Source organism: Sceloporus undulatus, chromosome 3, assembly GCF_019175285.1.
Source record: "Sceloporus undulatus isolate JIND9_A2432 ecotype Alabama chromosome 3, SceUnd_v1.1, whole genome shotgun sequence".
In the NCBI taxonomy this organism is placed as follows: Eukaryota; Metazoa; Chordata; class Lepidosauria; order Squamata; family Phrynosomatidae; genus Sceloporus; species Sceloporus undulatus.
Genome location: NC_056524.1, coordinates 3,457,866 through 3,529,954, shown reverse-complemented (window position 1 = coordinate 3,529,954; position 72,089 = coordinate 3,457,866). Strand labels below are relative to the sequence as shown.

Here is a 72,089-nt window from a genome sequence, read left to right as displayed (position 1 = left end):
GGAGTAAGATCCCCTTCTTGTAGGAGCCCATGGCTTTCGTTATGTGCTTCTTGCTGGAGAAAAACAAAAACACACGCTGGGGTTTGCTTTATATCATTTTTATACTGTATCTTTTGATATGGGATGCCTTTATTGATGCAGTAACAAAATGCAACACATTATTATTATGATTTGATTACTGTTGTTATTATTATTATTATTAACTATGGCTTACCCTCTAAAACACACATTTTAAAATTAAAAACGTTCAAAAGTGACCATTATAAAAGTATTAAACTATTACAATGTTGAAAACAGGTCAATTGTTTAAAAACAGAATACAAGTTAAAAAGATAAAAGCATTTAAAAAAAACATACATATTAACTACAAACATATATAATAAACTATACATAATAAACATATTTTAAAAACCATGCATAATAAATTATGGATCTGTCCTGCAGAAATAATAGTTATTGATCCTGCATTAAAAATCCATATTAACTATAAACATGGATAACAAACTATACATGATAAACATATTTTTAAAATGGTATACAGTATAATAAATTATGGCTGCATCTGCACTGCAGAAATAATCCAGTTTGACACCACTTTAAATGCCATGTCTCCATGCTTTGGAATCCTGGGATTTTTAGTTTGTTGTGGCACCAGAACTCTCTGACAGAGAAGTCTCCATGTCTCCCAAAACTACAGTTCCCAGAATTCCATAGCATGGAACGTTGGCAATTAAAGTGGTGTCAAACTGGATTATTTGTGCAGTGCAGGTTCTTTAGCCTTCTCTGCCAGTGTTTGCTGCTACGTCACCAAGCTACAAATCCCATGGTTTGGTAGGATGGAAGCATGTCAGTTAAAGCAGCATCAAACTGCATTATTTCTACAGTGCAGATGCACCCATAGAAGATAGGAAAGACCCTTGAACTTTAAAAATCCCAGGACTCTGTAGGATGGAGCCATTTCAGTTAAAGCGGCATCAAACTGCATTATTTCTACCCATTCCATGAAGAACCATCACGGCCAAACTGAAATGAAGTGACATTTTGGAAGAATTAACAAACATCTTTTTAGATCTCTCTGACAGATAAAATGCGTATGTTCTCTGAGCCTGGATTGAAATAGAAACAGAGAGTGCCTACGTCTAGAACACAAAGAACAGACGAACATCATTAAACAGCTAATTATACCTTTGTTTTCCGGATTTTAATTGCACACGCCGTTCGGAAAAAAACGGCTCACAGATCTGCCAAAGAGTGACTCAAAAGGCAGCCTTGTTCCAGTGCAAAACTGTATTGCTTTTAAAGTGTTTTAAACATTTTTATCTTTTCAACTGTATTTTCTTCTTTTAACACGTAATTTGTTTTAATACTGTAATATTGTAATTTGTTTTAATATTGTAATATTGTGATAATTTGTTTTAATATCGTAATTTAATAGTTTTATTTAATTATGTTTTAATGTACCATGTTTTTGTATGCTTTCAATTGTCCTGCTTTTTAATATTGTAAGCTGCCTTGAGTCCCAGTTTTGGGGGAAAGGTGGAATATAAATAAAGATAATAATAATAATAATAGTAATACTAGAGATGCAATTTCCTTCTACATGCCAATGGCCCATGACTGTCAAAAATAATAACCAAATGCTAATTGTTAAGCCAGCCAGTAATTACAAAGACTTAGAGCTCATTTCTTTCCATTTGCAGAACAATATTTTAAAAATATAATAATAGTAATAATTTTTTTTTATACCGCTATTCCAAAGATCATAGCGGTGAACAGCAAGTAAGCTAATTAGCAAGTAAGCTAATTAGCCCCCAACAATCTGGGTACAGTACTCATTTTAGTGACTTTGGAAGGATGCAAGCCTGAGTCAAGCTTGGGCCCTTTTGCTGGTCTTGAACTCGCAACCTTGTGGTCTTGAGTGAATGGCTGCAGTACAGGCATTTAACCATTGCGCCACCATATATAAATCCCCCCAACAAACCTTGATATTGCCCCTTTATATAAGGGGCATCCTTTCACTGCGCCACTGTATTTCACGGGATTTGAGCATCCATGGGTTTTGGTATTCACAGGGGTCCTGGAGCCAAACCCCAGAGGATACCAAGGGCTCTCTGGAAGCAAAACCCCATTGTCCAGAGACATTTTCACCGATTGCCTTGGTCATGTACAATTTCCCTTCTCATTCTTCTCTCCTGGAAACTTTATTTCAGTCCCACATTCTGCCCTGGGATAGGTTTTGCCCTATGAATATGCCTGCAAAGGCACCCCGAATTTGGTCTTGCTTGAGATTCTGACAGACCATCTGAGGCTTATCACTTGGCTACTAAAACCGGCTTACCTCTGTCTGGTTTAAAGCTTAATTTGGGCAGCATCTTGATCTTATCAGGAGGTTTTCGGCGTCAAATTTGCTGCCCAAATACAACCTGGATGCACCTGGCTTCCAGGAGCGCTCTGCGTGGCTCTTTTCAGGAGTTTTCTGACTTAAGAAAATGGTCAGCAGAGAGCTCCTGGAAGAAGGGATGGACCAGGATGTATTTGGGTGACAAATTTGGCAGCAAAAACCTTCTGGTAAGATACAGGGAGTTTATCAGACAAGAGAAATTGGAAGTCTATCCAATGGCAATCCGAACACAATCATGGGGTTTAACGTTATTGCGTGATAGACTACCACACACAATTTTGGGCAATGGGATGCTATTTTCGGGCAATGAGAAGTCAGTTCAAACGCAATCTGAATTCATGTAAATTCACTGAACTAGCGACTTTACGTGAATGCGTTCTGGCCCCCCTTTCTTTTCATTCGAAATTAAGTGAAATTCCTCCCATGTGATTAAACTCCAGGGAGACTCAACTTGTATTCCATGATCAAAAGCAATCCAAAATCCAAAGCCCTTCTGATCCCAAACATTTTGGATAAGGGAGATTCAACTTGGTGTGACTATTTGGACCGACCACTTCTTTTGGAAAACCCTAAGATTAAACCAGTGTTGGCATATCCAAGGACATGCAACCTGTCCATGCTTTCCCCAGTTTCATTTGCATTGGTTCCAGTCCTTTGTCCCTCGTGTGAATAGGATCACTTTTCCACCAACAGTCATGAAAATCAAAGGTTCTTGTGGACCAGGGTTTAGACCCTAGCCATTAGAGGTGAGATAGGAGTTCAGCTCACCCCATAAATATGATGGAAACATACCTCAAGTCAATGATGGTGCTCATGGCCTGGAGACAGACAATGTTGGGCTCTGGAAGCTCTTTCTTGACCATCTCCTGTAGAAGAAGAAGGAAAAACCCAAGGAAAAATAGTGAGCCAAAAAATTCAATTATATTTCTGTGACGTGGAATGTAGCTGAGGATGAATGGTGCTGGATCCTGTGTGCTATTACAGTTGCAAGGAATACTTCCAATCCTAGAAAACCATGAAAACCATTTCAAAATGCCACAGTGATGATACTTGGCATATTCCCCAACAGCTGCAAGCTACCTCCTTTTGCCAAATGGTAGGACCGGCTGTTGAAAACAGGGAGAAAGGAAAGAAGGGAAGAAACAAAAGAGGGGAAAAAGAAAGAAAGATGCTCACCGTTATGGCTCCTACAACGTCTGAGGTAAAGTTGTCCATGAAGAATTCGGTCATGTTACTCCAGTTGATCGTCTTGCTGAGTATAGACAAGAACCTCAGAAAGCTTTTCTTCATCACAACATCCTAAATGGAAGAAAAGTAGTGAGAGGAGAAGGAACAAAGAGAGAAAGGAAAAGAGGGAACTGTGCCAGTTAAAAGTGAAGTTGACCCACTCTATTCACAGGTTCAACCATCCATGGCTCAGAAATATTCACACACACAAAAATTCCAAAAAGGAAACCTTGCTTTTGCCATTTTATAGAAGGGATACCATTTTACCATGCCTTTGTATTTAATGGGACCTGAGCATCTATGGGTTTTGGTACCCACGGAGAGGCCTGGAACCAAACCCCACCAGATACCATCCATTGTGAAGATGATGATGATGATGATGATGATGATGATGATGATGATGATGATGATGTTGATGATACTCCCTTGTATTTAATGGAACTTGAACATCCATAGATTTTTGTATCCACAGGTGGTCCTGGAAGCAAACCCAGGCAGATACAAAGGGTCCATTGTAACAATATCAACAAAAACAACAACACCCCCTTATATAAAATGGGACTTGAGCATTCATGGATTTTGTTATCCACAGGAGGTCCTGGAACCAAACCCCTGCAAATAACAAGGGCCAACTGTTGTAATAGCAGCAGCAGCAGTATGAGTAGTAGTAATACTACTACTAATAATAATCCATTGTACAGTGGACCCTTGTTATACGCTGGGGTTTGGTTCCAAGATCCCCCGTGTATAACAAAATTCGTGTATGCTCAAGTCCCATTAAATGTAATGACGTAGCAAAATGGTGTCCCTTATGAAAAAAGGAAAATCAAGGTAACTTTATACTTTTTTGGAACATTTTCAAACCGTGTATGCTTGAATCCGTGTATAAGAAGGGCCGACTGTATAGCAATGCCAAAGACAGGGTGACCAGATATCCTAGCCATAAAGAAGGACAAGTCACCGCAAAAAGTAAGACATCCAAGATAAATGTAGGATATGACCAACTAAAAGCTAAAAACATGAATATAAATATCTGTTCATGTCCCTTAGGCATGCTCAAAATGGAGGACATTTTGGAATTGCTCCTGTACAGAAGGTTGAAATGTAGGCATGTCCAGGAAAAGAAGGACACTTGGTCTCCCTGGCCAAACAGTGCTGGTGCCTCACAAAATGACAAATGCCAGGATTCTGTAGAATGGAGACAGGGTCATTCAAGTGGGCTCAAACTGCATTATTTCTACAGTGTAGATGCCCAAGTGAAGCAGTTTTCAGTTCCCTGGGAGGTCTGGAAAAAGCCAAGGAAGGGGAGGAAAGATTTTGCTGAGTGGAGACTTTCCATACCTCTTTTTTGCTGCTGAAATAATCCATGGTGCTTCTCCAGGATGCCAGCAAGAGCTCAGGTTCCTGAGCAGAGCCAGGATGCTCATTTTCCTCCCAGATGGTTGCCATCGCAGAGAGATCAGGGACTATGAACCAGAAGAGAAGAGAAAGGGATTAATTTCCCATCCAAGGCTGCATCTGCACTGGAGAAACAATCCAGTTTGACACCACTTTAACTGCCATGGCTCAATGCTATGGACTTTTGGGAAGGGTTGTTTGTTGTGGCACCAGAACTCTTCAGGAGCACGTTCCCACTATGATTTAAAGCGAATTGCTGATCGGGTTATATGACTGTTGTTCCCATTTGAAACTGGTTCCGATCCTACTTTGATCAATTTCTGTTGTGATAAAGCGAGGCAAATGCAAAAAAAACAGTTTTCCCAGACATTAGTTTCCTAGTGGTTCTTTTGAAAAGAATAGATTCTGGAGCATGTTCAACATGTGGGAACGACAGGTCTGAATCACATTGTTCTGGAGGGGAGGGACTAAAGGCAGAGGGGTGTTTACCATCCCTCCTCAGTTTTTGGGAGGTCCACCATCCACCCCGCCCCCCAGTGCTGCCTTTGCGCTTGTCGTGTGACCGGTGGGCGCATGATTTTTTTTAAAAAAACATAAAAATGGTAGAAGATTTGATTCATTGATTTTGCAACTACTTGCAGTCAGTGAGGCAAGTAGTTGCAAAACCAATTATTCAAATCTTCTATCAAATTTATATATGTATTCCCCAACTATGCGCTTACGTCACTGATGACACACAGATGATTGAAATGCATTTTGAAGTGGTGTAAACTAGTGGGGACGACAATTGTGCCAAAAAAAGAAGCAATTACAAGGGGATAATGAAAATATCCGCTTTCATCATTGGAACGACAGAGGTTTTGGAATCAATTTACCAACACAGAGCAAAGTTGAATCTCAAACCGGTTTAAATGTTAGTGGGAATGAGCTCAGGCTGTTCCTGTGGGGACCTTGAAAACATGCAAACTCCACTTGTGAGTTCTGTGATGGAGAGCAAGATTAGTGCAAGAGATGGGATTCCAACATGAGAGTTCATATGTAATAACATGCTATGTGCCTTCCTGTCAATTCTGACATATAGAAAACCCTTTCCTAGGGTTTTCTTGGTAGGATTTATTCACAGATCAGTCACTCCCTAGGTGGCTGAGAGAGTGTGACTCGCTTAAGGTCACCCAGTAGGCTCCCAGGGCTGAGCAAGGACTGGAACCCTGGTCTCTCAGGGCTGAATCTGCACTGTAAATATAATGCAGTTAGAGACGTCTTTAGCTGCCCTGACTAAACTGAAATCTTAGGAGCTGGGATGATGGAAGCCCAGCAAACCTACATATATTGTGGGACATGATAGGTCTAGGATTGCCAGATTTAAAACTGTAGAGGACACCTCTACTTTTAATGTTTGTGTATAAGGAGGAATGTCATGCAAACAGGTAACAGGTAATCCCTGCTGAAATTCCTGCATCTACACAACCATTAATGGCACGGGAGCAGTCTCCAGTCTTCAGCCTGGCAACGCAAGGGATGCAGACGCACTGCAGAAATAATGCAGTTTGACACCTCTTTAACTGCCATGGCTCCATCCTATGGAATACTGGGATGTGTAGTTTCTTGTGGCACTGGAGCTCTCTGACAGAGAGGGTGAAATATTTTGTTCTTGTTCTTATTGTGTGCCTTCAAGTCATTTCTGACTTATGGCGATGCTAAGGCAAACCTATCATGTGATTTTCTTGGCAGTTTTCTTCAGAGGGGGCTTGCTATTGCCATCCTGAGGCTGAGAGAGTGTGACTTGCCCAAGGACACCAGAGGGTTTATGTGGCCAAGCTGGGATTCGAACCCTGGTCTCCAGAGTCATAGCCCAACTTCCAAACCACCACACCAAGCTATAGAGTTATGGGACTTGTAGTTCTGTGAGTTATTTAGACTTCTCTGTGAAAGAGCCCTGGTACTGCAACAAACTGCAAATCCCTGCACTCTATAACGTTGAGCCATGGCAGTTAAAGCGGTATCAAACTGCATTAATTCTGCAGTGTAGATGCAGCCTCAGCCTTAGGTATGAATGTTGAACTCCAGAGCTCTTAGCACTAGCAATAGCAAATACAGTTGCCCATCCATTACAGAGCCCCTTGCAAAAACAGAGTTTCGCTTATATTCAAGCCCCATTGGCTTGAATATGGGCATGGGTGCACAGGGGCACATAGGGCACACCACGGGCACACCCCCCATTCATTCCCCCTTCGTTTGTCCCTTGTGCATAAGAGAGGGACGCGAGCCTGATGACTGCGAGAATGGAGGGAGGACTGTACATATCATACCGCTTATCAGTGAACTAGCACTCTCTAAGTGGTTTACAATGTTTGTAAGCCAATTGCTCCCAACAAGCTGGGCACTCATTTTACAAACCTACGAAAGGATGGAAGGCTGAGTCAACCTTGGAGCCCTGCCTTGGATCAAACTCACAGCCTTGTGGCTGCAGCACTGGTGCCACCTCTTCTTATTTTTATTATTTTTTTAAAAATGGTTTCCAAGCTGCCATGTCTCTCTCCATTTCCGGTACCTGCAGTCATGGTTCTCCGGCGCCTCGTCCGTTCCTTCTTCACTTTCCGGTAGATTCTCTTGAGGCATCTCAGGAGAGGCCCGCTTTCATCAGCGAGGGAATCGGCTGACTCGTCTTGGAAGTCCCCTTGGCTCAGCTCCATGCCGCTTTGGCTACTGACCAAGACGTCGGAGTCTTCCCATCCGAGGGCAGGAGACCCTCGGAGGATGTCCTCATCCTCGCCTGGGTAGCTGCACAAATCCATTCTGCAACAAAGGCAAGAAACAAGCCATTGTTTTTCGTAACAGAACCTGCATGTCCCACGTTATTTGGAAGTCCAAATCTCCATATTTTTTCAGACTTTTCATATTCAGGGCCAGACACATTCCTAAGAGGTCATAATGACCTTTGCAGGACTAGATGAATTTTCCATGGAAAGTCAGAGAAGACCCAAAGGACCCTGGAAATCTAAATGGTTGTATGTTCTGGGCACCACAATTCAAAACAGATGTGGACAAGACAGAACTACGTTTAGATGGAGGAAAGTAATGGAGCCACTCTATTCTGCTTTAGTCAGGCCTCACCTGGAATAATACAGTGTGCAATTCTGGGCCCCACACTTCAAAAAGGATGTTAAGATGCTGGAGCATGTCCAGAGGAAGGGGACCAAAATGGTGATGGGTCTGGAAACCATGCCCTATAAAAATAGACTTAGGGAGCTGGTTATGTTTAGCCTGGAGAAGAGACGGTTAAGAGGTGATATGATAGCCCTCTTTAAGTATTTGAAGGGGTGTCACATTGAGCATTTCTGCTGCTCCAGAGAACAGGACCCAGAGCAATGGATGCAAGCTACAGGAAAAGAGGTTCCACCAAAACATTAGGAGGAGCTTCTTAACAGCAAGAGCTGTTCAGCAGTGGAAGATGCTCCCTTGGAGGGTGGTGGCGTCTCCTTCTTTGGAGGTCTTTAAACAGAGATTGGATGGCCATCTGTTGGGGATGCTTTCATTGTGAGTTTCTGCAAGGCAGAGGGTTGGAGTGGATGGCCTTTGGGGTCTCTTCCAATGATTCTATGATCCTACTAATTGTTCCTTCCTCCCCCCATGTCCTCTTCATTTAAAAACTTCTGGAGAAGGAGAGTCCACCACACTCTGAGATACCTTCCAGTGTCAAACAGCTCTTATTGTCAGCAGATTCTTCCTAAAGTTTAGGTGGAATCTCTTCCCTGTAGCTTGCACCTTCTTCCAGGTCCTATGCTCTGGAGCAGCAGAAAACAAGCTTGCTCGATCTTCAACATGATACCCCTTCAAATATTTAAACAGGGCAATCATATCACCTCTTAAATTTATATTCCCCAGGCTAAACATACCCATCTACTTTAGTCTCTCCTCATATGGCATCATTTTCAGACCTTTCACCATTTTGGTTGCCCTCCTCTGGACACGCTCCAGCTTGTTCACATCCTTTTTGAATTATGAACACAGTATCCCAGGCGAGATCTGACCAAAGCAGAATATAGGGCACTATTACTTCCCTTGATCTAGACACTATACTTCTATTGCTGCAGCCTAGAATTGCATTGGCTTTTTAGCTGCTGCATCACACTGTTGACTCATGTTCAGCTTGTGGTCGACTAGGACTCCTAGATCCCTTCGACGTGTAACTTTTCCTCTTACACCTTGAGGCAAAAGATATGCTTGCACCTAAAGCAATAAGCCAACTCCTTCGGCCTACCTCTTGTTGTGTTCCCAGCCGCTCATCCCATTCATACACCCAGGGGTTGTCTAATGCAATTGCTGTTTTGGTAACTCCAAAGTTAGTGCCAACCTAGAATTCCATTGTGGATACCAGAGGAAACACAATCAAGTCTTTGGCGGGATACAAACCGCCATAGAGTATGTATTGTATATGTACTAGGGTTAGGAAGGGGCGGTGCTTCCGCACCCCCCTAACCCTAGTACGTATACAATACGTACAAGATGGCGGCGCCCCTTCCACATGAGCGCCGCCATCTTTACGTACTGGACGCATAGCGTCCAGACGTGTCGCGGCGCCTATGATGTTGCGAATGCACCAGCGGCGCCTCACGACGTCATAGAGGCGCCGCAAAAAGAAGCTCCGAAATGGAGCTTCTTTTTTGCTCCGCGCGGAAGCCGCGCGGTTTGGCTGCTGAAGCTCCTGTGCGGAGCAAATGGCGCCGGCGGGAGACCGCCTCAAAGCGGCGGTCTGTATCCCGCCCTTAATACTTTGCAAGATAGCATCTAGCACCCTTTGAGGCCAGAATCCCCAGTATAAACATCAGTCCCAAACTCAAGTGTGCACACAGTACACATACACCTGTCGCTAGTTTGCATTCCTTGTAAGATCTGTATCATCCTCAAACCCCAGTCTGTGCCACCTCCAGCTTTCCATGGTCTACTGATCTGGACAGGGAAACACCATATATACTCGACTATAAGTCGACTTCATGGATAAATCGAGAGTAGGTTTTGGGGCCGAAATTATGGATTTTGACATGACCCATGGATAAGCCAAGGATAAAACTTAGAGGCATGTAACAAAGAATCTAAAGGATGAAACAAAGGAAAACAATGCCAAAAACCGTACAAAATTCCAGCAGGCATGTTTGTGCTCAGACTAAAGGCTGGGTGGATGAGTGAATGAGTGAATAGAGTGGGGTCAGTGCTTCCCGGACAGATTACATTCTTGCCTATCACCAGGGGATGATTCCTTTTTAAAATAAGAGTTAAAGTACAGCACTTACTTTGACTCATGGATAAGTCAACTCAGTTTTTTTGGGTCTGACAAAAATTTCTAGACTTATACATGAGTTTATACAGTATTGCCCTCTTTACAACTAAGACACCTCTATTCAGTTTCCATAGTCCCATTTTGGTTAGTACTGAATGCTCTGTCTGTGTGAATTAACTATCATATGTTTTACTGCAGTTCTTCATATTTCTAAACAAAGAGGTGTCTTAGTTCACCCAAACCTGGAGTCCTCCTCAGTTATTACCTGTACACACAGGTGCAGATGGTCCTAAGGTTGCCCATCCTCTTGCATGCTTCTCGGCTAATTTCTCCCATCTAGAGAGAAGCTGAAAAATTATGGGGATCCCCAGTCCCCCACCTTTCTTCGAGTAACAGTTTCAACTAAGACAACTGGGTTCTTCCACGGGAGAGGATGCATGTCAGTGCTGTTCACATAGTATGTCAATATTTGTGTTGGTTTTATTATGTATTATATCCCACTTTCCTGCCAATAATGGCATACTCGCTAACTATCCTGCTTTGTGCCATACCACTTTTCCAGCCACTTTTAAAATGTCCCGGTTTCTCTCTCTTCCTCCTCCTCCTCCTCCTCCAACTTTCTGCCTTTGTCCTCAGCTTAATTCAGTTGCTGCAAACTGAAGTCAGAGTGCAAAAGTAGTTTGCACTTAACTCAGTGGAGGGAGAGGAGAGAATGGTTGGAATTGGAGGGTAGGTAATGGGACTCACAGTGGATTGTTGTTGCTGTTGCGGTGTGTCTTCAAGTCATTTCCAATTTATGGCAACCCTAAAGTGACCCTCTCACAGGGTTTTATTTGCAAGATTTGTTCATAGAAGGTTTGCCCTTGCTTCCCTCTGAGGCTGAGAGAGTGTGACTCGCCTGTGGTTACCCAGTTTGAAACAACTCTTATGGAAGCTTGCAATTTGTAGTTTTTTGGGGTATTGAGCCTTCTCTGCCAAAGAGTGCTGGTGACTCACAAAATTAGGAATCCCAGGATGGGGCCATGGCAGGTAAAGTGATATCAAACTGCATTATTTCTGTGGTGTAGATGCACCCAAAAAGTCTGGGACAACAGAAATGTTGCTTGGATATATTTTATAAAACCCAATAACTACAGTGGCACCTTGGTATCCATTGGGGTTTGGTTCCAGGATTCCCGGTGGATACCAAAATCCATGGATGCTCAAGTTTCATGATATACAATGGCATATTACAATGGTGCCCCTTAAATAGCAAAATCAAGGTTTGCTTGTTTGGAATTTACCTATTTTTGGAACATTTTAAAGCCGTGGATGCTTGGATCCACGGATAAAGAATCCATGCGTGTGGAAGGCTGACTATATAACAGGATTAATGTATAATCAAAGTTTATTATACAGTTTATTATCCAACTGGATAATATGGAAAAATCATGTTTTACTTTTTAGAACGTAGCCCTGTCTAATGTCCACTAAGTACCCAAACAAATATCCACCTGTTCTTGTCTCATGTGGCCATGTAACATCCAACATGTCTGTAAATGATTATATATATATATATATATATATATATATATATATATATATATAATATACATTTATATATGTTCAGCACTATATTAGGATCAAAAGTAAATCTGCTATGAATATTTGTTCCTATAGTGTTATTTTAACATTTTAAAAATATTTATTATTCACCGAATGTTTGCAATGAACGTTTGTTTTATGGTGTCATTTTAACATGTTTCATGTATATTTTGTGTTGCCTGTTGGCTAAAATAAAGGTACTGTTGTTGATTAGTTATATTATTATTGTTATAAATTATATAACTTGCAATTAGCAAGTTATTTTATTGATCTGAGAATATATATAGGAATATTTTTATGCTATGGATGCTTGCATCTCTGGATAAAGAATCTGTGGATGTGGAGGACCAACTGTATGGCAAAAAGTACCACATTCACCCAATATAGAGGAGCCTTCTCTGGATTAAATCGATACTCTCCAATCCTTCCATATAAGTAGATATGATGGGGACAGCCTCTGCTTCAACAGAAAAGGACCACAATTGTGTATGTGTGTGTGATTTGTGTATGTGGGTTGCCACACTTACTTCAGATCTGCCGCTGTTCATTAACCAGTTCAAGAGCTTCAACCTGTGCCCCTTGCAACAAGAGAACTGATGCTGGGATGAGCATCCAGATGGGGTCACCTTGGCAACCACATCCCAGGGTTGCCATGGAAACATCCAGGTAATAAAGGAAGGACTCAGGTGGATGCTGCTGCCCAGCTGAAGCAGCCCATAAAGCCAGATGGCATCTGCCAGGATCATGCTAAATGGCTCTTGAACAATTTTAAAGTATAGTCAGCCCTCCGCATCCTGTCCAAATTTTTATGGTCAGACAAAAGACAAACAAACCCGGAATTAATTGGAAGGTTTTTTAGAGGATGTAAAATAAAGAAGAGGACAAGAGATTCCAAACGTAAAATTCTTATTTTGAGTCAGCTAGTTTAATATGGCTCAGACAATGGATTAGATGAGAAAATGAAACAGATTTGGAGTTAAATGGACACGGACTAATAGCAGGTTCGCATGAGTATTTATGGCACAGCAAAGTGAAAATTAATGCTGGGTTTGAAGACCATGCAATAAGAAGATCTCTCTTAAGAGTCTGGAAAATATATTTATAAAATATATACATTCCAAAAAGCGAACTTGGATTTTGCCATTTTATATAAGGGACACTGCTGTGGAATTGGAGGGTATGTAATGGGACTCACAAATGGCTCAGTGCTATGGAATTCTGGGATTTGTGAGCTATTTAGCCTTCACTGTCAGAGAGCTCAGGTGTCACAACAAACTACAAATCCCTGATACTATGGTTAGTTTGGAGTCTAGTGGGTTATACTATGATGCCTGACTTGTGGGTTTAGGCTTGATTGTAATATGAAAGGAAAATATATAGTGTAGTGGTTAGAGAGTTGGATTAGGGATGCATCTACATTGCAGAAATAATGCACTTTGACAGCACTTTAACTGCCATGGCTCAGTTACAGATGCTTTAATTTGGTATGTTTTTATATTGTATATTGTATTTCTACACGCATGTTGTAACCCGCTTTGATCTCTGGAAAAGCGGGCTAGGAATAAACAATATTATTAATATTAATATTATATGTATTATTTATTACATATTACAATTATATAGTATATATATTATTATATTATATTATTTATTTATTATTACTTATTATAATATTTGATTATTTGATCCATAGGGAGAGGCGGGATATATATAAATAAAAATTATTATTATTATTAGTGTCTGTTTATATAGTGCCGTACGTTTTGCACAGCACTTTACAGTGTCATCAAAACAACATAAAACCTGTCCATGGGGTACCCAATCTAAAATCACAAAATATAAAACATAGTAAAGAGACAATTTATCCCATTAAAATAGTGAAAACTACGAAAATATAGACAACAACAATCCTGGGGGGAATTAAATGGAAAGACCCTCCGCACTGCACCACTCTGGTACCACAACCAAGTACCATTCCCAGAATTTCATAGCATTGGACTCCTGGCAGTTAAAGTGGTGTCGAACTGGATTATTTCTGCAGTGTGGATGCAGCCTCAGAGTGAACCGTCAGCCTGCGCACAACCCCAAACCAACCCACTGCCCTTGTAACACGACCCTTTGCCCCACATGCCATGCCATTCAGTCTGCTGAATTGACAGGGCAGCGATGGATTAAGCCGTGGATTAGTGTCCTGACAATAGGTGGTGAGATGCCATTTAGCCGTGCCAGCAGAGAAAAGAGATTAAGAGGCAGGGAGAGCGGGGAAACCTCATTTAACCTGCTGGCAGGTCTGATGGTGGAAGTGCGCTTATAGGGCCGGGTGAGAAACTGCAGCAGGTTTTGGGGTCTTTTTTTCCATCCAAGGGACCTTCTGGAGGCTTGCACTCATTTAAAAAGTGCTTGTGATGACACTTAAAAGACCTAGTCTGATAACGTCCAAAATTCACAAAACTGTAGTACCTTTCTTGGCCAACCAAAATGCACAATGTACGTGTTGCAAGCTTTCGAAGCTCCACTGGCTTCTTCACCAGGCAAAGGTGGTAAAACCCATACAGGAGAACAAAATGGAAGATGTCAGTCCTAGGCCTGCATTTTTCTGTTTTCGTTCTCAGTTGAGATGGTATGGAGGGGCACCGTAAATGCTCGACTGTTAGTTGGCCTCATATATAAGCCGAGGGCAAGTTTTGGGGCCAAAATTATGGATTTTGATATGACCCATGGATAAGTTGGGGATAAAATATAGGGACATGTAACAAAGGTTGTAAAGGATGAACTCTATTGTCTTCATACAGAAATGTCTTATTCAGATCCTTCTAAGCCCGGTTCCTCTTGGCACTCCTTTGAGGGGAAGCACCAAGGAGGTGCCACCAATGCCCTTTTCCCACCCAAGCAATCAAAAAGGCATCACAGTGTAAAGAATAGAAGGGTTTGATGCTTCTTTTGGGTGCGCCCGAGATGAACTTAACTCTTACCTTTTGCCACTCTATTCAGAGAAAAGTTAAAATATAGTACTTACATTGACCCAAGGATAAGTCGACCCAGTTTTATGGGGTCAATTTTTTGACTAAAATTTCTAGACTTACACATGAGTATATACAGCAATATGGCAGAAGTTGAACATAGAGTTGTGCTGGAGGAGCTAGAGCAGTGGTTCCCAACCTATGGGTCGGGACCCCTTTGGGGGTCGAATGACCCTTTCATGGGGGTCGCCTAAGACCATTGGAAAACACCTATTTAATTACAGTTATGAAGTAGCAACGAAAATAATTTCATGGGTTTGGGTCACCACAACATGAGGAACTGTATTAAAGGGTCGTGTCATTAGGAGGGTTGGGAACCACTGAGCTAGAGATTCCGAGAGACATCACTTTCCTAGGCATTTTTAGGTCCTTCGGCACAATTCTGTGGTCACCATCCACCAGAGGTTGACCACAGAGTCATGCTAGAGGACCTAGAGATTCCTAAAGAGAACATATTAATAAAATCCCTGAATAATCAAATCTGCAAAAGTCAAAGCTATAAATGTGGAGGGATGAGTGGACTCTCAGCAACAAAACTGGAATGTGTGGGATTATTTACATAGTCACGCTAAACAAAAAAGTCTGAATAACCCCTTAGATTGGTGATGTTCCTTCCTCCTATCTTTATGTCTCCCTTTTCCCAGCCTAAACCTGCTCTTCGTATGATCTTTTCTGCATACAAGTTGAATAAATAGGGTGAAAGGATCTTTGCCAACTGGGAACCATTATGTTTCTCCATATTCTGTTCTATCAGTTGCCTTGTGTCTTGAGTACAGATTCCTCATCAAGACTATCAGATGTAGTGGCACCCTACAAGGCCCCATTCACACTACAAAATAACCTGGTTTGGAAACCGAGTTATTTCCCTGGCATTCAGACTTGCACTGATTGTACTTGGTGCAGTTTGTGGAGGTGGAGGCATTTAAACCGTTGCATTTGGCACCAGATCCCTTAGCAGTTCTTTGTTTAAAGAACCACAACGATCTGCATCTCTGCTAGTGTGAGTAAGCTATAGGATCGATACGGATTGCACAGCCATCGTTCAGGAAATGGAGGTGCCTCCATTTTGATCCGGAACGGTGGCAAATGGGTTCAGACTGCATTGAAATGCCATGGAGAGACTGGATGCCTTAAAATGTTGTGGGAATGGTGAATTGATTTCGAATCGATTCACAGTTGCAGATTTCTCTGTGCAAAAATTGTTAAGTGTGACTGGCTCCTAAGTCTTTAAGAGCCATCCATAACTTTTCATGATCTATGCAGTCAAAGGCTTTGCTATATAGTCTATAAAGCCTGACCTTGCATTCTGCGAAATCAGGGAAGGATTTATCCTTGTGACCAAGGAATGCAGTGCATTGAATGCCGAAGCCAGGGCATGACATCACCAACAACCAATGGGAGGGAAACTGCAGAATTGCAAAGTGGTTCCACCTCTGTAGTAGGGGGCCATTTGGTTGGTTTTTGCAGATCTGTCCTTTGCACAGCTGCTCCCAGCCTCCTCTTTTGATGCTGTGCATTCTCTCCCATGGACTCTTCTCACCATTCTTCTCTTCTCCCTGCAAACCATGGGATTCAATAGGAGAAAAATCTCAGGTCCTCTGACCCCAAGTCAAATGAATTCTTAAGGTCAGATTAAAATTCAATGCACTGCTGTGGTTGTGCAAATTCAGCATTGGTGCTCATTCATCTGAGACATCCTTCTCTGAAAGCATGGGTTTACGATTGCATCAGTGAGCCTGGAGGGATGAATGGGCAGGAGAGCCAGCTGTTGGAAAGACAAACGTTAATATACAGCATCTTGCAATCTGAGAGACCCAGACAAGGCATGGCACAGAGATGCTTAATAAGTAATGATCGGACAAAAGGCATCCTGGAATCCAAGGAAATGGATACATGCGCTCTACATGCCAAGGATGCATCAGCCGGTCTCTTAGAAATCTCACAGAGGTCACCTTGCATGACCCTGAAAAGCAAACTAGGAGGAAGGGAGGATAGAAACATATTTGCTGGAAGGAGGGCCTGCTGGATGTTCATCAATCCCTGCATAGACTCATGTATAATAATAAGTCTAGAATAAAAATTAGTAAAAAAGTGACCCCCAAAACCTGGGTTGACTAATCCTTGGGTCAATGTAAGTATTGTACTTTAATTCTTTTTTTAAAAAAGAACCATTACCTGGTTAAAGGCACAATTTGTCCTGGAAGCACTGACCCCCCCCACACTTATTATTATTATTATTATTATTATTATTATTATTATTATTAACCTTTATTTAGGAAGCGGTGTAAATTTACACAGCGTTGTACATACAATCTTTTTAGATAGACGGTTCCCTGCCCTCCGGCTTACAATCTAAAAAGACAAGACACAGAAGGAGAAGGGAGTGGTGGAGGGAAAGGGTAAGAGGTCCAGCAGTTCCTCTCAACCTCCAAGGCCTGGACCAAGGCAGATGGACTGGAGGGAGGGCTAGGCTTCATAATGGAAGGTTAATCTTCTTCCAGGGAAAATACATACTCTCAAGTAGGATAATACATGTACAATACATAGCAATACAGGAAATGGATCGATAAACAGGCACCAAAAGAACATCAAATAGTAAGCGAAAATTATGCAATGCCTGGGAAGGCTTCTCTGAACAGGATGGTTTTCAACTCCGTTTTGAAGCTGGTTAAAGAAGTGATGGCTCTTGCTTGTGGGGGAAGAAGGTTCCAGGAGTGAGGGGCAGCAAGTGAAAAGGGGCGAATCCGGGATGGGGCAGAGGAAATCCTGGGCTGGAACAGCAGACATTGACTACCAGAACAGAGGGCCCTGGTGGGAAGGTGAGGAGAAAGAAGGTCTGATAAGTAAGGAGGGGCCAGTCCATGGAGGGCTTTAAACGTCGACTTTAACACATTATTCTCTCACCCATCCAGTTTTTAGGAGGAGCATTAACAGTTGCACATGCTGGGATCTTTAAATTTATTATTAAAAGTATTATTAAAAGTTCTTTGACATTGTTTTCCTTGCTTCATCCTCTAGATCCGTTGTCTCATGCCCCTAAGTTTTATCCTTGACTTATCCCTGGGTCATATCAAAATCCATAATTATGGCCAACAAACCTGCCTTCGACTTATAGTTGAGTATATATGGGAATTAATTAAGGAAACATATACAGTGGGTCCTTAGTCTCTGCTGGAGTTTGGTTGCAGGACCCAACTCTATGGTTTTATGATCATGCACTTATCTTTTGCCTATATACACATTTACAGGCAGCCAGACTCCTTGGGTACACAGGAGGCCCATGCAATAACACAAGTCATCATGGATATCTAGGACAATCTGAAACCACAGCCACAGCCAGCCTTTGTGTTTATGTGCCTCTGCTTCTGAGCAACCAGAGCAAGGCATAAACCCACTTCCGAGGCTTAAGTTGCGCGCAATCTGCAATGGCCTCCCCCTATTCTCCCCCCTGCAATGGGCCTTCCTTGCCCAGATGATCCCATCTCCCTGCAGGGCTCATGGTCACCATGGCAACAGAAGAAGTCTTGATAAGGGAGGCCAAAGGATGCTCTGGCAGGGAAGTCAGCTGTGAGTGTCTATGCACCTTTGAGTCACCTGGGGACTTTTGGTGGCCTCATGCATTTCACAGGGTTTTCTCAGGCAAGGAATCCCCAGAGGTACTTTTGCCAGTTCCTTCCTCTGTATGTTCCACCACATGCATTCTTTTTCAGGGTTGGCAAGGGCTCCTCCTTATAATCATACAACCCTAGAAGTTGGAAAAGAACCCCAAGGGTTATCCAGTCCGATCCCCTTCTGCCATGCAGGAATACATAGAATTGGAAGATAACTCCAAGGGCCATCCAGTCTAACTGCCTTCTTCTGTCATGAAGGAATACACAGAATCCTAGAGTTGGAAGAGACCCCAAGGGCCACCCAGTCTTACCGCCTTCTTTTGCCATGCAGGAATACATTGAATCCTAGAGTTGTAAGAGACCCCAAGGGCCACCCAGTCTTACCGCCTTCTTCTGCCATGCAGGAATACATTGAATCCTAGAGTTGGAAGAGACCCCAAGGGCCATCCAGTCCAACCTCTTTTTGCAGGAATACATACGACCCTAGAGTCATAAAAGGTCCCAAAGGCCATCCAATCCAACCTCCTTCTGCTATGCCAACTAGTCCAACGCTTTTCTGCCATGCAGGAATAGCTGGAATCCTAGAGTTGGAAGGGACCCCGAGGGCCATCTAGTCCAACCCCCTTCTGCCATGCAGGAATACCCAACTCTAGGATTCTATGAACACATTGGAAAGCTGTCCAAAGCAGCTCTCATTAGATGTAAATTCATGTTCGCATTGCACAATATGGGGCAGTCTCATCTGATCTATGCCATGGTTGCTTTTTTGACAGATGCATGAATTAAAGTGGGGCCAAACTGCAAAAACAATTCTTCAGTATAGATGTACTCTTTGAATATATATATATATATATATATATATATATATATATATATATAATCTCTGTAAGAACAATAAATAAATAAATATTACACACACACACATATATTCACGTGCAAATATTTTGTGGATGTTCATATAAAAAATCAAGCTCCAAATATAACTGATATATAATATAATATGTTATAATATGCTATAATATAATAGAATATAATCGAGGCATGGGGAGAGGCGGGTAAGAAATAACAACAACAACAACAACAACAATATAATAATAATAATAATAATAATAATAATAATAATAATAATGATTTATTGATAGCTGCCCAATCATGAAGAATCCGGACGGGTTACAACAGTAAAGAAAATACATAGCAAATAATAGTAACAATAAAAATAACATAACAAATCACAATAAGAATAAACAGCAAAAATACATAGCAATTCACAACAACAATAAAAATAACCATGAAAAATGCATAGCAACTAACAGCAAAACAGGTGCAATAAAAGAATTAATCCTCATATTATATTAAAAGAAGAAAGGCATTCTGTTCTTGTGGGTTTTTTTAACTGCATGATTTGCCTCACAGCTGACCCCTTGTTTTATTTTTAATATTATTATTATTATTATTATAAAATTATTATTATTTGCACTCATAGCTGACCCCTTGTTGCTTTTCTCCTTCCTTGGAGGTCTTTAAACAGAGGCTGGATGGCCATCTGTCAGGGATGCTTTGATTTGGATTTCCTGCATGGCAGAATGGGGTTGGACTGGATCAGGGCCCTAGTGGTCTCTTCCAACTCTACAATTCTATGATTCTATGATTCTTTTTTATTATATTAATACGTATAATAAAATTATAAGATTATTATTATAGTATTATTGTTGTTGTTGTTGTTGTTGTTGTTACAACCAGGCTGCTTTTCTTGTTCCACAAAAACCTGTACCTGCAAGGACTAAAGAAACAACCTACAATACACCCAAACACCAGCTTTCCCTTCTTCTTTTTGCAAACAAGCAGGGCTTTCCTTCCTTCCATCCAAAAGTACTATACTGTATAGCAAGAGCTTTGAGGGCATGTCGGGAAATGGAGTCCGGACCAAACCCTGCACAGTAGAGAAAACCCCGAAAAAAACTACATTTCCCAGAGGCCTCCGCGGCATGTTCCTGAGTCTCCCTGAAAGAGAGGGAGGAGGTTGCGCGCGCAGCCAAAACCCCGGGAGGCGGGGTGTGTGGGTGGGCGGGGTTTATATATATGCATTTCAGCTGGGGTGGGCGGGGTCTAGCGCCTGGCGCGTGCCGACGGCAGCCGAGGGCGCTGAGTGGGCGTGTCCCTCCGCGGGCGGTAGGCGTGGCTCCCCTTCCTCTTCTCCCCTTCAGGGGCTGGTTGTTGACTGTTTGCCCTCAGTCGGGCGCAGAGGCCCGCGCGGGAAGGAGGTGGATGTATGCTGCTCCGTCGGCGTGGATCCTTTGAGGGAATTTGGGGAGTGTGAGTGGGCCTGAGAGGGAAGAGGAATAAGGAGAAGGCCTGTGTGCGTCCTTTGCGGGGTTGTGTGTTTGAATTTTGTGAGGATGTTGATATACAGGGATATCTATCTAGATATCCATATCTATTTGTGTGGTTGTGTGTGTGTGTGTTTTGTGAAGATACTGATATAAAGGGATGTCTGTTTAAATATCTGTTTGAACTGTTGTGTATGTGTATTTTGTGAGGATGCAGATATAAGGGGATAGCTACCTATATAGATATCTGTATATTTGTGTGATTATGTGTATTTGTTTTCTGATTATACTGACACAGGGATATCTGTCTACATATCTATATCTATTTGTACAGTTGTGTGTGTGTGTTTTGTGAGGATACTGATACCTATATCTATTTGTGGAGTTGTGTTTGTGTGTTTTGTGAGGGTACTGATATAAAGGGATCTCTGTTTTTCTAATATTTATATCTATTTGTATAGTTGTGTGTGTGTGTTCTGTGAGGAAACTGATGTGGGGGGTAGTTGTCTATGTCTATAGATATCTATACTGTATCTACTTGTGTGGTTGTGTGTCTGTTTTGTGAGGATACTGGTATAAGAGGCTATCTAGGTATCATCTATTTGTGTGGATGTGTGTGTGTCTCATATCAGGGAACACACACACACACACACGCACATATATATATACACAGATAAATAGATATAGAGATTTGTATGTATGTATAGGTAGCCCAGACCTTTGTCCCGCCCCCAAATTTAAGATCCCCAAATTTTGGCTTCTTCCCTCCCTCCCCCCCTTTTTGCCTCACAGCTACAATTGGGAAGAGGGGGGGCAGAAGGAAGATTGACAGGATAGGAATAGGCCCCTCCCCCAAATTTGGGAGAGCCCCTCCTCTCACTCCCCCCAAAAAACCCCACCGCTCCCATTTCTCCACCTTCTTCATGCTCTGGTCAGCAAAGTGGTGCTGCTGCTGGTGTGCAAGGAAGGCGTGACCGGGGTGTGTGGGTGGGACTGTGCACATGCTGGTGAACCTCCTCCACTTCTCCTTCTCCTCTTGCACCTTTTCCAGCAGCGTCAGGTTGTCCTATCGGCCGCACCAAGGGGAAGACCACCCTCCACACCTTTGGGAAGAAGGAACATGGGGGACCGCCGAGACGTTGGGGACGTCAACTCCAACCTGATCATCACCCACAGCACCGGGGACTCCCAGCTGGACAAGGCGGTCTGGCAGTGGCTCACCTGGGACAAGGTGGGTGATAAGAGCAGCGTCACCCCCAGGAAGTGGACCGTCAGTGGCACCCACCCTCCTCCTTGGCCTCATCTCTTAACTAAGTGCCTCCACCTTTTCATCATATCTGTTATCTCTGTCTGCCTCTCGCCTGCAGCATCAGGGAAGAGGAGCTGTAAGAGGGAAGCCACGCTATACATTTTGCTCACAGTCCCTTGCCTTGCCTTACCTGCCAGGACTAGAAATAGGAGACAGGAGCTTGTCTCATGGGTTGCTCTGTTGGGTGTGTGCCTGTGTTCCCAAAAACCATGCCTGCAGGAATCTGTATTGGAGAGAGTTTTTTACAGCACCACATTATACAGTATATATATGTATTTTTGTGTGTATACACTATATACACACACACAGTGGGCTCTTGGTATCCATTAAGGTTTGGTTCCAAGACTCCTGTGAATATCAAAATCTGTGGCTGCTCAAGTCCCATTATATACAATGCAGCAACAACAACAATAATAATATTAAATGGGCCCTTAGTATCTGCTGGGGTTTGGTTCCAGGACCCCCTGTGGATACTGAAATCCATAGATGCTTAAGTCCCATTAAATACAATGAGGCTGTTGTAAAATGCTGTATAAAATGGCAAAATGAAGGCTTGCTCTTTGGAATTTATTTATTGAATATTTTAAAGCTGTGAATGGTTGAATCTGTGGATGAGGAATCTTTGGATACGGAGGGTCTACTGTGTGTGTGTGTGTGTCCACTCTCAGGTTGTCATGTCTGTGGTGCCAAGCTGAAGACGCCCACACCTTTAGCAAGAAAAAAATGAAGGAACCACCAAAATGTTGAGGGTGTCAACTTCCTTTGAGGCTGCGAGAGTGAGACTTGCTGAGGGGGTTTCCATTGCTGAGTGGGCATTTGAACCCTGGCCTCCCAGGGTCTTAGTCAACACTCAAACCACTCTACCACATACACACATACACATATGTATATATTTCTTCTCCTTTGTAGGGTGGTGAGTTTTTTGGCAGGATGCCTGAGCAAAGTAAAAAGATAATGCCTAGAGTGAGTCTCTGAATATTATTTTTTCATGTACAATACAATGCTTGTGTCTGTATGTGTTTTTCCTACTATTTCCATTAGCATGTCTCCACTGGTATTGTGACAGGTTCCAGTTACTGTCCTGTTACCCTCACATTCTTTTTAAATATAAGGGTCAGTGTGTGAAGTTGGACAGTTGGCAAAGTGGGCATTTTCTGTGGCTTTGGAGAAAAAATGGTTGCCTGGCCCTCTTCTTTCTCCCAAAGAGGTGCTGCTCCTTGTTTCAACACCATGCTCTGATATGCTGGTATGCTGCATAAACATTGATGCTGTGTAGGACAGTGACTCATCTCATCGATGATGATGGTATAGTAGCAGCTTGTAGTCAGGAAATGTCTCTGCGGTGCGAGATGTTTTGTGTTTTCCCCTTAAAATGCATTATTGTCAATAAGGGACAGTGCTCTGGTTTTGGGTTTCTGTTGCCTTTGCTGAGCAGTGGAAGGCCAAGATTAAACTTCAGCAACCTTCCTGGGAAAGCTGTTTTGTCTTAAGCTTTAGTGCTGCTCATTTTTGGAAAAAGTAAAGAACTCCGGAGTCCAGTTTATTGACTCTTTAAAAACACTTCCCTTTTTAAATTTTGGCAGTGGTTTTGTTTTTGTTTCTTGCTCGCTCCGGGAAGTTATTTCACTTCCGCATCCATTTTTTAATCAGTTGTGTGAGTGTGTTTTAGCCACAAACCTTGGATCTGGTTCTCTTCACGTCTTTTCTTTGCAGTCTGCCACTCCTTGGTGGATGATGTCATTGGGAGTCTTTGGAGAGAGAGCCCTATGAAATAGACCAGTGCCAGAGGTGTCTGAAAGAAGATGTTCTGTGATTTGGGAATGGTCTGGAGTTATTTTTATGGAATTAACTGTCAATGGGAGGCTGTCCAAAGCACTCGCTATTTTTAGCATAAAAATGAAATGAGGAAGCAAGCATTAGAAGAAAATGTAGCACCTGGCAGATGGGCTCTGAAGGACAGAAGACAATTTCTCCTTTCAGATAAACCCTGAAGATAGTAGTTCATAATTTTAATATGAAATTTCTTTATTGCCTAAATAGTTTGCTAATGATAGAGAGGCCTGATGAGTTGCCATGTCTTGATACCTCTTTTAAAAGCAGGGACAACAATGGCAAACAACCTCTGAAGAAATGATGTCAAGAAAACCCCATGATGGGCTTACCTTAGGGTCATCATAAGTTGGAAATGGCTTGTTTTGCAGAGGCAGTTTCACTAATAGGAATTCTGTGCATTGTTGAACTAAGAGCTGCTTCTCCAAATGGAACATCTTCTGGATGCTAAGAAATGTCTTGCATGCTGTTGAAGAACAGCATTAAGTCTTGCTGTGCATTAGTGTTGACATGCTGTTCTTTCTGGATGTGAATATTGGTTGGAGTTGTAGATGGCATGCTACATGGTTCTCTAATGTTTCATTTGTTAAGGCTGCATCTTGCAAAGAGAAACCTGGGCCTTCAGATGTAAAATCAGAAGCAGTCGTACCCATGTTCGGCTGCTCTTGATTCTGAGCATGAGTGTGCATCATTGCTGCATTATCGGTGGAGTTTGCTGATGCTGCATATTGGCTCATGAGCCATTTTAGGCAGCAGCTGCCTCCAGGGTGGAATAATAGTGGATGATTAATAATGCATGCTGCCAATTGTACAGATGAGGAGAGGAAATGAAAAAAATATTGACAGCATATGAGATGCTCTGGGTAGCGCTGGGAGGAGCACTAGTTCAGAGTACTGTACATGCTTTGCATGCAGCAGTGTCCAGCTGCAGTCTCTGGCTGAGAGAGACTCAGATGGGGCTATCAGGTTGGTCACTATTGAGCTAGCGGACAGACTGACCTAGCAGAAGCCGGTTTCCTTTGCTCCACAGAAGGCCATTTCCAGGGCTCCGTGTTCTGAATTTATTGAGACTTTCAATAGAGGTTAGAAATGGCTAGATCAATCCTCACCACAATTTTAATCTGAAATGCTTTGTAATTAGGGATGTGGACTCATGAAAGCGCTCTCGCATTTCTCACACTTTTGGGCCTGATGTATTCATGGGGGGAGTAGTTGTGGCGATGGTGGAGGAAGGAAGCATTGCATTACGTCACTCTATAAATACTGCTGGCTTATGTCGGCCACGACAGGCAGTGGAGAGTGTATTTTTCCTCCTCCTTTCTGGTGAATTTTGAAAAGTAAACCTTCCATCCTCTTAAGGCCTACTGCTGTTAGGAGAACTGCTGGTGGTACATGGATTCCGGAGGCTTTCTCCTGGCGCATCTCGGAGCCTCGGGAAGATACCTTTCCCCACCTGTTGACACCCTTTCTGCTGTTGGAGGCTCATCTGCTCACCTCTGGACCCTTCCACCTTGCAAATCTGTACTCTTACGTTGTGTATAGATGACTTTTTTCAATAGGGAAAGCTTGTTGTATTGTATGTCGTCTTGCTGTACTAGATCAAGGCTGGACAGAGTATAGCGGCCCCCAAGTGCAGCTCCTAAAGCTCCCCAAAGCCCCCAGATTTTTGCCCAGAAGCAGTCCACACCACAGTGGTTTGCTTGCTCTGACTCTCCTAAGATCCCCTAGACCTCACAAAACACAAAATAAATTTAGGAAGCCACCCCAAAATGGGCTAACATGGCAGCTGGAAGTGATGTCATGTCACTTTTGGCACGTCGAAACATGCTGGTGCAGACAGTTGGATGGCAAAATGGCGCCTGACCTGTGTGTATACATATCGGTAGTTGCAGTAAAAGAAGCAAATGTACACTTCATTTAGAGACCTACAGAGGAAATGATTCTTCTAAACCATCTATTTTGATGCTATTTTTGCAGGACTGTTTGATTGCATCTGGCTGCTGGTCCACTATTGCTTTCTTTTGTTTATTGACAGACTTTGAAATATAATCTAGAGTCAGCTCAGCCTATGTCTTAGTACTTTCTGACTGGTTTTGTTTTCTGTTGTTCCTAACATACTGGGAAAAGTATGTGGAATGCGTCTGCCTCATGGGATGTTTGACGTCAAGGAGATGAACATAAAGCTGGGAACAAGCAGCCTCCTGCAGAGGGGCCTGGGAGTGGGAGATCCATAGGGAGAGGCGGGATATAAATAAATATTATTATTATTATTATTACTATTATTATTATGAAGGGCCCTCTGCATGCTCCTAGTTTAGGAGCCAATGATGGAAGCATTCCCCTGAGAGCTACTGTTGTGATGCTTCAGTTTCTGTGGTTCAGCTTGAACCCTGTGGCTTGGAGGACACCTGTTGTTGTTTGCTTTAACCATGATTTTTGGTAATAGGATTCTGGTCACAGGTTAGTGTTATATGCAGCCTAATGGTGTTTGCTGAGGAAAACTGTTTTGGGGGAGTATTTTTGCTTGTCATCTTCACTGATTCAAATCTATATAAGATAAAAGTTAACTATCACATGTAACAAAGGCAAACTACAAACTACAAAAACGTCACACAAAATAGAATGTATACACGATCGCTATATGTACTGATTCGACAGACTAACCCGGCTGTATCTTTCCAATTCTACACACACAATACACAATTTTCCTCCACACACCTAAATGTATAACAAAAATTACAACTAACAAGACAGAAAAACAAAAGATAACTTCCAACTATCTTTTCTGTACATATATCTTGACCCTTAAACTCATCCTCTCTGTCTTATCTAGAAGTTGTACTTCATGTAAATCAGTATCTCACGTTAATTAACAAAACCAGCAATCACCATTATTTCCCCCAAAAAGTCAATTAGTGGTTTCCAATCTTTCAAAAATCTTGTTAAACAGTTGTCTTTACTCAAAATAGTTATTTTTGTTCATTCCAGCCAAATCATTGAGTTTTAACAGCCAGTCTTTTTTTTTTTAGTTGTTGCTGAATTGTTCTTTCGGTTCTGAGCATATAATAGTCTTGTAGCTGTTACCATATATTGTAGTATTCTTCCATGGCTTTTTTCTAGTTGTTCAACCATCATTCCCAAAAGAAAAAAGGTGAATATTAATCTTTTAATATTTTTTTTACCTCTTACTATGTATCGGTGGCCAATATTTTTTGGCTTTCTCAGAAGTCCACACATTATAGAACAACCCTTCTTATTTATTGCATTTCCAGCATGCGTTCAATGATCCTTTATATGTCTTAAGACAGTTTCTCTGTGTCATGTACCAAAATACATCATTTTATAAAACAAATCCTTAACATTATAACACAGGATAAATTTAAAACCTTTTGTCCCCATACTTCCCTGTTCTTCCACTTGTAGATTATATATGAAATTTCTAGCAGATCATAGTCTCACCTGTTCATTTTCCATCTCAAATCTTAGTAACAGCTTATTATCATAGAATCATAGAATAGGAAGAGACTCCAAGGCCTGTCCATTCTGTCATGCAGGAAGACACAATCCAAGCACTGAGAGATGGCCATCCAAACTCTGTTTAAACACCTCCAAAGAAGGAGACTCCACCACACTTTCAGGCAGCATCTTCCACTTTTGAACAGCTCTTACCTTCATGACATTCCTCCTAATGTTTAAGTAGAATCTCTTTTCCTATAGCTTGCATCCATTGCTCCGGGTCTTATTCTCCAGAGCACCAGAAGACAAACTTGTTTATATATCTTACCAGTTAACCGTTCATCATTTGTACATAATTGCATTTTGAATTCAGACTTAATCAATTCACAGCCATAATTATTTTTATTTAGTTTAAATCTTTCAAACCATTGTAAGTAAGATAACGGTTGGAATCCATAAGCTTCCCTCTTTTGATTTTATGTTGCATTTTCTTTGGAGGTTCTCTGACATATCTTGGTACCTTCGGCACTTTTCTTTGCCAGTTTTATAAAAAGCTTCTTGTGAGGAAACCCTTAATGGCATTTTCTGGCATCATTAAGGGTTGACTCTTGTTCGTACTCTGAATAAAGCACATCTTACATAATTGCTGAGGTGTGCATGCCATTAAGTTGTCTCCAAATACATCTCTTCCATCACTCTAATAAGAAAAGTCCCGTTTAAATGATCAAAGACCTTCTCAGCATTTAGAAAATTCAATGTGACCTTCTCACTATTCCTTTCTAAACGTTCTTATTTGTTGAGTACATCCCTAATATTGTCTCTCAGTTGTCTTTAGGTAAAAGTCCACATTGGTCTTCATGAATAAAGAATGAAGAATGGTTTTTAATCTGTCAGCCAAAAACATCGTAAACTTATTGTCATTGTTCAGCAATGATATTGGTCTGTAAACTTTTGTCCCAGTCAAGTCCTTATCTTCTTTAGGTATCAAAGGTATATTAAATTCTTTCCACCTAACAGAAATCCTCTCAGTTTGTAAAATTGAGTTAGTTGTCTGTTGTAATGCCATCAGAAGTTCCTCTTGAAAATACTTGTAATTCATCGCTAGTAAACCATCTGGTCCTGGCGTCTTCCCTGAACCAGTTTTGTTAATGACATCAAAAATTTCTTTTGCCGTAATAGGTGCATTTATAGTTCTTCTGTTCTTCTGCAATCTTAGGCAGAAGGTTAGTTTTGTTTTGTTCTTCAAAGGAAAAACATGAAAGAAAACTTGTTCAATACAGTCTCCTTGAGATGACCTGAATGGATGAATCCAGAGCAGCCTCCCCCCGCCCTTTAGATGCTGCTTACATTGGCTTAAATGGAAAAGTTTCTTTTTTCAAGTGTACAGTGGGTCCTTGTTATCTGCTGGCCTTTGTTCCAGTACCCTCCATGGATACCCAAATCTCTGGATGCTCAAGTCCCATTAAAGACAGTGGCATACTTAAATGGTGTCCCTTATGTAAAATGGCAAAATTAAGGCTTACCTTTTGGAAGTTACATTTTTTTGAATATTTTCAAGCTGTAGATGGTTGAACCTGTGCATTAACAATCTGTGGTTACGGAGGGCTTACTATATAGGCCAACATAAAAGAATTTACTTTGCTGTGGGCAAAATGTGGCTTGCAGTGCAGCCATGCTCCTCCCAAGATGTTTTATTGCAACCCACAGAAAACTCTGCTCCCCATACCCTCATTTCAAGACAACTATTTTTGGAAGCTGGTTCACTTTTCTGTCTTGGCTTTCTCGTTGCCACATCCCCCAATATGAAAAAATATGAAACTGAAAGTGGACCAGAAGCTGTTTCAGGATTTTGTTCAGCTGATTTTTTTAAAAACTGCAGCCTGCAGTTTTCTATCCATCTTTAAATGTACTGATGAGACTGTATTTATTTTGGTATGCAAGTTGGTAAAATTATGTGCTTGGATATTGGTGTTATGCCAAGGGAAAGCCGCCTTGAGTCTCCTTATTGCAGGGTGGCCAAATGTCGTTCCTCAAGGAGGACAAGGCAGCATAAAATGTAGGACATTATGAAATAAAACCTAAAAAAACTTGATTAGAATGGATTTTCATCACTTTTTTAACCAGTTTCAAAACTGAGTTGAAGACTGTATTATTTAGGGAAGCGTTCCCAGGCATTGCGTGACTGTTTATCCGATTGTTATCTGATATTTTATTTTATTTGATCTCTGATGTTCTCAGTCTGTTGCCTCCTTATTTTATCTAATTCTATCTTATATTACTATCTATTGTTTTATATGTATTTTGTAGAATATACACCATTGGCAGGTTTCATTTTTATCGATTTTATTAACCTTTATTTTATTATTAACCTTTATTTATAAAGCGCTGTACATTTTATTGTCTGTATGTACAGCGCTGTGTAAATTTACAACACTATACTGTATAAATAAATAAATAATAACACTAAAAATGGAGGACATTTTGAAATTCCTCCTTGATAGAAGGCTGAAATGTGGGGCATGTTCTGGAAAATGAGGATGTCTGGTCATCCTGAATTATTGGTAGAATGACTGGATATAAATGAATAAAATAATACGGCCATTTACCATTCCCAGCTGAGTTCAAGCAAAATGCAAGTCTTCTCAGATATTCAGGGGTTTTTTGGTAGATGAGCTGGTAATGGTTATACAGGGTAGACATCAATTAATGGAATAGCATTACCCATCTCCTCCTTGGCACTTTTTGGCAGTGTTTGAAAACCTAGAACCAGATCTAGAGATGGAAAGTGTGAAGGTGAAAGGCTTTCACTTCCGGCATCCATAGTTTTTTGGCTATGTGGCCGTGTTCTGGAAGAATATATTCCTGACGTTTTGCATGCATCTGTGGCTGGCATCTTAAGAGGTTGGTGGCCATATACCCCACATGCTTCCATGCTACCACCCTTTGAAGATGCCAGCCACAGATGCAGGTGAAACGTTAGGAATATATTCTTCCAGAACATGTCCACAAACCCTGAAAAACCCAAAGAAAACTGGAGATGGAAAGTGTTCTCAACCAGTTGTGACAGCAGCATTATTTATAGGGTTTGTGCCACAGACTAAGCTGACCTGATACTTGGAACCACTGACTTTCAGGGTCAAAGTAGATGTGATGTTAATTATTCTTGTTTTTGTCTGTTGAGTGGCTGGTATATTTCTTTTAACTAAAGGTCCAATCCTCCTAAACCGGATCAAAACCATGGCAGAATGGGGCTTTAATCTTTTCATGCCACTGCCCTGGTTCCCGTGGGCTGTGAGTTGGGAGCCTGCTGTTTGCAATAACAATATTAATTTATACTATTCCAGAGCTAGCGATGGGAGTAGTTCATTATTCATTTAGTAAATCAGTTATTTGCATTAAGAGAACTAAGATAGATATTTACTGCAGAGGGTAATGAGTGGGGTGTATGGGAAATGTTTATGCTTGGGAAGGCTTTTGTTGTATTTAATGAACCATTTGGAAGAGGAGGCTATTTACAGTACATTGAATTCTTTGGCTGATAGATTTCTGAACAATTAGGCAATGATGTCTAAGGCAAATGAAAAGAATTGTGCTAGTCCAGTGTGGAATTTGGGGTTATCTTTCCAAGTGCAAAGAAGTTCTTGTTGCAGCACTAGTTTAAGATTTTGTTGTTGTTGTATGCAGGGCTAGGAGTAAGGAATTAAGGAGTAAGAGGTTTTTACAGGAGTAGGAGTAAGAATAAGGAGTACCAAAATATATTTGTTACTCTTTGTTGTTTTATGCAGGGCTGGGGAGTTGAGTATGGAGTAGAGGAGTAACAGGTTTTTACAGGAGTAGGAGTAACATTAAGAAAAAATACCTTGCTCCAGAGTAGGACAAGGAGTAACCTCAAAGTCACCACTACTCTCCATTCCTGGTTGTGTGCCTTCAAGTTGTTTTCGACTTAGAGTGACCCTAAAGCCCTAAACTGGAAAATCTTGCCAAGAAAACCCTGAAGATTTGTTCAGAGGAGGTTTGTCATTGCCTTCCCCTGAGGCTGAGATGATGTGACTTGCCGAAGGTCACCCAGCCGGTTTTATGGCTGAGCGGGGAGTTAAACCCTGGTCTCCAGAATCATAGTCCATCTCTCCAGTCACTGAGCCACGCTGGCTGTCGGTTAGAGATTTTAGGACACAACAAAATGAATCTTGTCAGGATTGTCCCCTGAGACTAGATGCTAACAGCATAATCCTTCTTTATGATTTCTTGTTGTCTTGCAGAATGGTGATTAGCTTCAAGCTCAGGTTTATGGTGCTGCACCTACTGTGGAAACTTTCCAAGTTATGGAAAAATACAGCTCTGTTTCCTATTATCCTTACTTCTTAGTGAACAGGGCAGTAATTGTTGTTGTTGCTATGTGCCTTCAAGTCGTTTCTGAGTTATGGTGACCATATCATGGGGTTTTCTTGGTTTGCCATTGCCTTCCCCTGAGAGCATGTGACTTACTCAAGGTCTTCCAGCAGGTTTCATGGCCGAGACGGAAATTGAACCCTGGCTTCCAGAGTTGCAGTCCAACACTCAAACCACTATGCTATGCTGGCTCCTAACAGAAGCATTTACAAAGTTTAAATATAAATACATCCCATTTGGACTACAGTAATTCACTCTACATAGGGCTGTCTTTGGAAACTATTCAGAAGCTGCAGCAGCCCAGAAACCAGAATACTGACTGGGGCCAGTTATAGGTAACATATAACTCCCTTGTTAAAACAAGTTTACTGGCTACAGGTTCCCTTCTGGGCACAATTTAAAATGCTGGTCGTGTCCCTGAAATTCATTTGTTAGCTTTGGCCACCATATTCTCCAGGGAATATGATGTGTGGGTGAGAGCACAGCCCCCAAAGCAAAAAGAGCTCTGGGGGCCACATGCAGTCTATGCTTTCCCCACTCTGAAATGGACCTTTGGTCAGATCTAGCAGGCCTCATTTTATGTTCTTCCTATAAAATAAAAAACTGCAAGAGCACCTCAAAGAGTATCTGAAACTAAAGAATCTTAAGGTGCTACAAGATTCCTTTGCATAAGGGAAATTAATATAGGTTTGCACATTATCTTTCTTATTCCAAAACATTGCTGGTTGTTTTTAAAACTGTGTTTTTAAAGGTAGAGAATTAAGAGAAATGTTAACCTAGTCAGGGGTTGAACACATGATTCCTTCTTGCAAAAAGGCATTTTTTAAAAAGACCACTTCCTTTCTGTTCTTGAATACTATCTTTAGAGAAAAAACAATCTCTTGTCTCCTGTCCCCTTAATATCCTTTTAAAATAAACTTTCTTCTTCCTACTATCATCTCTGTGTTTCAAAGACAGATTAGAGATGAAATTGGTTTTGCTTGCAGGCATCTAAATTAACTTGCCTATCAAGCTGTAAAGTAGGACTCTTGTTGGTGATGTAAGACTTTGTTTTGTGAGGCTTGTGGTGATGAAAGCTGCAAGAATTCCTAGATAATAGTGGAGTTCAGCCAAGGTTAATTTCCTGAGGCTCATGAATCATCCATCTGCCTTGCAGTTTGTTGCTTACAGTTCCCTATATCTTTTTACAGTACAGAATAATAGAACAACAGGGTTGGAAGGGACCCTGAGGGCTGTCAGTGCAGGAGCTCCAGCAGGGAGCTGTCCAGCCTCTTTTGGAAGATGCCAGAGAAGGAGACCCCACCACTTCTCCAGGCAATGGCTTTCATTAGTGAGCCACTCTCATCATCAAGAAATTTCTTCAAACCTTCAAGCAAAATCTACCTTCCTGTAACTTAAAACCATCACCCCAGGAGGGTGACTAAAATGCTGAAGGGTCTGAAAACCCTGAAGCCCTATGAAGAGTGACTTAGGAAGCTGGGGATGGTTAAGAGGTGAGATGATCGCCATGTTTAAACAATTCCCCCCCTCCCTTTTTTTGCAACCACTCTTCTATCAATGGAAGATATTTTGCTTGCCATTTTTTGCTATTAACAGTCTCGCCACAGTAACTGAATAAATTACAGATCTCCAATACTTGCCTTCATCTTCTTTATGTAGAGTGGAGGTCATATTGAGCAAATACAGTTCAGGAACTAGAGCATATTGTATTTTAAATACTTTCTGCATTGTTATGTGGATTTTAAACCAATATTTCTTGATTTTGGTGCATGGCCACCACATCTATATGTGGTAAAGAGAACCTTCTTTATGGCACTTCTAGCACTTATTTTTTCCTAGTTTGTATATCCTATCTTGTTTGAATGTAGTACCATCTATTAATGATTTTAATGTAGCTTTCCTTTAAGTCTTCAAATGCCATTAACCTCTTTTAGAGCTTTGGCTCTCATCATCATCATCATCATCATTTTATTTTTTACCTGTCTCTCCTCACGTCTCGAGGCGGGCTACAACATAGTTAAAACAAAATCATTACACAAAATGCATGTATAACCATGTGTACCTTTGTTGTCTATAAATCACTGTGCTGGAGTGTTTGGTTTGGAATGTGCCTTAGCAGGGTTAAGCAAAACACCTTTGGTTTCACAGAATGTGAAGGTGGCTGTGTTGTCTGGTCCAGGTGTGAATGTGAGAGTATCTTGTGTTGTGAGAAACCTGGCTGGAGATGATGAGAAGGGTGTGCAAATAATTTCTAGACTCTTCCAGTGTGCTGCAGCTATTCAGGCCCATAGCCCTGTTTCTGTGCCTTGTTCACAAGAGGAAATGAATCCTTCCACTTCCAAGTTTTCCCTGCAGGTCTCTTGGAGTCAGGATTTTTCTCTGACATCTCATGAACTGCTTGAACTAGAGCCTGAATTTACCTGAATATTGTGCACTTGTGACTTTCTTTCTGAGATCTGCCACTTTCAGGTTTCGCAAGCTGCTTGGTGCCTGGCAGCCGCTGGACCTGGGAGCTGGCTGACCTCTTTGTGGTAAATGTCACTGTTGCTCAGTCACCCTCCGGACCTTGGATTCCATTGCCTTTTTTAAACCTCTGCTGAGGAGTTTGGTTTACTCTCTGCACTTATGGAGGGGCAGCTTGAGATCTGCAACAGACTCCACTATACCTGTGTGTTGTTTGACATCTATATATAATCAAAATTAGTTCATTTTATGATGTTGTACAAATTGCTCTTCAGCTCATTCTGCACTGTCAGCCAGCCAGCCAGCTCCAAGTTCTGGCTGAAGCTGAAAAGCAATTAAAAAGCAAAGAAACCATGTGTACCTTGAAAAGATTACAGCCTGCGATTACATACTCCATTCAAAGACACCCTTCAGAACAAAAAGTGTTACGCATGCAAGGCTTTCAGAAGTCATCTTGGATTTTTCTTCTTCTCTCAGAACGGGTTCTGTCTTGCATTTATGACTGGAATGAATTGCTGCATAGGTGCACTCATATGTGTGCCCTTGGGACACTTGTATGAAAACAAGGCAGAGGCATGTTGGAAAGATCTAATGACTGAAATTTGAATCTATCCAAACTGAACAGTCATAAACAATAGAACATTATCTAATTTAAGTGAACATTCTGTGGGTTATTAGCTCTGTGGAGTGTTTTAATTCTCTGGCAGGGTGGGCAACTGCCAGGGATTTTGGGGCATTTGGAGGACCATACTCCACTGCTATGCCTTCATCTCGGATTTGTTACTACTATTATTTTCTTAGGGAGTGTTTATGGCCTTGTATGCCCCTTGGGGAGACCTTGGTAAGATGTGCCACCCTATTTAACCCTTTGCAATAAAATAAAATCAAATATTTTAAAAATCAAGGTTTTCCCCAATTGCCCTCCAGAATGTGTGTGGGCATTTAGTGTTAAATATTTGGCCTTATTCAACCATAATAGGTCCCAGGGACCTTTTTTGAAGCAGAAGGTCAGCCAAAAGTCATAGTGCACTTCTGGTTGACTTTCTGCTGTACAATAGGCCCCTCTTGGGGAAGAATACAGAGAAACTGCCCCTGGATCCCTAGAAGGTGTGTGGGAGGGATTTTGGCAAAAAAAAAAAAAACCCCCATTTCGAAATCACATTTCATGGGGTCTCAAAGCTCTCAAAAATGGCTCGGGGGTGATCCTAACCGTACCAAATACTGTTCAGAACTATATGATACATATTTTGTGTCATAAAATAAATGCGCTTTACTTATATACTTGTTTGCGACCAGCAAAGTGACAGTGACAGTTAAAATCACTTTAACGCGTACAAATATGCATCGTTCTGTGAGCATGGCGTTTGTTTGCTCTTGTGAACGATCGATCCTGTTTTATTGTTCATACAATATTTTCAGTAAAGAATCAGAAAAGAGATATAGACAGCAACAAGGAACTGGAGTGCAACTAAATATCACATTGAATTGTGCACAGCATATCTTCTTGTTGTGTGCCTTCAAGTCATTTCTGACTTATGGTGACCCTATGTATATTCTTGGGAAGATTTTTGCAGAGCAGTTTTTCCTTTGCCTCCCTCTGAGGCTGAGAGAGAGTGACTTCCCCAAGGTCACTCAGAAGTTTTTCATGGCCAAGTGGGGATTCGAACCCTGGCCTCCAGGGCCTCCCATCATCCTCTTAGTTACATTAAATCTCTGCGGCATCTTAGGCATTTTCATCATTCCATGCTGTATCTTGCCAAATAATGTAGTTCTGTCAAAACATAAATTAACTCTAAATCCATTAAAAGAAATCATAAGAGGCAAGCGGTTCCAACAGACTGTCTGCAAATCAAGGTGAATTCGCATTATGTCTTCGTTTGCATCATTTGATTTAACAGCATGACTTGAATTGTCTTCTTACACAAGGATGAGCTTGGCTGGTTTGAACCAAAATATTTGACCTGAAATGTTGGAAGAGTGGGCTGGAGAAACTGGAACTAGACCAGCCAGACCAGGTGGAAGAGTCAACCATCGCTTGAGCCCATGTATATTTATTCCTTTGTTTACATGGATAGCCTGCTAGCTAGCTAGCCATCTCTACCAGCTTGCACTGCTTACTTTAGTGCTCTTTGTTCACGTGGCTTCTCCAAGGAAGGGGCATGGAGAGCTGCCCTTACCATGGCTTCTTATCTGTTGCATTAGTAGTCAGAGGATATAAAAGTATGTTTTTATCTGTTTAAAAAAATAGGTCAACTTTCTTAACAGTTGAGATTAGGCCTTTGTGGATAAAACAAGAGAGCCAGTGTGGTGTAGTGGTTTGGGTGCTGGACTAGGACACCAGGGTTCAAATCTGAGCTCAGCCACGGAAACCCACTGGGTGACTTTTGGCAAGTCACACTCTCTCAGCCCCAGAGGACGGCAAGGGCAAGCCCCCTCTGAACAAATTTTGCCAAGAAAACCCTTACGGTCGCCATAGGTAAGAAATTACCTGAAGACATCAACAGTAACAAAATAAAATGAATCTTAAGTAAGTTTGGGAGGAGTGTGTGGTATTTCTAAGTTATTTGGGCTGTTAAAATGGTCCAAAACATGTGCAGCTTAGATTGGCTCTTCACATTTCTAATAGCAACTTGAATGACCATAGAATCGTAGAGTTGGAAGAGATCACAAGGACCATCCAGTCCAACCCCATTCTGCCATGCAGGAAATCTCAATCAAAGCATCCCTGAAACATCACCGTCAAGCCTCTGTTTGAAGACCTCCAAAGAAAGAGACTCCACTCCACTCCACTCCAAGGGAGTTTGTTCCACTGTCGAACAGCCCTTACTGTCAGGAAGTTCTTCCTAATGTTGAAGTGGAAGCTCTTTTCCTGGAGGTTGCATCCATTGCTCCGCCTTCTAGTCTCTGGAGCAGCAGAAAACAAGCTTGCTCCCTCCTCAACATTACATTCCTTCAAATATTTAAACAGGGCTATCATATCACCTCATAACCTTCTCTTCTCCAGGCTAAACATCCCCAGCTCCCTAAGTTGTTCCTTGTAGGGCATGGTTTCCAGACCCTTCACCATTTTAGTCGCCCTCCTTTGGACACATGGCTCCAGTTTCTCAATGTCCTTTTTGAATTGTGGGGCCCAGAACTGGACACAATATTCCAGGTGGGGCCTGACCAGAGCAGAATATAGTGGCACTATTACTTCCCTTGATCTAGACACTATACTTTTATTGATTCAGCCTAGAATCGCATTGTCCTTGTTAGCTGCCGCATCACACTGTTGACTCATGTTCAACTTGTGGTCTACTTGGACTCATCACCAATGCTTAGGAAGTGTTTTTTTTTTCCTGATGGAGTTCGGTGGGGGATTCTGAGGGTTCAGTCCATGGAGTAGCTTTTCTAAGCTCTGCTGAAAGAGCTGGTGAATTGAATACTTTGTGTTAATAAGTCCTGTTAGTATTTATACAGCGTGTGTTTGTAGGTCTTTCCAAAGGAACATTTCATTAGGGTTGTTGCTGGGTGGAAAAGATTAAGCTCCCTCTTTCTGCAAACCTAATAAGAACTTCCTCCCTGCAGATGTGTTTTAATATACATGTTATTTAAATGCAAACGATTCATTTACTTTTGCATTTAGATTGACCCTTATAGTGTTTGCAGATGCTCCCGAAGAGCTCTCAAACATTTGGATGTAGAATGTTCTTTCCAGAAACAGCCTTAAGAATGCTGTCACTTCATAATTATAGGCCATCCTTTCAGTGTATAAATAAATTGGATTTAATTTTTAAAAGACCTAAAGGAACCCCATGGCATATTTGAGACAACTGGGAAGAAGACATTTCTAGTGTGAGCTTTTGTGGACCCTTTGCTTTGTTTTTGCTCATGTTCTGCAGCTTGAAGAACATGAACAAAAGATATTGTAAAGGAAGTATTCCACGTATTGCACATTTCCCCTTGACTTTCATAGAGTAGTATTTTACAGCCATACTACCAATGCACTAGAGAAAGACTTCCCTCCACTATACGTATGTATACCTGCTTATCTGGGCTTGTAGGCAAAACTTGTTTCCCACCTTTGCCCTATTCTTTATGACCATTATTACATTGATACTAATCACTTCAACATGTTTTGTGTGTTTCTATTACTTTTTACAATACTTGCCTCTGTGCCTTTCTGTCCACAGAGGCTTCGCTCTGTGCATCTGATGAAATGGTCTGTGTCCATGAAAGTTAATGCTTCAAATTTCTTCTTCCCAGTTGAATTCAAAGATGCTCCTGGATTACTTTGTGTTAGTCTCTTTTTATGCTAAAATAGCAATATAGTAGGTGTGCTTCTATACCGCTTATCAGTGAGTTAGCACTGCGTGGTTTACAATGCTTAAGCCAATTGCCCCCAACAAGCTGGATACTCATTTTACTGACTTAAAAAAGGATAGATGGCTCAATGGACCCTGGAGCCCCACAGGATTGAATTCACAACCTTGTGGCTGTGAGTTGTTGTACTGGCATTTAAACAGTGTGCCACTTTCTTAGCTTCCAAGATCTGATAGGATCTGGTGCTTTGTGGGTATTTAGGTGCTAAAATAACATCCTTCCCAAATAATAGTGATTTCAGCTTTGAACATCTACTTTTCTGGATAGCTTTCAAAATCTCTTAACCAGAATTGGAGCTGGCAGCCCTGGCTGGAAAGTCAGACAAAAAGTAACTTTTCAAAGCTCTGATTAGCAGCTGGGTCATATGGCTTTGTTGTGGGTTTTGTTTCTCCAAAATGGAAGTGTGGAGGCTACAATCTGATGCCAAAAAATGCCAGAGGGAGTAAAGAATTTTCTTTCAAATACTGTACTGGGCATCCTTTAGCGGTTTCTCTGCAGCAGGCCCTGGATGTGGAAATTCAACCATGAGTTTTATTTTGGAGGAAGTAGATTCTGCACACTGTGGTTTGTGTGGAAATGGGAGTGTTAAGCCTTAGACCCTTTGCATCCTGTTATATCTTCCTCCTTATGAAGCATTTTTGTATTACCTTTCGATCATATTCCCAGGGCAGCTCTCAAAAGGAATCAAACAATTAAAATATAAGTTAAAAAATGAGAGTCACCAAAATATAGAAGCAATCGAAAACAATTAGCAGGTTTAAATAGCTGTGTGACGGAGTTGCAACACGGGTCATTCTATGCTAGGAACCTGTTGGGTTTGGTCAACTTTATACTACTGTATTTTGTATAGCTTGTTTTGGATAAGAACTCAACGACATTTGTGGATTTCTTCTTGAATTTGAGGGAAAGAAATTCAGATGTTAAGAAATACAGTTTGGAAGCAAATATGACATTCATCCTTTCCTGAAGGCATCAAATGTTTTATGTCTCACCTTCAGAACAGAGAGGTCTTTTGAACTGGGCACCTGAATCAGTATGCCTACAATCCTCATAGAAAATGCCTGTTGCTGCTAACCTGGATAATAAAAGCAGAACTTAATGGGATCTGTTTGGCTGGCAAATCTCAAATCTGGAGCTCTGCTCAAAAACATCTGTGTGACTGATTCCCCTTCTTGGAGTGCCTTTCAGTCTCTCCTCCTGTAGAACTGCAGAGCTAAGCTAGCTTTGTGAGCAAGTTTGCTATTTGGGTTGCTTCCTGAAGAGGCAAAGCAGTAGATGGGACACATGAACATCTAAAATAAAAACAAAATTGCTTGCAGTCTAGAAATGGCAAGTTGTAGTTCTCCTCAGGAGTGACTGAGCCTGGATAGCTAAGAGAGTATGGCTTTCTCCCTTTGCTGTCTTCAGTTTTGGAAACAGATTCCAGATATGCTGCTTCCAGGTAAGATATCCAAAATGGCTTGGTATCAGAGATCGTGTAAACAAGCTGCTTTGCTTCAAGCATTTGGACTCTTACTCTATAATTACTAGTATATATTGACATATTGCTTCCTTGAAAGTGCTTGAAATATGGAAACTGTGGCCCCATACAGACAGGCCAAAATAAAGCTGCTTCAGGCCACTTTGGAGGTATGCTGTTTAAATGATGCATGTGTTCTAAGAGTCCAGAAGCTGTGCCAAAGCCACGATCCAGTCCTAAGGACTGGAGCGCAGCTTTGGCGCAACTTCCAGACACTTAGTACTCATGCATCATTTAAACAGCATACTTCCAAATTGACTCGAAGCAGCTTTATTTTGGCCTGTCTGTATGGGGCCTGTGTGTGCCTGACTAGAGAAACCGAACATCCCACATGAAATGAAAAGTGTGGACTGATTCACATAAGCTTCTCCATTTCAGGGATTGTCATTTAGCTTCTGCCACCTTGGCTGTGATCTGGCTTTGGGCTGCCAGTGCAGATGGTGGCTAATTGGTAATGGAAGCCGTTAATGGGCTGAAAGGATTACGCGAACTGACTCTCAGGTTAAACCAGAACATGTCAAGAGTTGCCTTGGATCTTATTTGCAGTGCCTCGCTTTCTATACTGCAGCCTACATCTTCAAGAAAGCTGTCCTCCTTTGACTGTCAAACATAACTGTGCAACTTATTTCATTTGCAGAATCCTAAAACCAGAGAGCAGATTGAAGACTTGTTACGAAATGGAAGAAATAAGGAACTCCGGGACCGTCTGTGCCGCAGACTTACGTTTGGGACTGCTGGGCTCCGCTCCGCTATGGGAGCTGGTTTTTGCCGCATCAACGATCTTACTGTGATCCAGTCCACACAGGTGAGGGCAGCAGAGAAGGCAGTAAAGCTTCCCCAGTAGCTTTAATACAGTTTTCTCCAATGTTATGTCCTGTGGTCTCTGTCTTCTTCAAGTTGTCACGAAACCTCATCTTACTAACTGACAATTTCGCTTTCCTGTACGAAACCCTTCCATAGTGAAAATGAATCTTTGTGTAATACTTAGCATCATCTGTCCATACCATATTTCTTCTTTTGAAAATATTTGTGTGTGATTCTTCAGGTGGAAAGGTTTCAAAGCTGCTTACATAAGTCCAGTAACAAACAAGACAGTCCCTGCCTGCAGGCATACAATTTGAAACAACACACATAAAAGGAAAAAAAGGATGTGGAGGGAGGTGAATGTTGGAGTAAACAGGGAAGAGATAGGCAGTTGTTTTCAGTTGTCTGTGCCAGGGACGTAGCTAGGATTTTAGGAAGGGGGGGGGGTCCAGACTAAGTGCCACCATTTAATGGGCTTGGATGCAGCGGCACAGCACACACCATTCTTTTTTCAATGGAAGGGGGGGTCCGGACCCCAAGAACCCCCCCCCCACCCCGGCTATGGTCCCGTCGTGCTTATAATTCAGTTTTCTCTGTTGTTGTTTTTATTTGTGTACTCTCAAGTCATTTGTGATTCATGGTGACTCAAATACAAACCTCTCCTGGAGTCCTGAAAGTTACTGAGTGGGGTTTCCATGGCTGAGCAAGGATTTGATTCCTGGTCTCCCAGAGGCCCAGAGTCCTAGTCCAGTGCTCAAAACCCTACATTATACTGGTTCTCTAGAATTAGTTAGAAGCTGAATTATAGGAGGACATGAGAGCTCAAGAGTTGTGCCAAAAATCTTTATGGCAGTATCGGGAATTGTGTGGCCCATCACATGTTTTTGGACTTGAGCTCCCAGCATTCCTCACCATTGGTGTGCTGGTTTGGACTGATGGGAGTTGTAGTCCAACAAAATTTTCCCCCACAGTTTCTCCCACGAAAATGGAGGGGTGACTGTGATTCCTTTTGTAAAATGTGCTAGAGACGGTAGTTAGGTGAAAGTACAACAATTTTGTTCTGGAGGGCTTTTGTTTTTGCTCCAAGGAAAAAGTGAACATGTTGATATGTCTCTGCACCGCTGAGGAAGCAGCTGGGTTTTTTCACTTTCCGACTTGCATGTTTTGTTGACTCTGGAGCTGTTCATGCTCTGACAGCATGGAGGGCACGTGCTGCCTTTGTGTTTTGGTCTGCTTGGAAGCATGGGGAACTTCGGATTGGCTGATAAGCCGTAATTGAGTTTTCTTGGCAGAAAATGTCAAGTTCAGTCACCGGGGAGCCTTCCTGGCTCTAGGCCATCTTGCTTGCTTTGTAGATTGTGTTCTGTACTTCGGGTTGTTTGCTTGGGAACTATTTTTGGTTGCATAAGTAAGCATTCTTTGACTGCAGGATGAAAGCAGATTTGCACCTGAACTGGGAAAGTTCTTGGAGATGCTTATTTGTTTGTGTTCTGCTAGGAGCCTTTTTCAGATTTGCATTTGGACTGCCATCAAAGCCTTTGCAGGACTCTTAGCTGTATTGGTGGCTTCAAACTGGCTTTAACCTGCCTTTGACATTTTTTTAAAATACAGTTGACCAGAGGGGGAAAATGCATGTATGTTGGGAGGAGGCAGGTTTGCCATACTAAGTTGTGACAGTGTGCTCTCCAAAAGGGGATGCCCACAAAATCTGTTACACCTCAGCAGAGAGTTGTGAAGCCTGCCTCTCAAGTCACGCACTACATCAGATGCCAACTTGGCCAACTTGCATGCAGGATTAGAGCTGCTGCTGTGACCAGCCACTTAGATTAATTTTTCAGTTCAGTGCGCAGACCTCACCTCATGGTTGTACCCGTAGACAGAAATCTTTTTTAAACTGCACGTAAACAGATGCCCAGGAATGCACAACTAACACCACACCGCCCGTGTATTCAGAGGTGCAAATGAACAAAACAGAAGCCACTCTTCATTTTCCTTCAAGCAGACTATAGAAAGCCTTCTCTCTGCAACACAAGCACATCTGTATTCCTTTTAGAACATAACTCAGATATATGGGGGTTCCCTTAAGATGTCTAGGACTTAATAAGACAACACTGGTATATTAAAATAGACTTATAGGCAAGTTGCCAATGGTTTGAGTGTTGCACCATGACTCTGGAGGCCAGGGTTCAGATCCATGCTCAGCCATGGAAATCCACTTACCTTGGGTGAGTCACACTTTCTCAGCCTCAGAGGGTGGCTGACCCCCTCTGAAGAAATTTGCCAAGAAGCCCCTGTGATAGGGTTCGCCTTATGGTTGCCATAGGTTGGAAACGGCTTGAAGGCTGCCACCACCACCACCACCACCAACAACAACAACAACAACAGCAGCAGCAGCAGCAACCACAACAACAAGATCTGAGTTGGCAGCCAGTGTAGATCATGAAGAATATGTGTGGATGCCCCTCCCTAGCCAACAGATGCCCTTATGAACCATCTGAAACCCCATATAGAAAGCAGTTCAGTAATCTAGGTGTGAGGTTACTAGGGCATGGGTTATTGCATGTAGAAAGGGCCACAAATGGCAGGTTAGCCAGACCTGGAAGTAGGCATTTGTAGTCATTGTAGACACATAGGCAATGATGGATCAAGGAGTATTTACTACCTGTCAACACTCCTGTTCATCTTCCTCCTCCTCCTTCTTTTTAAGTTAAATATTTTTATTTATACAGTATTCAAAAAGGTTCTCAGCTACACACAATAATGTTCCAGCATAACAAAAGGAGGAAAAATAACCACATAAGTTGCAAGTTTCTATAAAAGTTGATCAGATGTCCAAATGCAAGTCCATTTGAACATTTTATCTGTACATAATTCTTTCAAATGTTGCAGGTATTGTTAGATCTTCTATCCACTGGGTCACAAGTGGAGGAAAATTATCTTTCCAGTAACAAAGTATTAATCTTTTAGCAGTCAAAGAATGTGAACAGGATACTTCTGTTGGCCTATTGCTAATTACCAAGAAACAAGTAAATAATTCATTAGTCAGAATTGCAGTGTTGCAGTTCTTTGTTTCATTCCTGCTTGGGACCCTTGCTTGATATATTTATTTATAGATAACAGAAATGTATATATGGAGTTTGTAGGTTTGGATACTTGGTTGGCCTCAGTTACTGTCTCTAATATTAAGGGAACTTCAGATACTCAGGTTAAACTGCAGGGCCAAATCTAGATCTTGACAAATGATTCAGTTGTAGGTATTGCCATTTTGCTGACAGATATAGTTTAAACTGTCTTTCTAAAATTGAAAAATGCAAAAACTCACCATCAGCACAATATATTTAAGGTAACAATCCCATTATTGGCCCACACTTTCCATAAAAATGGTTCCTTGCCAATGTTCACATCTGGGTTCCCCCATTAAGTATATTTGGCATGTGTGCTTGGGTCAAATTGCAATTGATGAGACAGTATTTGCCAGACAGTTCTCATTGCTGAAATTGTTGGCCAGAAGACTGCCTTTTTTTAAAGAGAGAATCAAGTTGTGTAAATTTAAATAGAGGTGCCAGAAATGAAGACTGCAAAGCAAACCATGGTGGATTAATATGCAAAAGGATCCTGGAGCATCTTTGAGATTATCTGGAATTACACAAAAGTGCATACTACCAGCTTCTTTCTTTCAATTGGTCTCAAAGGTGCTACAAGATTCCTTTGCATAGTTACTTTCCTAACATAGCTATTGGTTGCTTATTTAAAGTAGATATGTTCAAATCCTATTACAAAGTAGAATCATAGAATCATAGTATCATAGAGTTGGAAGAGACCGCAAGGGCCATCCAGTCCAACCCCATTCTGCCATGCAGGAACTCTAAGTCAAAACACACACGACAGATGGCCATTCAGCCTCTGTTTAAAGGCCTCCAAAGAAGTAGACTTTACTACTTTCTAAGGGAGTGTGTTCCACTGTCGAACAGCCCTTACTGTCAGAAGGTTCCTCCTAATGTTGAGGTGGAATCTCTTTTCCTGCAGCTTGCATCCATTGCTCCGGGTCCTAGTCTCTGAAGCAACAGAAAACAAGCTTGCTTCTTCCTCAGTGTGACATCCCATCAAGTATTTAAACATGACTATCATATCACCTCTTAACCTTCTTTTCTCCAGGCTAAACATCCCCAGCTCCCTAAGTCGTTCCTCATAGGACATGGTTTCCAGACCCTTCACCATTTTAGTCGCTCTCCTTTGGACACATGGCTCCAGTTTCTCAATGTCTTTTTTGAATTGTGGTGCCCAGAACTGGACACAATATTCCAGGCGGGGCCTGACCAAAGCAGAATAGAGTGGCACTATTACTTCCCTTGATCTAGACACTAATATATATGCCTGATGTTAGGTACGATGTGGAAGGCTGAACCATCCCGATTAGATTGGTAATTGCATCCTTTTCATTGAAGTTCTAGGAGGAGATAAGTTCCCCTCAAAATCTCCTAAGCAATCAATTTAGTTTTTGAAAATACTTGCAAGGTGTAAGTAGAGGAATTCCACTCATAGCATAAACAATTTTGTTGTTGTTACTTTCCTTCAAGTAGTGGTGGTGACCATAAGGCAATCCGATCATAGGTATTTCTTGGCAGAAGTTGTTCAGAGAGGGTTGGCCTTTGCCTTCCTCTGAAGCTGGGAAGGTGATTTGCTCCGTGTCACACAGTGGGCTTCCATGACTCAGTGGGGATTTGAACTCTGTTCTCTAGAGTGCAGAGCCAGATCTTGAAAGGCTTGCAGCCTTGTTGAAAGTTGTGTATGTTATTAGAACAGACAATATCCCTTTGCCTGTCGAACTTAAATTTCTAGATGGTGCATATTATGCTGGACAAACTGCAAGATACTGGGGAAGAACAGAGCACAGAGGCCTAAAGACATGAACCAAAAGTTTAAAAATGGGCCCTGGTTCAAACTGCAGTTAATCCCAGAAAACTTCTCTTAACCGTCTTTTCCCATTATTTCCAAACAGGGATACCAGATGCAGAACAAGCCATGGTCTTAAACTTTAAACCCTGGTTTAAGATCCTGGCTTGTTTTGAACCTGAACATAATAGTTTCTGATTTGGTTGTAAATGGGAAATTGATGAATTGAAAACTTCCTGACTTATCACAACACATTGAGAAGAGAGAAAATGGCACAAGTGTGGAGCTCTTAGGCAAAGGATTAGCCCATCTTTAGCTAAATTTAGGTACAATGATCTCAAATGTGCCTTTACCACAGAGGAATTCAAATCAGCCTTGAGCACTTTCATCACATATTCTGCAGGGAGTTGATTCAGGCACTCTGATGTTTTATACTGCTATCTATGCATAAAGGGTTATGCTTTTACAGATAATCCCGCAAGTAGAAAAGAAATATTTCACCTTTTCCAAGTGCAAAATACCCTGGCTGCTGATTTCACTTGATTTTGATGAACTTTTAGCATCAATTCCATCTTTAGCATATCTGAAGTGTTACGTGGTTCCTCCTTCATCTCTGCTTACAATATATAGAGCAAGCATTTTTTTCTTTGGTTTCCCACAAGACCAGCGCCATGGTCATGGCTCAAATCATGCACCATAGGCCCTGATCTTTCTGACTCAGCATAAATACAACATTTAGAGAGGCGCAGAATCTAAATGCTGATTAAGCTCCTGGTATTTCAGCCAGCACACAAATCTCAGTCATGAGACTGCTGACTGACCGGTTAACATGCTTATCTGATGCGCACATGAAGACTGCACTACCAAGCCTTTTCCTTGTCATTGTGATTGGAGCATGGATTTAACTGAGATATCATGAAGGAACTTAGGATGTGCAAATTCATACAAGAAGTGTGCACAATGCTTCATACGGCTTCTGTTCTGGACAGCAGCGTAGCCATCTTGCTTTCTAGAATCATAGAATTAGAAGAGACCCCAAGGATCATCCAGTTCAATGCCATTCTTCCATGCAGGAACTCACTATCCAGGCACCCTGATAGATGGCCATCCAGTCTCTGTTTAAAAACCTTCAAAGAAAGAGACTCCACCACCGAGGCAGTGTCTGTCGAACAGCATTTACTATCAGGAAGTTCCTCCTAATGTTGAGGTGGAATCTCTTTTCTTGGAGCATACATCCATTGCTCTGGGTCCTAGTCTCTGGAGCAGCAGAAAACAAGCTTGCTCCCTCCTCAACATGACATTCCTTCAAATGATTAAAGAGGACTATCATATCACTTCTTAACCATCTCTTCTCCAAGCTAAAAGTACTCGGCTCCCTAATTCGCTTCCCATAGGGCTGGGTTTCCAGACCCTTTACCATTTTAGTCGCCCTTCTTTGGACATGCTCGATCTTATCAATATCTTTTTTGAATTATCATGGCCAGAATGGGGCACAATATTCCAGGTGAGGTCTGAACATAACAGAATAGTGTGGTACTATTACTTCTCTTGATTAAACACTATAGTCGTATTAATGCAAACTAGAATTGTATTGGCTTTTTAAACTGCTCCTTCACATTGTTGACTCCTGTTCAACTTGTGGTCAGAGCCCACTGCAACAACAACAGATTTTCAGGTAACATGTTTTTGGAATTGTTACTGTGAACCACTTTGAGTCCCTTCGGGGAGAAAGGTGGAATAGAAATTAAATTAAAAAATAAAAAATAAAATAAAATAAAGACCAAGTTACACAGGCACGTTACAAATCGCCATAAGGGATGTCCTCAGGACGTCCTAGGTTTAAAAAGGGGCGTCACTTCTTGAGGCCCCCAAGCCTAATACGTCCTGAGGACGTACAAGATGGCGGTGCCCCATCTACATGGGGGCTGCCATGATGGCGTCACGAATGCGCCGCCTCCAAATGAGGCAGCGCAGATGTGATGCCGTTGCGCCGTGCAAAGGCGCTTAGTGCGCCCTTTCATCGGAGCAGGAAGGAGCTCTGAAATGGTGCTCCTTCCTGGTGTTGCGTCACTGGGCGCAGCCTTTAGATGGCTGCGCCCAGCGACGCAAGGGAGAAAGGGGCCAAGCGGCCCCTTTCTCCTCCTCCCCACCGCCATGGGGTGTCCTTGGGGCTTGAAGCCCCAAGGACACCCCTTTCCAGGCCTTGGGGAAGGGGCCTTTTGCCGCTTCCTCGCGGCCTGGAAAGCAGCGGATCGGAGCCTCAGCAGCTGCCGCTCTGGCCACTGAGGCCCTGATCCGGCGGGGAAAGGGGCGGGTGCAGGCCACCGCTTTTCGGCGGTCTGTGACGCGCCACAGATTCACTTTAAGATACATGTCACAGTATGAGAGAAGAACATCATGTGCTCCATCTTTATGGAATCATTTTCGGTTGTTGTGGGTGAAAGATGTCAATATAACACTGGAAGTAATTTGACCTCTTACCTGTATGTTAAGTTGTCACCTGTTGACATTAATGACAACTACCAGGAGAGTTTTATCCAGCACATCTTTGGAGTGGTAAAACTTTTACAGGCACACCTCAGTTGACAAAGGACCTCCTCTTTGTTAAGTCTTTTTATTCCTGCCCACCTGCACCTTTTCTTCCCTGTCCAGTCTACCTGGAGAGTGAAAGAGGAGAGTGAAGGAGGACTGGAGTAACACAGATATTTTGGTGCTGGGTTGTAGCAGCGTGTCTGCTGTAGACAATCCAATAAAGCTTGAAAAAAGAATTCTACTCTAGCCAATCCTACTGTAACTTCCAAAGATACAGCAGTGTTAGTATGTAGAATCAGTATGTAGAGAGATCTTGTAGCACCTTTGAGACTAAGTGAAAGAAAGAAATTGGCAGCATGAGCTTTTGTAGATTTCAGTCTACTTCCTCAGATGCATTTGGTGGAGTGGAAGCCAGGTACAGACATATGGATAACTGGTCTTTGTGCATGGAGATGAAGTGGCAGATCTGATTTTGCAATAGGACTATCCTGTGGTGAGGGGAATAGATCAATGTACAGCACCCCCCTGAGAATGTGGTCAGATAGTGCCCTACATTCGTCAGTTCTATTCATTAACGGAGATATACCGGTGTCTTGGCTTCATTTGCTGTGAAACCATTTCTCTCACCATAGGCACTGAACAAAACTTTCCTCCTCCTACCTTCCATCCCCATCCCCTTTCCCTTGTCTGTCAGATCTTAAATTTAAGTCCCATACCTTGGGGCAGGGAGTGCTGTACCATTTATCTTGTAAACTACTTTGGAAGGCTTTGTGGCTAAAGGATGTGTGAAAGCTAGAATGACTTAAATGAGCAAATAATAAAATTCTACTATTGCTACTGCTGCTATTACCGCTAATGATAGTTATCAACAACAGCAAGATTCAGCTTCCCTTTCTTTGATTTATTATCTGTTGCACATGTGCGAAGGAGAAATCTTTATTTGTATGGTACAGAACCTTTACCTACCCTGTGCCAATGGGATAGGAATGGTTTCGAAAACCTAAGCAGATAAGAGACATTTTATATGCAATTTCTTCCTTTATTTTGCTGCAGGGGATGTACAAATACCTTGAGAAATGTTTTTCAGACTTCAAGCAACGAGGTTTTGTCATTGGATATGACACACGAGGCCAGGCGACCAGCAGGTGCAGTAGCCCAAGGTAATGATTTAGTTCACAGGGAATAGGAATAGCTCAGTCCCTCTTCCAGGTAGGGATAAAAGGTTTCATGAAGTTTCTTCTCGAAGGTAGCAATTGGTAATTTCAGTTGTTTTTACCTGCTGTGAGAAAGTCTTTGAAAACTACACAGTTTCCATCAAGCAAATAATTGTACCTCTGTCTTTCTTTCTCAACTATTGGCTTGTAGTAACTATTCCAACAACTTCTTATGAAATCATTTCTCTCATTAAAAGCACTAAACAAGACTTTCCTCCTCCTTTCCTTCTCCTTCCCCTTGTCTGTCGAATCTTTGACTACACAGTTTTCAAAGGCTGTTGGCAATTTGAGACTTATTCTGTGAAACAAAATCCCCTGCAGCTGTTCTGTGCAGAAATCATCCTTTTCTGGACAGGAAACAGTCCTTTTCCGTGTGCAAAATAATATTTCTGTAATTGCTGTAATTCACTGTCAAATTTGCACACATTTGATTTTCTGAGTTTAAATTAATACCTATGTATTAAAATATTATTTTCCATGCAGAAAAGGCTGTTTCCTGCACAGAAAATGATGATTTCTGCTCAAAATAACCTTGTGAAAATTTTGGACAGAATAAGTTTGGAACAATGCAGATTCTCATCAGTCAAGGATTCTTCTTGTCACAGTTTCTCAACGTTAAAAACCCCATGTTTTTCAACCATTTTTGCATTTTTAAAAAAATATTATTTACTGATAGAAGAAAAAATTAGAGGTCAAGAGGAAGAAATCTAGGTGATGCAGCTGTCCTGACTGTCCGCCTGTTAATGTCTAAGGCGAAGTGACTTGGAGGTATAAACCCTTCCACATAACAGATCAGATTTTATTCTCACGGGGCAGGAGAAGGTCCTTTGTTTGGAGGAGCTAAGGTATACACTGCAGAGGTTCAGGCCATGGATCTGTTAGCGCTCATGGTTCCACTCACATTGCACATCGCTACGTCTCTTCACTTATTATAACAGCAACATAAAATTTCTTTTTATGATAAAGCTACATTAACTATAGAGGCAAAATTGGGCTCTTCAGAAATGGACAGGGGTCCATCAGATGCCCAGGAGCTGCAACTTTAGATCTTTGTTTTCTTCAACACCTCCTTGATTCAAGAAGCAGTTTGATTATTCAGTATGAGATCAGCATATAAAAGAAGCTCTGCATGTTGTATTTTCTTTGAGTTTAATTCCTTTATAATTCCAAATATTTTTTGTCCCTTATAAACATTAAAGCAATTAAACTTTGCCTTGGAGGGAGGTTATTGAGCAATGACAATACTGGGGTGCACAATGACATAACACAGCTCACAACAGGTCTCTGATCCAGAGAGTGACAGATCACAGCTTAGGTGAGATGTATACTCAGCATCAAACTGAATGCTGGCCCAGCTCTCCATCTTGCCTTTACTCCTGTGACTTAATTTTGAAAGTGCCACATGCTCCCACCTGCTGACCTATTCCTTGGTCGCTTTAATATTTTGTATTTACAAAATTCTTGTGAGGATATTTTAGCAAGGGAGAGTGTTATTGGCAATATTACCATTGGTAATCAATGCTATGCCAACTTCAGTTTCAAATCTGGAGCAGGCCTTTCCTCAAAGCTTGACCCAGTGAGGATGCTTCCAGTAGAGCCCTTAATATCCGCTGAGATTTAGTTCCAGCCCCCCCCCCCCGTGGATACTTCATGGATGCTCAAGTCCCATTGTATACAATGGCATAGTAAAATGGTGTGTGTCCCTTATATAAAACGGCAAAATCAAGGTTTGCTTTTTGGATTGGGGGGGGATGTTTTCAAGCTGTGGGTAGTTGAATCCATGGATGCAGAATCCGTAGATAGAGCCAACTGTACATCTGACTATACCGTCATACTGTTTTCTTGGCTTAGAACTTCAAGATGTATGAGCACTGGAGTTAGCTGATCATTACTTGTCCTCCACAGACTGGCGAAGCTCACGGCAGCCGTCCTGCTTGCGAAGGGCGTCCCTGTCTACTTGTTCTCAAGATATGTTCCTACGCCATTTGTGGTAAGTGTTCCTCTTCCCATTATGATTGATTACGTAGTTAGTAGGTTTTGAATTGGGTTCTACTCTCCACTGTGAATCTTTATTGAATTCAATGGCAGTAAAGTGATTTTTGGATTGAATACATTGTGTTTGTGTACTGTAAGGCAGGGCTGTGGAGTCAGCATGCCACACTTTGACTTCAACACCTACGTGAGTGGTAAATATGTATTAATTAATAACAAATTTACTGTAGTAGAATGTTAGCACAAGACATTGAATCATCACCACATGAAGCATTATCATTATTATTATTATTATTATAGTTTAATAATAATAATAATAATAATAATAATAATAATAATAATAATAATTATTATTATTATTATTATTATTATTATTATTATTATTATTTCTATACCGCCCGGTGGCAAAGCCAATCTGGGCGGTGAACAACATAAAAATTTACAGAATAAAATATACATAAATATTTATATTCCCTTCCCCCCCCCTTAAAAAATTATTAAACACTTAAATGTATTAAAATGGGACTATAACAATATATAATTATACTATCCTAAACTAAACCCCAAAACCCCCAGCAATCCTCACCATCAGGGGATGGGGCCACGAGAGGAATAAGGGAAATCGGGGGCCCGGGAGCCTGGGCCGGGAAAAAATTTAATCTGGAAAGGCCTGCCGGAAGAGATCCGTCTTGACAGCTTTTTAAAAGCTGTCTAAAGATGTTAACTGTCTAAAGAGGTTTATTTTTCTAATAATAAATAATAATAAAATCTTTATTTCTATCCCGCCCTTCCAAGAAGATCAGGGCGGCTTACAACAGTGCAACAGGTGCACACAAATACAAAGTTAAAAGCACATAAACATCAATATACAAAATAAAAACAGCAATAAAAGCCCCATAGCCCGTCCTCATGGCCACGGAAGAGGAGGGGAGGCCCACAGGATCTTAATCGGGGAATGCCTGCTTAAATAGGAAGGTCTTGAGATCCTTCCTAAATTGGGCCAGGGTAGTAGATGAGCGGAGCTCGGTGGGCAGCGTGTTCCAAAGGGCTGGGGCAGCTGTAGAAAAGGCCCTTCTAGAAGTAGAAGCTAACCTAGCCCCAGGCACCTTCAGCAATTGCTGCTATAAATGTACACAGTGCGGTACATACAAATGATTAATAAAAATGCAACCTGCCAATGGCATACAATCTACAAAATACGTACAGTATAAACAATAGGTAATAATATGACATAGAATTGTTTAAAATAAGCAGGCAACAATTAAAAGCAATCATCAGACCATTTAGATTGATAGAACATAAAATATATTTATTTGATTAAAATTTCTGAATAACAAAATGCTAATAAATTCCTATGAAAGTAAATATGTAACAAACTAGGCATTTAATGTTACTGTTTTTATTTTGAAATTGAAGTCATTTTCTTCTTCTTCTTGCATTTATTTGTGTAGTGCCATAGCCTTTACATAGCACTTTACAAAGGAGAAAAAACAACAATCCAAAATAGAAACAAAAGCCAGCCTATGGTACACAATCTAAAACTACAAACAAGATTATGAAAATAATAAAATAAATATATTACCATATTAATAAATAAGAAATATTAATATATTACTATTCTTTCAATTCTCCTCTTTACTCCAACTCTGACTTCAGCCAAAATTGCTTCCAACTTCACAACTTTGACTCTGACTCCATGCTGTAAAGGCCGTACTCTGCATACAGCAGTGAAGCAGTGCTATGATTGTTGCTTTAGAAAGGAAATAGAAACCAGAGTGAATGTCAGCCCTCTCTCTGATTGATCAAATGCTATGCCCTGTAGTGGTCCTTCCTGTTTTACAGTAGGAGTAACTGACTTGTGTCTTTGTCCCAAGTCTGTCTGGGCATTTGTCCTCTCATTCTCAAGCCTGTGCTTACAGTGATTTATACTGGTAACACTCAATTTCCAAAGTCATCATAACTGAAAATCATGGTTCCATTACTCAGAGGGCTGCCTAAAATCAGGAGAAAGCTTAACACACATCAAGCCATTTGAAACTTTTGGAACAAGTGTACAGTAAACAGTCTCCTGTATTATGTCCATGAAGTGCCATCTTGGGATCCATTATGCATATAGGAGTATCTTCTTAAATCTGATCTATTTAAAGTGGTCAAAACCATGAGTTTGTATACTTACGAAGAGCTACACTTTTAAATTCTTATAGGGATTGTGTATGTTCCATCAGGAATATTTTTAAATGCTGCTTTAACAGAGTAACATCACTAAGTCATAGAATCATAGTATTAGAAGGGGCCCTACCAGGCATCAGGTCAGTCCCCCACTCAATGTAGGTTCATAGAACAGCAAGTCAAGCCATTTACTGTTGCAGCTTGAAGTCTAAAAGTCGTTAAAAAGACATGTCATGCTTATTTTAATTTACTGTAATAAGATTTAAAATATTTCTGAACCTAGAATGCTAGTATTCAGAGTTCCAAATGTACGCCTTTTACCAGTTGTATGTATGCATGGTGTTACTCTTGTTCTTTCCTGGAGTTCTGTTGGAAACCCTGACATCCTGGAACAAATGGAACTTTGTCTTGCAGCCCTATGCAGTTCAGCAGCTCAGAGCCATAGCTGGTGTGATGATTACTGCTTCCCATAACCGCAAGGAAGACAATGGCTACAAGGTATGTTGGGAACGCTCTAGGTGGATGTTAATTATTAATTACCATTTTCTCAATCTCAGAAATACCTATGTGAGAGATGCTGCAGTCATTGTCACAAACTGAAACATTCAGGGGAATGTTCTAGAACTGAATCCTGTGTGACGTTCTGTTTTCTTAATGGGGAAATGGTTTTAAGAAAATGTGTCTGATCTCCTTTGCTCGAGTCTTTGTGGTTGACTCAGCTGGTTAGTACAGACAGTATACTGTCTTGGTGCCTGCGTTTATGAATACCTTTCAAAATCTTTCTTCAGTTCCACATCTCCAATATATTGAAAGTTGGCATGGTATGTATAGGGATTTGTGTTTCATTCTTAATGGCATGAGTTGCCATTTTGACCAACCTGGAAATGAATCTTGGCTTACTCACCAAAGAATCCTGTCGTTTTTCATTGATTCCTGGCTTTAACAGAGCAAGAAATCTTCTTCCTACTGCTTAATACAGCTGGTTTCTCTCTTTCCCACAGTTTTTGTCTTTGGGTACAATAATTGTCACATATAGTTAACATCCTTTTATGTTTTGCTTTAAAGTAAATCATTCTGAGAACTTCTCTGTTTAAAAAAGCACTGTATGAATGCTGCCTTCCCTCCACTCATTGGTTCTGCCATACCTTCCTTATAAAGAAAGGATGCCTTATTTTAGTTGGTTAGTGATTCCCAAATCAAGGAAGGCCTTTTCCTTGTCAAGGTTCAGTGTTCTTCCCTCTAATTTTTTGTAAAAATAATTGCTTGTAAGTAAATGAGGCAGTATATGAGGTGTGGCAGTACTACATTATGTAGAGCTTGTATTCCTGCTGAAGATTCTTTTGCTTCTGTTAATCTATGAATAATATGTATGTCTGTGTTAGGAGTGTACTTGCTGCTGTGTAGTAGAACTGGAGTGTATAGAACCTACTCAGACCCTGCCCTTACACCATGAATTCTTGACCTGATCTCTGCTTCAGGTATACTGGGAAAATGGTGCACAGATCACATCTCCACATGATAAAGAGATCCTGAAATGTATAGAAGAATGTGTGGAGCCATGGGATGACTCTTGGAATGAGAATCTGGTAGATAGCAGCCCTCTTACTCGAGATCCGCTGCAGCAAATATGTGCAAGCTACATGGAGGATCTAAAAAAGATCTGCTACCACAGGTAATAAATTAAAGCCATGGGGGATTGTTACAACTGAAGGGGCATCAAGTTGACATAGTGAGTCCAGTACTTTAACAAGAACTAGTCATTCAATTAGACACCCCCCCCCCCAAAGAGCATCCAGGAATCATTCCATTTGTCTCTGGAGGTGGATCAACTTAGTGTGTCTACTTTCAAGGGACTGTCCAATACACCCACCCTATTTGCATACAGAATTGTGAATTAAGTAGAATAAGATGCTTAGTAACACATATTTGCCTTCTTCATCTTAATGTAGATTCACCTAAACTTCATCAGGAAATATCCATGGGAGTGGGTAACACAACACCTTCCCTCTGATTTTAAACTTTACACCTTGTGGTAAATAGTAGGTGCAAATAACATATACAGGTAATGGTTTGGATGAAGAAAAACAAATTGAAACTGGGTGTAGATAAGACAGAGGTGCTTGCTATCAAGGCTCCTAATCTCAGGCTGGTGGTCTGTCACCCATTTCTGGGTGGGGTCATGCTCCCCCTGAAAGACTGCATTCACAGTTGCAGAGTTCTGGAATCTGTCTTTCCAAATGCCAGCTCAGATAGGTCAGGAGTATCTGTTGTCAGCTCTGGCTGATACGCCAACTGTCCCCCTTCCTATAATCAGGAGACTTAAAGATTGTAGTGTGCACATGCTGGTAACCTCAAGGCTGAACTGCTTCATAGAATCATAGGGTTAGAAGAGACCACAAGGGCCATCCAGTCCAACCCATTCTGCCTTGCAGGAAATCACAATCAAAGCATCCCCGACAGATTACCATACAGCCTCTGTTTAAAGACCTTCAAGGAAAGGGACTCTACTACACTCTCAGGAAGGAGTGTGTTCCATTGTCGAACAGCCCTTACTGTCAAGAAGTTCCTCCTAATGTTGAGGTGGAATCTCTTTTCCTGTACCTTGCATCCATTGTTTCATGTTTTAGTCTCTGGAGCAGCGGAAAACAAACATGCTCTATCCTCAGTGTGACACCCCTTCAAATACTTAAACAGGGTTATCATAGCACCCCTTTACCGTTTCTACTCCAGGCTAAACATACCCAGCTCCCTAAGTTTTTCCTCTTAGGGACATGGTTTTCAGATCCTTCACCATTTGTGTTGTGAGCCGCCCTGATCTTGGGAAGGAGCGGGATAAAAATAAAAACTTTATTTATTATTATTATTTATTTTGGTTGCCCTCCTCTGGACACACTCCAATTTGTCAATGTCCTTTGTGCATTGTGGTGCCCAGAACTGGACACAGTATTCCAGGTGAGGCCTGACCAAAGCACATTTTCAGTGTGCTGTACATTGAGCTACCTTTGTGCCAAGTCTGGAAACTCCAACTGGTTCAGAATATGGCAGCCAGACTGATTACTGGGACATCACATTACACTGGTCTTAAAACATTTCACTGGCTGCCAATTAGTTTCTGGGTAAGATACAAAGTGTTGGTTATTACCTTTAAAGCTCCACATGGTTTGGGTCCAGGTTACCTACAGGATCCCCTTCTACCATACAGTCTGCCACGTACACTCAGGTCTGAGAAAGGACTAGACTGGCAGTGGTTTTCCAGAGGACTTTTTTCACCTGCTGCCCCCAAACTAGAATGACCTGCCAGAAGAAAGATGACAGCGGAAAATATTGACTGTATTTAAAGCAACAGTAAAGACATATCTCTTCTGGCAGGCCTGTCCAGTCAATTTTAAATATGACTTTTAATTTTTATATGAAATTGTATATGACTGTAATTTAAAGATTTTATAGTATTGTATCTTAACTCTGGGTTTATGTGTTTGTAGTACGCTTTGTATTTTAACATGCTGGTACCCTGCCTCAAGCTTTGACAAAAGGTGGGAAAGAAATAAAAATATATTATTATTGATTATATATGTAGCCCTTAAGGTGTTTGGGACTACAACTCCAGGAAGCTCTGCTCAGCAAACCCAATGGATAAGGATCATGGGAGTTGTATTTCAAAATAACTGGAAGTTGCCAGAATTCCTGCACCTGGTCAATAGTTTCTTGCAGAGTATGTCAAGTTGAAGATATATTGAGAGATGGCATGGCAGCCATGGATTGCTAAGGAGGCCCTGCTAAAGCATCTGTAACTTGAAATATTGAAATTGCCTAAGCCAAGTGTCCAAATGTTGTCCATTAGCACAGCAGTCAGCCCCTCAACCAGGGTCTGGACAGGGAAATAGATGAGCAACAGGATAGCTGGTATACAAGCAGAATCCCTGACCTGTTTTCCTGGCCAGACACCTGGAGTAAGGGATGCTTCACTAGTTCCAAGGGCTAGATTTAGAAAACTGGAGGTCCCCTACCCTGACTGTCTGTAGGATCAGATACTGGCCAGTTTAAAGCAGAAGCTGCCCACTCTCTGTGAGACCTCTGAGCCCTACACTCCAGATCCTTGGAATAGTAAGGTGTAAAACCTTTTACACTTTAAAAAGTTCCTCAAATGAACATTCAGTAATAATAATAATAATAATAATAATAATAATAATAATAATAATAATAATAATAATAATATGCTGCCTTCTTCCCAGTACAAGGACTCAAGGAAGCTTAGATCTCAAGTATGTATTTAAAAGAAAAGTAAGAGTAGGCAGTCCACGCAACCCTTGCCTCTAGGCCAGCATTTCATTATTCAGTTTAAAGCTGGGAGGAGGAATCCAGGCTCACCTGGCCACCTGTGAGCTGCTTGTGCTACATGTCTTGTCTTACCACACCTTTGTGTAATGTGTCACCTCCTTTGAGAGAAAGCTGGTCTCCTCTTAGTACATCCTGTGGTTTTCTTTACAGGGAGCTGAACACAAAGACCAGCTTGAAATTTGTTCACACTTCTTTTCACGGGGTCGGGCATGACTATGTGCAGTTGGCTTTCCAGGCCTTTGGCTTCCAGCCTCCCATTCCAGTCCCTGAACAAAAAGACCCAGATCCAGACTTTTCCACAGTCAAGTGTCCAAACCCTGAGGAAGGGGAATCTGTGCTGGTACGTATGTTGTAACGCTTAAACTGTGGCTCTGTCCACATGTGCAGAGAGCATATTTAGCCTTAGCTTTGGAAACAGAATTAGAGCAAGTCATTCAGTGGGCAGGAGAAATTCAGCTGGCTGCTTTGCAGTGACTAAAAGGAATCCATGGCCTCTTCCAGGAATTGTCTTTGCGGCTTGCGGAGAAAGAAGGTGCCAGGGTGGTGGTGGCGACCGATCCCGATGCAGATAGGCTAGCTGTGGCAGAACTCCAGGAGAAGTAAGTGAAAGATCCTTTTTGAAGCCTCTTGGTGAAGGGGAAATGAGACTTGTCACACTGCAGAAATGAAGCAGCTTGACACCACTTTAATTGTTGTGGCTGCACCCTGTGCCATTGTGGGATTTGTAGTTTGCTGAGTTATTCAGCCTGGTCTTTCAGAGAGCTCTGGTTCCTCGCCAAACTACAGATGGCAAGATTCTGTAGGAAAAAGTCATGGCAGTTAAAGTGGTCTCAAACTGTTTTATTTCTGCAGTGTGATTACATGCTAGGGAAGTAAATCTTCATAAGTTTCAATCTTATGGGCAAGAGCTATTTTTCTGTTTGAAGGGCTCTTCACATTTCAGAATTTATTCTGCAGTAAAATAAAATAAAATCCACACGTTTTTTCTGTGCATTTTCTATGTAAAAATGTTGTTTTCTTTGGGGAAAAAATAATGTTTTCTATCAAGAAGCTTACTTTCTACAGAAAAAAATAACATCTTTGCAGAAGGTCCCAAGATTCTTATCGGTCCAGGATTCCCAACAGTCCAGAAGCCTCTTTTTTGAGATTTGAGTATTTATGAATATTCTTTCCATCCCCGCTAGAAAGGCAAGGCGTAATTGTGCTTAATGTTTGAATTGTTAAGATTGTGAGGTTTGTTTTTTTTAATTCCATCATACAGAACAGGCTACTGGACAAATGGAAATGGTTTCATAGTCACCGAATACATAGATTGAATTCCTTTTGTGTTTTGGATTTTCATGGGAATTTCTTCAGATATTTGGCGCTGCTTTTCTATTTCTGCAGTGGCCGCTGGAAAGTCTTTACTGGCAATGAACTGGCAGCTTTGTTTGGTTGGTGGATGTTTACCTGTTGGAAAGAGAACTGCTCTAAAGATGCTGATGTCAAGAATGTTTACATGTTGGCAACTACTGTCTCCTCAAAGATCCTGAAGACCATTGCCCGCAAAGAAGGATTTCACTTTGAAGTAAGGAATGTGTAGCATCCTCTCTTCTCTTATAATCTCTGCTGGCTTTTTACACACTATCATTTTATTGCTGTTATTTGCTAACAAGTCAGCTTCGACTTATGACAAGAGACCTCCAGGAGCCCCAGTCCTCAGCTGTCCTACTCAGTCAGCCATGGTTTCCTTGGTGAACTCAGTCCATCTGGAATATGGTCTTTCTCTTTTCTTTCCACTTTACCAAGCATTACTGTCTTTTCCATCACTGTACTGCTATCAATTTGGCTTGATCTCTGAGTACAGATGCACTCTGTCTTTGTTCTTAAGTGCATATTTTTAAAACTGATTTGATCTTTTCTTATCTAAAATAATAAATAAATAAATAAATAAATAACTTATGGCCCGCCCTATCATGAAAAATCTGGGAGGGTTACAACAGTAAGAAAAAAACATAGCAATAACAATAGAATAAAAATAACTTAACAATTTACAATAATAATAAATAGCAAGAAGAATGCATAGCAAATAACAACAATAATAGCAATAATTGGTCCCTTATTCCTTCAAGCATTAATTAATAATAACATTCTTCTCAGGCTGGAGCAGTCTTCCGGAGGGCAGGGGAGCCAGCGTTAAATATGCCCCCAAAACAGCTGGAACCCTGGGCAAGCTGGAGTAGTCTAGGCTTCAGTATAACTTCCAGCCGTCAATGTGTGGTCTTTCATGAAATGAAATGATGCCCCTGTTGTGGAACTGGAAGTATCTTCAGACAGAGCTAACCCCTTGAAGGTGGAATAAAGAGAGGAATGGAAGAGAGGAGAAGAGTTTGGGGGTGTTGGGCACAACTTGGAATCGTTTTTTAAAAGGGAAACATGAAGCATGATGGAGTCCATCTCTTTGATTAACACATTTTACTTTCTACTGTAGGGAAATGGAATAGGGGAACATTTAGTTACTTCAGACCAGCTTTTCTCAACCTTTAACTCCCGGAGGAACCTGTGAAATAATTTTCAGGTCTCAGGGAACTGCAGCATAGAAATTATTATATCTATAACCTATTTTAAAAAGTTCATTTTTTCTAATCATGATCTGTTACAAACTTTAGGGTTCCAGGGAACCCTGGTCCAGACCATATGCAGATATCCAAGTTTGGGTTTGGACAAAAGAGGTACTGAGCCTTTGACTCTTGCTGCCAAATTTCATTGCAGTTGTTGGGTTCAGATTTGTGCTTCTTATTTGGGGTTATACTGAGCAGTGTAGCTAAAGGTGAGAACTAAAAAGGGAACATGCCGCTTGACAAATGGCTAGCATCTGTTCATCCTTGTGGCTTTAATGCCCCCTAGTGCACATTCAGGGATATTTTTCACAGCGTTGTTAGCTTCTTTCAGTATAAGATTAAAATTAAGGGAAGGGAGGTAGGAATCAAATAGCACTTTTAAGACTGATTTGTTTTAACATGAGCCTTTGTGGAGTTCAGTCCATTTGCCCAGATGCACTAACTCCATCATTTCATCTGAGGAAGTGGATTGATATACATGGAAGCTCATGCTAAAATAAATTGTCTTAATGATTCTAGCTGAGAAAACAATGGAATAAGTTCACTTTAAGGTTGCCATAAGTCAGAAATGACTTGAAGACACACACAACAACAATAGTTAAGCCTGCACAATCAGTAAAGTGAGTGCTTGCACTTAGAAGGCGCAAACGCCTTGGTATCTGCTGGCAGGTCATCTGTATCTTGAAAGCAACCTGTGCTAAGAGGATGTCCTTTCCTGTCTTCTTTCAGGATACACTCCCTGGCTTCAAATGGATTGGTGGCAGAGTTAAAGACCTCTTGGACAGTGGCAAAGAAGTCCTCTTTGCCTTTGAAGAGTCTATTGGTAAGTGTGTAGGGGCTGGAGTGAGATGCCTGCCTTGGATGGTGTTGTGACAACACAAAACCGTCTTGAATTTTTTCTGGGTTTTTTTAAAGGTCTAGAACAGAATTTGGAAGAGGCAGTTCTAAATTTTGTTCTCCTCCTTCACCATATGAAAATAAATTTTGCATATTTTAGTACCTAAAGTCCCTTTGTTCCAAGAGGCTGATAGTACATAGAGTCCAAGGGCTGAATCCAGTGAGGAACTCTCTTGTGCGGTCTTCCATGGCATTGAAAGGGGAGACTGTATACTTGCTTGTGGGATATCATGGTGTCTTTCACTCACACAGCTAACTTCAGATAAAGGATGTTGCATCGAGAAACTCACTTTTGCTGCTACCATACATAATTCAAATTACTTTCTGGTGCACTTAGCAATTCTTCATTTGTTCTTATCCAGATTCATTGCAACTTGAACCCTAAAGGGCCTTGTCTTAAATCTTTTCAACATTATCATTCCCTGGAGCTGCAGCCTAGGAACAGTTGTCTCTTTTGGTGGGGGATTCCCAATGGAGTCTGTTGTAGGCTGAAGACAGCAGTTTATCTAAACATGTGAAGGGCAAACTGAACAGTCTGCCACTGGAGCAAACTGCACTGAACCGTTTTGAAAGTCTTCACAGCAACAGCAAATAACAACCGAAGGCAATCATATGACAGCCTACATACCCTCAAGTCACCAGATCACATCTGATCATGCAAGCTAAGCAAAGTCAGGCCTGGTTAGTATTTGGATGGGAGGCCACCAACAAATCCTAGGAGCTGTAGGCTACGTTTCAGAGGAAGGGACTGGCAAAAGCACCTCTTGAGTGTTCCTTGTCTCAGAAAATCCTATGAACTTCATGGAGTCACCATAAGTCAACTGACTATGTGAAGGTGCTCCTACACACACACACACACACACACACACACACACACACACCTTGAAGACACAGGCCATCACAGGCAAACATAGGGTTATATTTGATAGATGTTAGCCAGTCATTAACCACCAAGCATTAAGCCCTAATGGAAAATTACAAAGCAAAGCACCAGGTGAAAACGGTGTGTGTGTTTCCGATTGTTATTCTTATCAATGGAAAGTGCTACTTGGTTAAAGGTATGAGGGTTGGAATGCCCCACAAATGCTTAACCAGCTTTTCCTTAAAGTTCCCAAGAGCCTAGCAACTTTACAGCTTCCAAAATTTTTCCTTGGTTGAAACCTTTCATTCAGCCTGACTCTACCTTGCTTTGGTCTTATAGTTGACCTCTGACCTTTGCCTTCAGTTTCTGCAAGCCATAAGTGGTCCCCCCCCTCCCATCACAAGGGTTTCCCTCTCTCCATAACAAGCTAGTAAGGAGCAACCATGTGAGATTTGGGTGCTACTTTAGTGGGTCACTATGATGATTTGTAAATACTGCAAGCTTAATCTCTTGGTGGGGAATAGGGGCTGTGTGAGCACTTCCTTAAAGCTGGTCTGAGCAGGGAAGGAATAGAGAAACAGATTCACTCTTGCTGGGCTAGAGAGTAGCCCATCCCCTGCCTGACCCACAAAACTCTGGTTGGTGGCCCTGGGATTCAACTGCTCTTTCCAATACTGCAATTTCTCATGGCTCCCATCACACAAGTGTCTCTTCCTAGCCTTTGTGTTGAGATATAGTATAGAGGAGTAATAAAAAAGGGGTTTAAGGTGACCTAGGAATAAAATGCACAACAGTAAAATGTAGTTCTGAGAATGGATTGTTTTTTCACTTGCAGGCTTCATGTGTGGCAATTCTGTGTTGGACAAAGATGGTGTAAGTGCAGCTGTGGTGATAGCTGAAATGGCTGCCTATCTTGATACCAAGAGCCAAATGCTGGCACACCAACTAATGGACATATATAAAATGTAAGCCCTGGGCTTCACCTATGGGACTGGATGCATGAATTGCAGACAGAGAAAGATAGTATTTAAAAAAAATCTTTGAAGCCAGGCATTCAGTTTCCCCATCCTCTTCTGTCTCATGGTGGTCTTTGCTTAGCTTTTTGTAGATTTTCTAGTGACCAAATTTAAGTTTACAATTTATCTGGTTTTCTGCCACTAAAGGTATCATGGCTTTTTTTTTTTTTTTTGCAGATATGGCCATCACATTTCAAGAACTTCCTATTTCCTGTGTTATGATCCTCCCACTATCAAAAGGATATTTGAAAGGCTTCGGAACTATGATTCTCCTAATTCCTACCCAGCGTCTTGTGGCACTTACAGTATATTGGATGTCCGGGATGTCACCACTGGGTATGACAGCAGCCAACCGAATAAGAAGTCGGTGAGTTATGGTGCTTCCTAGGAAAATGGGGCAGAAAAAGAGAGTCAGGTTGCTTATAATCTCTGGCAGCCCAACCCACAATAACCAGGACATCCATATCTCTGTATAACAGAGACTTCTTGCGGTTCAGACTTCTGGTGGTTCATAAACCACACAGGTTTTTTTGGAAATTTTGCTCTTCAGAATAGTGCAATGCATCATTTTCTATCATTCTGGCTGAAGCTGATATCTTGGTTTGGAATGTGTAACTCAACTCTTAGCTTGTCTTCACAATTACTTGTATGTCCCATATTTCCTTGCTTGAAACTTGAGCAAGTGGACTATTACCTTTGTAGGGTTGTAAAATGCTATTTTGGGGTGCCAAAACAGCCCCAAAGGCAATTAGAACTGATGTTCCACAATTTCTGGTCACCCAAAGTGGTAGCCATGATGATGCACACAGTCCTCCAGTTCTCTGGAGGAGCTCTAAAATTATGGGACGGCCCTCTGGACTAGAGAAGACATAGATTGACCATGAACCTATGGATTACTGAATGTGAAAGAGAACAGAAAACTTCTCCTAGAAGGAAGGGCATACAAAAGCTGCATAGAAAGGGGAGAAGATAGTTCAAATATCTGTAAGTCCCATTGTGTGCCTCTGTTTTTGTTGTGGCAGGTGCTGCCTGTGAGTAAAAACAGCCAGATGATCACCTTCACCTTTCAGAATGGCTGTGTCGCTACCCTTCGAACAAGTGGAACTGAACCAAAGATCAAATATTATGCAGAGATGTGTGCGCCACCTGAACAGAGGTGAGGAATACTTTTCTTTTTGTGTGATCACCTGGGAAAATCAGGTGTGATTGCTGCATCAAGGCCAGTAGACTGTAGGTGGGAGCCAGGTACCTGGAGAGCAGGAAGTGTCAGTAAATTTCAATGTGGCCCAGATCTCAAGTAGCTCCTGGGGTGTGGGGGGATTGAACTTGTATCCTAGTCATCAACAGCACTTTGATTTGTTCTGAAAACTGGCAGCCAGTGGATCTACTTTAACAGGGGAGTCGTATTTATAGCCAGCCTAAGAAGGGAGTTCAAGAGTCTGGGGGCAACCACTGAGAAGGCCCTGTTTTGTGTGCCTACCAACCATACCTGTGAAGGTGATGGGACTGAGAGAAGGGCCTCTCCAGAGGATTTTGGGGCCTGGGCAGGCTCATACAGGGAGACGTGTCTGTCAGACAGCCTGGACCTAAGCCATATAGAGCTTTTTAGATTATAAAACAGCATTTTGAATTGTGCCCAGAAACAGACTGGCAGCCAGACTGAAGCAGGGGAGATGTATGTTTCCTTTGTCCAGTCCGTTAACACTCTGACTGCCAGTTTTTCTACAAACTCAAGTTTTGAAGCCATGGGGAGGCATTGCAGTAATCCAGATGGAATATAACTAAGTCATATGTCACCGTGAGCAGATCAGGCATTTCTAGGAACAGGTGCAGATGATAGACTAGCTTTCAAGTATGCTAAAGCACTCCTCGCTGTCCCAGTTTCGGTGTTGCATTTGTCTTCCTAACCTTTAACTTCTCTTTTCTTTAGCGACACAGTCTTCCTGGAAGAGGACCTGCAGAAACTCATTGATGCTCTGATTGAGAATTTTCTGGAGCCCAGTAAAAATGGACTGATCTGGCGGTCGCTGTAGCCCTCTCCCCCATTGGCTGAAACAGAGGTCACTCCATGCACTGTGTCACGTGGAACAAATGAACCAAGACAATAACTCCTGTTTGCATTAATTTAATATATATGTGTGCGTGTGCGTGCGTGCGTGTATGTATTCCCTAGCCAGCATTCATAATGTGGAAGCAGTATTGTTTTGTCAACCTTCTGTCCAAAGTAGTGAGACAGCTTTGGGGCAAGTTGTTGGGGGTTCCTCCAGATTTGCATACAGAACACAAAAATATTATGGCAAATTTTGGAAACTTTGCCAAGAATTGATCAATGGCCTCAAAACAAGAACCACTTCTCTGTGGGCTTCATCTTGCATTTGCCTAACGTCGGGTCTCTATATTCAGCCCTTGGCAGCTGAAAAACCATTTCAGGTTGGATAAGGATTATTGTATTGGCCTGACAAAAGGTTCTGCTTCCTTGTAGCTGTTTTGAATGTTGGTATCTTTACTGTATTGTTGAGTCTTAATTTTACCAGTCTGTTTAATAGAATTCGGTAGTTAGGATTTTCTAGTTTAGTCCAAGTTGTTTTGTAGTCTTGAAAAAAAGTTCCAGCTATTTAAATCTCTTTCTCTTCTGAAAGGTGCTTTTTGTGCATTGAATTCTTATCTGTCTGTATACTTATACTGAAGTTTACTCAGCAGTCAAAAAAGGAGTGGCAAGATGTGTAAATTGAGGTTTGACTCATCTCAGGGCCAAAACCAGGATGGTGCCCTATCTCACCTTAGTTTTGGCTCTCAGGATTGCCTGCCGGTTAGGCTTCTTGGCAACAAGGAAACAAATTCAGATTTAAAGGGATACCACAAACGCCAGGGTGGCTGAATGTGGTTGTGCCAATTTTGCCTTCACTTGCCTCAGTGAAATACCCCAAGAGACTCCAGCTCTTAGACAATTACGAACAGTTAGTTCCATTGTTCTGGATTGAATCTGGAGAAAGAACCTCCCACATCTGTTTGCAGATGGTTCCAGATCTCTTTCTCTAACAGTAGTCAAAATTCTGGAGTCACAAAAAGAATAATATGTACTGTTAAATTGTTTTGTTTTTTTAAAAAAGTGGAATTGAATCAGTACATTCTTTAAAAGTCTATTCCAACAAGATGGTCTCTTAGCTTTATCCAGCACCAGACATTAATAAGTGTGTGGCTTGCAAAGTTTTACATGCCTTGAGCAGCTCTAAATAGAGATCCCAGAACAGAGTGAGAGTCTTTGAAAGGTCATGGCTGGGCTAAGAGCTTCCAGAAGCGGAGAATCTTCGGACTGCAATTCTTACGAACTCTGTGTTGACGATGCTTTCTTTATCAGTTAATACAGTGATTCCCAAATGCTGGTCTTCCAAGTGTTTTGGACTTTGGTTTCCAGAATCCCAGACCACTGGCCAAGATGACTGAGGCTTCTGGGAGTTGAAGCCCAACATTCCTGGGGGACCAGATTTTGGGAATCTTTTGAGTTAACAGAAAGTGTCACAGTTGAGGGCCAGCCACATTTGAGTGACTTAACACTCAACAGCTGAAGCTGCCAGGATGGAAAGGGGAGAAAAGAGTTAAATGCAGTTCAGGAATGGAGTCTGAAGTGTGAGGCAAGAATAGCCCAGGCAACAGCTTTTCCACCTCAGAACAGGGCACAGATCTCTTTGTTTCAGTTGACCAAGGCAGTCTTTACAAAAAGGGAATCCTCCAGCTCCAGACCACTTCACTTCCAAAGTGCTCTTTCAACTCCAAAGATTTCTTTCTGGCCAAGATCCTTCAGAGCAGGTAGAGAGTGAAAGCATCCCAGTTTACCTTTGCCACTGGTTGTTTTGACTTCATCCTCCTGTTGTTCCCTTACACCCCTTTTTTGTGTTGGCTATAACAAGGTAGTGTTGGTGACTAACATACCGATGACCCAGCTAGTTCACAGGAGCAAGAAAGTCCGTGGCAGCCATGTGGCAACCTTGTCTGGATTGCTGTGAACAAGTGGCATGCTCGGATGCTACTCTTCCCAATGCCCCCAAAAAGGAGGACAAACCAGACATGGAAAGTTTCCTCTGATGACAGCCCTTTGGCTCTTGCTTTGTTTCCAAACAAGCCAATGAGAAACCTTGTGACTTACAGGTCCAGCATGTTGTGTGGGATCTGAAAAACTTGAGCCTGGGCTCCTGGACATCCCTGAGGCACTTTGCATTTCTGGCAGGCTTTGTCCATTGGGCTGGAGCTGCAGGATGGTGCAAACAAGTTGCCTGCACCAGCATGCTTCTCTTTCACATGAAACCAGGCTGCACCTGTGATTCTAGTCAGTGTGCAAATGTAGGCAGTTTCTTGCACACCTAGCTGGGGATATGGTGGTGAAATAGGGGTGAATTAATGCCAGGTGGAGCCCTGGCTCTGTGGTATTAATAATAAAGTACTTCTTTCTGAATGTTTGTGGAGGGCAGGGAATTGCTTCTCTTGCACAAGACTTCTGGAGCACCTTTTCACTAGGAACTTGCTCTCGAAACTTTAGTAGGATGCGTGCAAGGGTTATTCCTGATGGATTTTGTCCTGGATTTACATGCTATATTTATTTATATATATATATATATTGGTTTTTTCCTGTTTAAAGCTAAATGCCTTCCAGATTGTGCATATATTTGAGTGAGATTTATTGTATACCTATACTTTTAAAAACAACCCTTAACTCTTTGTTTTCCTTTTCCCCATTTACTGTATATTTGAAAGCCCTGCAGTATAGGAATGCGTAACTAAAGAGGCAGCCATGTTGTTATGGCTGTCTCCATTTTTGTGTTGTTCAGGCATCCAAAGAAGTCCGAGGCAAATCTGTATGCCACTTTGCAGCTCTGCCTTCCCTTCAGGGTCTGGTCCCCAACTCATTCCTACTTTGCGACTGAAGCACAGAGAGGGCAGAATTTAAGGCCTTAACATGTTTTCTCAAATTACTTCCTAGTTTTGGAAAAAAGAAGGATGTTTTTCTGCTCTGTGGTTGGAACAAACAAATATGATGGAAAAACAAAAAAAGCAACGTTGGTGAGGAAGCTCTCTTTTGATAAGAGATAGATTAGCAATAGAAACTCAAGTCCTCTCTGTCGGAGCTCAGATAGGTTCCTTTTTTTGGACTGCAGCTCCCAGAATTCCCCAGCCAGCTTTTGGAGTCTAAAAGAAAGGAACCTTTCCAAGCTCTGTTCACACTTGATAACAGGGGTGTGCGAATTGTGGCCTGTGGGTTGCATGTGCCCTCCTGGGGTCACTTATTTTGGTCCTGAATTCCCTCATGCCCCAGGGAGCATTTTAACTATGTTTTTGCACGCACGCGCACGCACACACGCATGCACCCTAGCCAATGTAGGGGTGGAAGACTCCTTTTTTAAATATTAAAGATATAGGAAGTGTTAAAATAGGAAATGCAGTTTAAAAACTTATCTCCTGGGTCTAAAGTCGCCAAAACATGGCAACGGTGCCTTCCCCACATCTGCAGTGGGTACTGCGGGAGGAGGGAAATCTTTATTTTGCTGGAGGTTGGGAGGCTAATGCAGTCCCATTGCCTCCCACAGTTGCCCACCCTGGCTTAATAGTTTAAATAAGATGGCTGTAATGATTGCTGCTATTGTTGTGTTTTCCACTGTTGAAAATGCTTGAACATCCATCCAACTCCATTTGGAGAAGGTGTCTTCATTCTCCCCACCAAATCCTTCCCCTCACCCTATATCTTCCATTTCTCAGACTGTGAAAAATCTTCCTTCTCTTACCTCATAAGCGGCATGTGGGCTTTGGGTTGTAATGCTCTCAGACTTCTCTCCGTTTGGGACTTCTTGTCTGATAGTAAAGAATGCTTAACAGGTGGAATGAAGGACAACATTGTTCGAAGCCAAGTCAGAAATGCACAACGACTTGTACATAATGATGATACCTCTTCTTTCCTAAGATGCTGGTGTGGAGTGGTTCATTGGGTGAGTTGTTGGCTTGGTTTTTGTTTTTTTAAAATCTTGCACTTGCTGGCTTAAACATTTATCTTTTTTTGCACTGTTAAGGGAATCCTTTTTGTCTCGTGAACTTATGTAGCATAGTATCTATTTGACTGTGTGCAGCTTAAGAGAAAGGGTTTTTAAAAACCCAGCATATATACATACATGAAGCTTGCAGATTGGGGGATATTTATAATATACACCTCGGCCTCTTATATTACTTACACTTAGCTGGATGAATGGCCACTTTTCTAGCCAAGAATCAGTCTTAATGGTTCTCCTCTAGTCTTAACTCTGCCATTGTGATGAGTAGCAACAAGTCTCTTTTGGAAGTGGGAAAATCCTTATTTTCTTTATAATAACAATTCTGAGAAGCTAAAGTCTGCTGTGCGTTTTGAAGGAGTAGGTCATTTAGTATAATGCTTTGGTCCTCTAGATATTTTGGACTTCAGTTCCCTCAAAGTCCCAGCCAGTGGCTAGGAATTCTGGGAACTGAAATACCAAACATCCAAAGGGCCAGAGTTTGTGAAGGCACACTTGATGGCTTTGGTCCAGTGGTGGACAAGCCAGTTTCTTTCATTGTCAGTGGAGGCAGCAGAAAGCTCCTTCTACTGTAGAGGAACAGTAGAGGAACTCCATGTCTACATGAGACTCGTGATTCATTCTGTTTTCAAGTCACACCATGCCAGAAGAGTGAGCTGAAAGGTCTCCTTGCAACTGGCATATCACATCTGCCCAAATTCGTTCTAGCTGTAGTCACTTCTTGGGCTAGATTTTGGGGGGGGGGGAGGTATGTGAGCTTCTCTTTGAGGTAGCTCTTGGCTTTAGCAAGTTCTGCTTCTTCTACAACTGAAATCCACCCAAGCCCAGGGAATTGAAGCCTCCTGGCCAAACCATGGCTCAGGCCACAGAGCCATTGTGGGTGGTGTGTGTGTTTGCCCACCAGTTAGCTGGGCCAAAAAGGGTTGATTTACACAGTGCAAAGGAATCAGACCTTCCTGCTTTTGAAGGGGGTATGTTTGCAGTTGGGGGTCACCCTGGCCAGGTGGAGAAGAAGCTCTTTGCATCTTGTGATCTTCTTTCTGGGTACAACTTCTGAAACATGAGGCATAAAGAACATAGTGAGTGCCTTGTAAGTCTTTTTCCCCATTTGTTTCAGAATCACTCCATGTGTTACTCAGATCTTGCAAGAAGATCTTTGTCCTGTTTCAGACAAAGTGAACCACTGTTTGGAATCCAAAGTGTTCACTCTGTTCAAATAGCACTGAAGCGTTGGGTAGACTTTAGAGCAAGAGGGGGAAAGCTTGGTCCAGAGGTCCAAGTGGGGTCCTTCTCCCAACCTGGCCCCATCTACTCTTCCCCTCATCCCACCCACCACCATGTCCTTCACCATTGGGCAGATGGGGAGAATCTGCTTCAGAACTGCTATCTCCAGTTATTAGATCATAGGGGAAATTCACAAAGGGTGGGAATACCATTCTCAGCTTGTGTTTTCAGGAACTCTTGATGTCACCATCTGTGATGGGACTGCTCATCCCCTTCTTCACACAGACTTTGTAAGTTTGTCTAAAAGTTGTTTGTAATGAGACATTCTGATAAGGTGCTCAACCAACAGAAATGTCCAGGATCTTTGAGAAATTTTTTCTCGAACATGTAATTGCAGCAGGGGTGAGCGATGTGCTGGCTACAGTTGTCTTAGGGCTGTTTTGGTAGCCACCATTCCCACCCATTCCACCAAACGTACTTACGTTCAGAGGCAAACTAGCACAAAAAAAAGGTTAAAAATGTTTTATAGGCTTTAAAAATGTACTAAAATTTGGCCAAGGCATAAAACCCAAAATTAAAGCAAGCCCTTTCCTCATATGATTTAAAGGGAGAGAATGGTTCTGAAATTCATTGACCCCTGTTAGGAGCCAAGAAGGGGAACTGTCCTCCAGACCCACTGGAGTTACCCATTCCTGATTTTACAAGTTCACAAATGCATACAGTCTTCTTTTTGTTCGATCCTTGACTCCATTGGTTATTCTGGCAACTAAGGTGAACATAAAGGAACTCTTGTGTTGTCTAGCTTGAAAAGCAAGTGCGCCTGTAACAGCTGGGCTACCCAGTCTTCGGCATGCTGTATCTTATTTGGTTTTCTTTTCAGGGTGAGGAAACTCCCAAGTGCTTGCAACTGTCTGGGGCTTTTCTTCAACCAAATCTTAAGGATGGTAACCTCTTTTTTTGACTTTCAAATGTGCTTTTCTGCCTAAGAGACCGTGGGTGTGTTGATACATGTGGACTGAACATTTGCACTTTTATTCTGTTGGAAGTATTTGTGTGTGTGTGTGTCCAGATTATGATGTGGATTTAGTTGAACTAAGTGTTAAGTTAATAAAACATCCTGTTCGTAAAGGTGTGCTGGTTGTTTTTTTAAAAAGGAAACTAACAGGTCATTTCAAGAGTTACTGTCCTAAATCAAGACAAAACTCCTTGGTGGAGATACCATTGCATTGGGAAGAGAGACTGGGGAAGACTTCATCCTTACTGGTTCCAGTTTGAGCCCCATAAATCCAGAAAACAGGGAGCAGGGCAGGGCTGGGTGGAGATACAACTCCATGGCAATAGC

At 41.7% G+C, this 72,089-nt stretch overlaps 2 protein-coding genes across 7 annotated transcripts in view; one reads left to right on the top strand and one right to left on the bottom strand.

The window, feature by feature from the left end:
• Positions 1–7,821, bottom strand: part of LOC121925112 (protein MROH8-like) — a 25,956-nt gene extending 18,135 nt beyond the window's left edge. Inside the window, exons 1-5 of the mRNA XM_042456876.1 lie at positions 7,578–7,821; positions 4,970–5,094; positions 3,578–3,700; positions 3,194–3,267; positions 1–53 (exon numbers count right to left, since the gene is read on the bottom strand). The exon at positions 1–53 is cut by the window's left edge and continues 89 nt beyond it. Of these exons, the coding sequence (XP_042312810.1) occupies positions 1–53; positions 3,194–3,267; positions 3,578–3,700; positions 4,970–5,094; positions 7,578–7,821 (619 nt within the window). The remainder of the gene's footprint in view (positions 54–3,193; positions 3,268–3,577; positions 3,701–4,969; positions 5,095–7,577) is intronic.
• A 12,886-nt stretch (positions 7,822–20,707) lies between these two features.
• PGM2L1 (phosphoglucomutase 2 like 1) lies at positions 20,708–68,183 on the top strand. 6 transcript variants are annotated; one of them, XM_042457666.1, is made up of 15 exons: positions 20,708–20,780; positions 21,898–22,077; positions 40,812–40,979; positions 49,457–49,563; positions 51,523–51,607; positions 54,193–54,276; positions 55,257–55,450; positions 58,267–58,456; positions 58,618–58,715; positions 59,503–59,683; positions 61,446–61,539; positions 63,311–63,440; positions 63,669–63,858; positions 64,514–64,647; positions 65,422–68,183. In XM_042457666.1, the coding sequence occupies exons 2-15, from the start codon at positions 21,967–21,969 to the stop codon at positions 65,522–65,524; spliced, it is 1,869 nt and encodes a 622-aa protein (XP_042313600.1). In that variant the 5' UTR covers positions 20,708–20,780; positions 21,898–21,966; the 3' UTR covers positions 65,525–68,183. The 6 variants fall into 6 exon arrangements, 5 of the variants coding, with proteins under 5 accessions (XP_042313600.1, XP_042313598.1, XP_042313597.1 ...); XM_042457664.1 differs by having other exon boundaries at positions 20,742–20,832; XM_042457663.1 differs by having other exon boundaries at positions 20,743–20,875.
• Positions 68,184–72,089: the final 3,906 nt, after the last annotated feature.

What these genes read in the sequence shown, in the direction of transcription:
- PGM2L1 (XM_042457666.1), top strand. Translation starts at nt 21,967, where the DNA reads ATGGGGGACCGCCGAGACGTTGGGGACGTCAACTCCAACCTGATCATC. An exon ending in GTGGCAGAACTCCAGGAGAA is followed by an intron (nt 58,716 to 59,502) that starts GTAAGTGAAAGA and finishes CTATTTCTGCAG; the next exon opens with TGGCCGCTGGAAAGTCTTTA. An exon ending in TGCCTTTGAAGAGTCTATTG is followed by an intron (nt 61,540 to 63,310) that starts GTAAGTGTGTAG and finishes TTTCACTTGCAG; the next exon opens with GCTTCATGTGTGGCAATTCT.